The 72,089-nt window shown below is 47.9% G+C and overlaps 1 long non-coding RNA gene across 1 annotated transcript; it reads left to right on the forward strand.

Annotated features, from left to right (window-relative positions):
• The first annotated feature begins 9,713 nt into the window (after window positions 1-9,713).
• LOC146058659 (uncharacterized) lies at window positions 9,714-34,329 on the forward strand. Its single transcript, XR_014469882.1, has 3 exons — window positions 9,714-9,842; window positions 28,501-28,571; window positions 33,813-34,329. It is a non-coding gene; the product is annotated as an uncharacterized LOC146058659 (long non-coding RNA).
• Window positions 34,330-72,089: the final 37,760 nt, after the last annotated feature.

Below are 72,089 nucleotides of genomic sequence, written 5' to 3' on the forward strand. Positions count from 1 at the left end.
CACAATGTTCTCATGCTCCACCACAACTACCCTTGCTACTCCCCAGAGTAGGATAGAAGCTGGGATTACAGGAGAGGACATCGTGGACATCCGAATGGGTGAGGTGGGTGCTCGGGCTCCCTCAATATATTTGGTATTTTGGTGCGTGACATTTTTGAGCCACTAAGAGAACAATCAGTCATTTTTTTTAAAAAGTACAGAAGTCTGATGGAACATGGTGTACAGTAATAGTGCATTCCCTGCCCGTGTGTGTGTGTGCAAGGACCAGCAGCACTGCCAGGGGCCTGTAATAAACTCCCTGGCAGAGTCTTACAACAGCGCGGCTCCTCCACTGGCCGTCTATCAGCGCTAATGACTGGTGCAAAACATGGATCCCCCACCCCCAGGAGTCTCTGCAGGGCCGTTCAATCACTCCAGATGTGTAATCAATAGTAAACGACAGCAAAGGCCCATTAGACGGAGCAGGCATGGAGCAAGAGGAAGAGGATGAGGTATGGGACCTGCAGACAGGACATGACATCCATAGAGGTCAGGGCACCGATGGACCACAGGATGTGATGGAACAATAGGGCAGATGTGCAAAGCATTGGAGAGAGATAAAGTCGAGAGTGACAACGTACCAACCAGGCAGCTCCCAACTATCATTTGTAAACACAGCCTGTAACATGGCAGTTAGGGGCTGACAGTTGGTCTTCGAACCGCTGGCATCCTAAGCACCGGTATCCCGATACCATCCCGGCATGATAACAATGAGTTGGATTAATTATCTATTTATACATTTATCTCCCATAAATTGGACTTGGAAATGTAGGCGCGCACATTCAGTCACAGCGAGAGCTGAGAGGGGATTTAGCAAATTGCAATGTGGTCGGGATTTCAGTAATTAAACATATTTTTATTTTATTTAAATCTGGCGATAAAGTAACTTGGAAGGAACCCAAACAGCCAGAACTGCAGAACTGCTCACACTTGTGTGTTGTTGCTCATTAACCACAAACGCCTCCTTATATTACACTCTGTGTACAATCCAAACTTTTATATCTAAACATCGGTCCCCGCAGTGAATTCGCAGGGGACCGAGTAAACCTGAATCAGGCCCATCGTCTATAACTAAATAATGATCTCTAATGCCCATTGGCGTTTCTTCCACTCAGATTTATTTTGCCGGGCCTCAGGTGAGTGAGTGTCAGCTCTTGCGGTGGACTCTGGCAGGTATTTACTGCAGCACTTATGATTAATGGTCCTTATTCTGGTTCACTCTCAGAGGCAAATTCCTTCTCAAATGGACAAAACCATGTGCACTGCAGTGGGGCAGATGTAACATGTGCAGAGAGAATTAGATTTGGGTGAGTTATTTTGTTTCTGTGCAGGGTAAATACTGACTGCTTTATTTGTACACTACAATAAAGAAGAAAAACCCCACCCAAATCTAACTCTCTCTGCACAAGTAACATCTGCCCCACCTGCAGTGCACATGGTTTTGTCCATTTGAAAAGGAATTTGCCTCAGAGTGAACCAGAATAAGGCCGAATGTCCGATACAGGAGTCACCTGGTGAAGCAAACGATACTTTTACACCTGTGATATCCAACAGCCAGCCTGGTTTTCAGACTGCAGGATCCTGGATAGGTTCCTCTGTGGAGAGCATGTAAATCCTGACCTGCAGAGACCCCAGCCAGCCCCGGAGCTGTGTGTAGGGGAGTATAGCCGTGACATTTTGGTGGTGTGGTTACCCCTCCCTTGCCCTTCAAAGCCTTTAAAGAGCAGCATGCTGGGTATTTTTTGTGGAACCCTGTTTGCATTTTCCACCAATGGAAAAGTTGCTTCAACTGTATGTACAAAATGTACAAATGAGGTCTCTTTTTTTTAATTAACCCTCTTAGTGCCATCTCTGTGCGAGATGGGCAAAATGTCCGTTAAAAATGCCAGCGTTACTCACATTTGTTATATAAATTCAACAAAAAATGTTCTGTGCAAAAATGATAATTTTTTCTATATAAGGTAACATTACGGGTCATTATGACGGATACACATGTTTGCTTGTCAATTTTCACACCTATTTTGACAAATTCACTTGGCACTCAAAGGGTTAATCACGCTCCACCACTTTTTGCATTTATTCTTGAAAACCAATCATACAAAGAGCAAGAACAGCCATGTTGACATTCATCATGTCGATCGTGACGAAATGGCGACAGTCTAGTGGTTAGACCACCCAGCTGTGTCTTCTGGGTCTTTCGGAGCGTACTGCGGAGTCCTTGTAGTAAATGTTACCCACTAACCCAAACCATGCTTGCCTACTTTTGAAAACTAGTTTCAGGGAGATTATAGTTGGTAGTAGAATTTTACACAGCGCCCCATTGAGGGGGCATGTCATTCTCCACCCAAAGGGCGTTTCTAGTTCCATATATGGAGAGATTGTGAACGTGGCACCTAGAAGCGTGGGTGTGTACTGCTACATCTGAGAGGACTCTTTTAAAATGACTTATATACAATGTAGATGAGCCCCAAAGCAGTTAGTAAGAGATACTATACTTGGTAAAGTGCTGGGAAATGGTGCTGATGATTCAATGTAAATGTATCTATCTCTCATTCCTTAGGCTAGGTGAAATGAGGGAGATTTATAGACTAATCAGGGAGAGAGGGAGATTGCTGCTATGTCAGGGAGTCTCCTGCAGAATGCAGGAGGGGAGGTAACTATGACCCAAACCCTCCCCCTAGTGCCTAACCTAACCTCCACTCCGGCAGCCTAATCCTAGCCGACCGCCGGGGGCCAAACCCTATGACTGGACACACTCGGGCGATGGGCATTTGTTTCGTGATTGGATGGAACCATCGTCAGCAGGGATTGCCAGTACACACTGACACGATATTAATGATTGATGGAAGGATAACTGTTCCGTCCCTTATTAACATGCATTAGGGCGCAAGCGATAACGTCAGGTTTGATGTGTAGCGCATAAAACTGTTCGTCATTGGCATTAATGACGGTACAGGAGTGACGTGTCTCCTGGCAGACTGAAGTGGGAGAATGAGGGGGTCGCAGTGCTATACAAAGCTCAACCAGCTATTAATATACTGTCATATACGTCTGGGTTGGCAGGAACAGCGTCTACCCACAATCCTCTGCCCTTCGTTTGGTTGTTTAATTTCACTCATGAAAGGAACGTTCTCTTCTCGCAGCCTCATTTGCTCGGTGACAATAAGACAGATCGCAGGCCATATTCACAGTTCTTGGAAATGAGTTGACAAAATCCGTTTCTCAGAACAGGAAATTAGATATCCTCAGGGGTCATTTCCTGCAGAATCTCGCAACGATGCCGCAGAAGTCGTCGCAGGCCGTGATTTATCTGTGCTGCAGTCTGGCTGGTAACACGAATCTACATACTGTACGTATACACATTGCACGTTGTGTTATTGTGCTCGGACTCTACAACGCACAAGAACTGGGGTGCATAACACGTACGCCCCAAGGGGTGTGGTACAGAAGATCTATACCGTCTACACAGAAAATCATTTGGTTCACCCCATATCATCGACATTGATTAGTCACAACGTAAAAGGTGGAACATGGCTGACGGGTATCGGTTATAAGGTCGACAGTGTCTATGTTGACAGCCAATTGATGGACATGAAAAGTTCAACATGCACTGGAAACAGTCAACCAGTGGCGTAGCTACGTTTTGGGCGCCCCCCCCGACATTAGGGGGGGGTTACCCCCCCCGCCAAGCACCCCTACCCCGCCGCCCATGCAAACCCCCCCTCAATCCCCCACAGCCTTACCTATCGCGCTGGTCCCGGCGGCTCCGTTCTTCTGCTGAGGACCACCAGAAAATGGCCGCCCCCATACAGCAGACAGTTTCAGAGAACTGTGTGCTATATGGGGGCGGCCATTTTGTGGTGGTCCTCAGCAGAAGAACGGAGCCGCCGGGACCAGCGCGATAGGTAAGTCTGCGGGGGATTGAGGGGGGGTTTAACTATAGCACCGCAGCCCCCGGCACCCCACATGCACAGCGCCCCCCACCCCGCGCGGTGGCGGGGGCTGCGGTGCTATAATTACGCCACTGCAGTCAACACATGCAAAATGTCAACACATTAAAGTTAGACATGTGAAAAGATCAACATGCATTTTTTCTAATTGTTTAGGTATCAATGTAGACACCTAGTATGTGGTACCCCAATTTAGTGTACCGCGTCCCCCCGCATGGCCCGCTTCCCTGATCATTCTTCGGGCCACACTTTACCGTTCCCAAGCATAGTCCATGGTGATGGTAGATCATATCAGCCTTTCAAGTGCCGACCATCGTCATGGCCAGCTTCATTTTGTGTCAACATTTTATCTGTCGACTTTCTACATGTTGACAATATTGTTCGAACTACTGGCTGTCAACATAGACGCTGTTGACCTATCATCTGGAGTCCAAGGTTGGCAAGTACAAAAGGCCAACAGGGTCATAACGTTGAAAGGTAAAATGCGGACAGTGGGCAAGGTCCAATACGGAAACAAAACATGCTAAACACCCATTCGCAATGCGGCGGGGGGCGGGCATTCCCTTGTCCAATGGACAGCGTTAGATGGCTCGCTATGCAGCAAATTTACATTTCTTAGCAAATTAGTGTGAATCAGGGCCGCAGAGAGATGGAGAAGCTGCAAATAGGGGCCTCATTTACTATATAATTGGATGTGACGCTCCCCTAGCCCTGGGTACTATTGCTGCCTCGGGTCACCTACATGTCACAGCGGGGTAGCGGCACTGACCATTAGACGCCGCTGACATTATTAGTGACATAACAGAAGACGCACAGTGACATCTGTAAGCAGACGTTGGACAGGGGACAGAGACTCTCAGTGATCTGCATACATATTGCCACTAATAAGCCACCGCGGGCAAGCCCTCCGGCCGGGCCTTAGGTGGCATCGAGCCTGGCACCAGATAACGATCCCTTGCTAATAGCCTGACTCCCAGTTAGCTAATTGCAGCACCTGAATGAGTCTCCTGCAATTAACGCCAAGGGGTGCGGTATCGCCTCTGATTACAGAATGACAATAGAACTCTATGTACACAAATGCCAGCTCTGGAAATCAGCGTCTCATCGGCAATAGCCCTGATATAATTGGATTAACCATTTTACTGCCAAAAGCGAGAGACGGGAGACGGATTATAAGGAAACGCTAAACGAGACCCGAGATTACAACATGATACGCGACACAAATCTGTTTAAGTGGATCTAGGATAACAGACGATGAATTCCAGCAACGCGGACGAGTCTGCGGCTGAACAAGTGCGCCTGGGTTCACCGTTGGAGTCTGAACGCCCTGGGGGTGGAAGCTGCGTCCAAATCTGGCTGGCTGGGAGATTACAGTGATATTACCAAGGCAATAAGGGAAGAGTGTAACATGGATATAAGTCATTAGGGAGATTATAGGAAGAGATGAGTAGGGAAGCGCCCGTGAATACAACCAGCCTGAGATGTTAGAAGCTGGGGGTCTTACTGAGACGGGGCCACATCTAGAAACGGCATCAGACTTTCTGTGCTGTGCAAGGCCCGGATCCAAACTCGTCACTATAAAGCCGTGTACACACGGGGGCAGTGGCGTAACTACTGTAAGGCAGCCCCAGCTGCCACTTGGGGGAACAAGCTGCAGCGGGGTCTATGTGGGCGCTGGCACTGGCTGGGAGATTACAGTGATATTACCAAGGCAATAAGGGAAGAGTGTAACATGGATATAAGTCATTATGGAGATGAGTAGGGAAGCGCCCGTGAACACAACCAGCCTGAGATGTTAGAAGCTGGGGGTCTTACTGAGACGGCCACATCTAAAAACGGCATCAGGCTTTCTGTGCTGTGCAAGGCCCGGATCCAAACTCGTCACTATAAAGCCGTGTACACACGGGGGCAGTGGCGTAACTACTGTAAGGCAGCCCCAGCTGCCACTTGGGGGAGCAAGCTGCAGCGGGGTCTATGTGGGCGCCGGCACTGGCTGGGAGATTACAGTGATATTTCCAAGGCAATAAGGGAAGAGTGTAATATGGATATAAGTCATTAGGGAGATTATGGGAAGAGATGAGTAGGGAAGCGCCCGTGAACACAACCAGCCTGAGATGGTCTTACTGAGACGGCCACACCTAGAAATGGCATCAGGCTTTCTGTGCTGTGCAAAGCCCGGATACGATAGGTCGATACTGGATAGAGATAAGCGGATCTTCACACATGCGCAGAGTTTTGCAGCGGCACGTTGCAGAGTCCAGCGATACCGCCTGAAAGACCGGTTATGGCCGTTCCGCACCAGGTTTAACAACAATTGATATTCTTGTTGTCTTGTAACGGATGACAAATGATGCTCCAGCCAATCAGTCCCTAACTGCCATGAATTTGAAAAGTGGCATTTAGGAGCTGCTGGAGCGCAGCACCATTTATCATTTGCCAAAGGTGACAACAGGGATATCACTTATTGTTAAATATGTCCCAATATTTGGAAATTAATGTTCCCTAAGCAGCTCAGTGTAATATGCATACATGCCTACTCTCCTAGAATGGCCAGGATCTCCCTCCCTCCCCCTGGAACGGTGGACAAGTCTCGCACATTCTCCCTGGATCCCCCGCATCCTCCCTCTCCGCAACGAAAAATGCCAGAATTTGCGGCTGTCCAGGAGGGGGCTGGACTAAAATGTTATGTTTATGTTTAGAGTTTTGTTGAATGGGGAGGGGCTCAACCCTCCCGGAAATCTGAAATGTAGTAAGTTTTGTAATATGAAGCGCTCAGATACCTTCCAGCAGTGATTTCATTTGCATTATACATTGGAGGGCCCTCATATAGGGATGGATTTGGGTCCACATGGGCCTGAGGCAAAAATGAACCAATGGTCTATTGCACGGGTGTCAAACACAAGGCCCGCGGGCCAAATCCGGCCCGCCAGACCTCGTCATGTGGCCCGCGCAGCCGCCACCCACCCCCGCCTGGCGCCGATTACATTACTGCGGGAAGCCATCACAGTGTGAGTGTCACATCACATTCAGTGACAACACTAACAACGGGAGGAAGCCGGGTGACACAGTCACTCCGCCGCGTCGCTCGCTGGGAGGAGGAGGGAGGACAGTGGACACAGACTTGTTAGTGTCACTGTGTGACGTGCCCGACTCCTCCCCGGCTCCTCCTGTGGGCAGCGGCTACGGCGCTGCCATGTGTGACACACGCCCGCCTGACAGCAGTGCCAGTGACACCGTGACGTGCATGCTGCTGCGGCTGCCTGTCGGACTTGGACGCCGGCCCGGTGGTGAGCTGCCTCCTGCCTGTGGTGCCGCGCTGCGCAGCAGTGGCATCAGTTGGTTCAGTATATTTACTGTAAGTTCGGCAGTGGGGTGGGCACAGTTGTGTTGTCTCTTGTTGTCCAGACCAGTCTGTCCAGTCCAGAGTCCGTGGCCGGGCAGGCAGAGAGCCAGGCCAGCAGCACACAGCCGCAGCCTGAGCCCACAAATCTGCAGTGTGGCTGCCTGTGTCCAGGGTCATTATTATTATCTGTCCCACTGTCACCACCAGTCCAGAACTCTAGCGAGAGTCCTGCGAACCCAGAGGCCCAGGTCACCTGCTGGGCGATCTGACGTCACTGTGCCCTGTCCCAGGCCCCCAGCCAATCTCCCTGCTAGTTATTACTTACATTATTACAAAAAACAGTAATAATTGAATGCATTGACAATAATTTATGATAATAAAGAGTGTACACATAGTCCTACAGATACAACCGGCCCTTTGAGGGTGACCAAACTGCTGATGCGGCCCCCGATGAATTTGAGTTTGACACCCCTGGTCTATTGTGTGCAATGGAGGGGCTGTGGCCATGTGTGGGTGGTGTGGCCAGTGCCATGTGGGTTTGGTCACTGTTATGTGGGTGTGTCCAGTGTCATGCAGGTGTGGCCACTGTTATGTGGGTGTGGCCAGTGTCATGTGCATGCAACCTGCGCTATGTGGGTGTGACCAGAGTAATGTGGGTGTAGCCAGTGTCATGTGTGTGCAACCTGCGCTGTGTGGGTGTGATCAGTGCTATGTGGACGTGGCCAGTATCATGTGGGTGTGGCCACTGTTATGTGGGTGTGGCCAGTGTCATGTGGATGTGGCCAATATCATGTGGGTGTGCCCACTGATATGTGGGTGTGGCCAGTGTCATGTGCATGCAACCTGTGCTGTGTGGGAGTGACCAGTGCTATGTGGGTGTGGCCAGTCTCATGTGGGTTCGGTCTGCGCTATGTGGGTGTGATCAGTGTCATGTGGTTTTTGCCTGAGCTATGTGTGTGTGGTCCGTGTCATGTGGATGTGGCCTGTGCCGTGTCGGTGTGGCCAGTGATGTGTGGGTGTGGTCAGTGCCATGTGGTTTTTGCCTGAGCTATGTGGGTGTGATCCGTGTCATGTGGCCTGTGAGGTGAGGGTGTGGCCAGTGTCACATGGGCCTGTACACCCACTACACTATCAGCCCCATTGTCTCCATAACTATGTAGAAACATACTGTATTGTATCATTGTATCTCCCCATCCAGTGCACACGGCACAACACAATGGCAGTAAATTACAGACGGAGCTGGAGATGCAGAACTGCAGATTGGCGTTATAATAATAATAATAACATAATTTCTGTGTGTGTCCCCTGTTTAATATCTGAGAGACTGTGCGCTCATTTCATCTGGGAGATCCTCCCCCCAGCCGCGCTCCTGCCAGCGCAGGAATTCATTATGCATGCGTGATCCACTTCTTTCATCTTCGCTGGCTGCATTTAAATAACTGTTGACAATAATAATAATAACTTGCAAGCTTTAAAAAAATAAACATAGGTTGCGGCTGATGGAAAGCGTTAGACGCTAGCCCCATTGCCCCCGACCAGCTGGAGCGCTGGCGGCAACCCAAGGTGCTGCGCGGCCAGGAACGGAGAAGAATCCCGGGAGATGCAGGACAGGGAGGGGGGGGGGGGGCTCTGTTCTAGTACACACAGCATCATCGCAACTGCAGCTGCCATGCTGAGGGCTGGTTATACTATATACTGTATATATATACTCATAGACATTCCTAAGATATTACAAAAACTTTGTTTCACCGTTTCACCCAGCTCTTAATATCGCAAGAGCTGGTGGCAGCTGGCGGGCGGTGGGATTGGGACCCGCGAGCGTATCACGCCCTCCCGCGTAGTGTATCACACCCTCCCGCGTCCCATTGCCGAGAATGGGCCGTGCGAGCGTCTCATATGCGCGCTCGCACCCCATTATAGCATACGGCACCAGTGGAAGGCGGATGGCGCGTTGGAAGCCGCTCTATTGACAGCGCTCCATCTGTATGACCAACATTTATTGAAATATAAAATCATTTACAGTTCGGCAATTCGTCAGAATTTTTTTTTTTCACTTTTGCACAAATGAACTTCATCCTTTTGGGGACATTGGGGGTGATTCTAGCTCACTTGCAATAATGCAAGCTCTGCGCCAGAGGCGGATTGGCCCACCGGGAAACCGGGCGATTTCCCGGTGGGCCGCCCGATTCTAGGCATGTAGTGGCCTCTCACCCCCATGGCTGGGCCGCGGCGGACCGTGCGACCGACATCTCCATGGCCGCCGCAGCACTTTTGCCCACATGTCTGCTGCCAGCCTCGGCTGTTACAGCAGTCAAAATGGCCGCGGGAGGGCTGGTGCGCATGCGCGGGCGCACGCAGCCTCTCCCGCGGTCCTGTGTGTGTGTGAGGCTGGGCTGCTCCTGTGATCCGATCCCCGGCAGGCAGCGGCGCGCAGGAGAAGTTGCGCGCGCTGGGGATCAGATCAACATCAGGATGGGCGGGCAGCTCCGGCGCTGGTAGAGCAGAGGCAGGTAAGAGGAGGAGGTGGGACACAGAGTCAGAGTGACAGTGTCACTCGTCCTCAGGGCTCCGGCTCCTGCAGCCATGTGACCTGCTGTGAGCTGTTACTGTCACTGTGCTAAGCAGCTGCCTCTGGTCGGTCAGTCAAGTCGGTCGGCGCGCGGGGCGGGGGCGGGGTGGGGGCATACCTGGCACTGTGGGGGGCATATCGTGCACTGGGGGCATATCTGGCACTGTGAGGGGGGCATACCTAGCACTGTGGGGGGCATATCTGGCACTGGGGGGGGGGCATATCTGGTACTGTGGGGGCATATCTGGTACTGTTTTTGGCACTGTGGGGGCATATGTGGCACTGTGGGGGCATATTTGGTACTGTCTGGCACTGTGGAGGCATTTGTGTGGCACTGTGGGGGGGCATATCTGGCACTGTGGGAGGGCATATCTGGCACTGTGGGGGGCATACCTAGCACTGGGGGCATACCTGGCACTGTGGGGGGGGGGGGCATATCTGGCACTGTGGGGGGGGGGGGCATATCTGGCACTGTGGGGGGCATACCTAGCACTGTGGGGGGCATATCGTGCGCTGGGGGCATATCTGGCACTGTGAGGGGGGCATACCTAGCACTGTGGGGGGCATATCTGGCACTGGGGGGGGGGGCATATCTGGTACTGTTGGGGCATATCTGGTACTGTCTGGCACTGTGGGGGCATATGTGGCACTGTGGGGGCATATCTGGTACTGTCTGGCACTGTGGGGGCATATGTGGCACTGTGGGGGCATATTTAGTACTGTCTGGCACTGTGGGGGCATTTGTGTGGCACTGTGGGGGGGCATATCTGGCACTGTGGGGGGGGGCATATCTGGCACTGTGGGGGCATACCTAGCACTGGGGGCATATCTGGCACTGTGGGGGGGGGGGCATATCTGGCACTGTGGGGGGGGCATATCTGGCACTGTGGGGGGCATATCGCGAACTGGGGGCATACCTGGTACTGTGAGGGGGGCATACCTAGCACTGGGGGCATATCTGGTACTGTCTGGCACTGTGGGGGCATAAGTGGCACTGTGGGGGCATATTTGGTACTGTCTGGCACTGTGGGGGCATATGTGTGGCACTGTGGGGGCATACCTAGCACTGTGGGGGACATACCTGGCACTGTGGGGGGCATACCTGGCACTGTGGGGGGCATACCTGGCACTGGAGGCATATCTGGCACTGTGGGGGGGGCATGCCTAGCACTGTGGGGGGCATACCTAGCACTGTGGGGGGCATATCTGGCACTGTGGGGGCATATTTGGTACTGTCTGGCACTGTGGGGGCATATGTGTGGCACTGTGGGGGTATATCTAGCACTGTGGGGGCATATCTGGCACTGTGTGGGCATATTAGTAATGGGCATCAGTTGTGCGGCAGCGGCACAATGGGCATTATGGTGTGGGGCATAATGTGTAATGGGCATGTAGTAGACTTATGTAATGGTTGTGTGGGACGTATAATAGGCATTCCGGTGTGTTTTTGGCACGCGCCTTCGGCGCGCACTTTCCCTGTTGTCCTTAGTTTAAAAAAATTGTTGAGCCCTGGCATAACTCGTAATGGGCATTATGGCCTCTGGTGCGCACTGTCACTGTTGTCCTTCTTTCAAGAAAAATTGTTGAGCCCTGGCATAACGTGTAATAGGCACTATGGCATGTGGCATTATGGTGTAAATTTTTGTGCATTTTGTTGCTGTTTTTTTTTTCATTGTCCACTCATGGCATAACATTTAATGGGCATCACGGTGTGTGCCATAATTATAATGGGCATCATTGTGTGGCATAACGGATCATGGGCATTACAGTGTGTGACGTAACGTGTATGTGGCCTTACCATGTGCAAAATCAAAAATAGATTTGAAGCAAATGTAAAAAAAAAAGAACCATAAGGGGGGTCAAGGGGCGAGGGTGGGACCTGTAGGTCAAATGTTTTTGTTTGTATTTTCCTGTGGAGTGTCAATGTGCTATTTATTCAAAATGGGGGCCAGAGTGTTTTATTTATCATTATTGAGGCCTATATGTTTGTTTTTTCCTGTAGTGGCGAATGAGTTTGTTTTGTTTTTTCTCCAGTGGGCGGACAATGTTTGTGACAGTGGACGTCTCAATTCTTATATTCGAATGCTTTGTAGTGGCAAAAGTATAAACTCACATTTAAAACTAGCAAGGAAGGCTGCAACTGTGTCTAACTCCGTATCCCACCCCTTTTGACAGACCCCACCCCTTAACAGGCTCCGCCTCCATTAGGGCTGCTCTGAGAAATTTCCCGGGCTGGTTTTCCATCCCAATCCGCCCCTGCTCTGCGCCGTCCTGATGTTTTGGGGACTGTGCATGGTCTATTATGCACCTGCGCAGCCCCCATTTGCGAATGGCTTCTGCGGCTTGCAGAGTCGTCGAGCCGTTCGCAAACATCGAAGGGAGCCGGAAACCGGAATGGGGCTCAACCATGGTAACACCCAGCTTTTTTTTGACCGCCACCATTAGAATGCTGGGCGTTCCCATGGCTGTCTGAAGGTAGCCAAATAAAATGATTTTTTTTTTGTTCCTTCCCCCCCACCACCCCTTTTTTTCATGCTTACCTCGTCCCCTGATGTCTATGGCAGCCTCTGGGGTGCATTGCGCTACTCACTGGTGCACCCCCGCACCCCTGGGACCGGAGATGCCACTAAAGAGGATCCTGAAGACCATGTGTGGATGCCAGGGGACTATCCGGGCACCACCAGGGCACTACCAGGGGACCAGGTAAGTATGGAGAAAAAAAATAACTTATTCAAAATGCTTGTGGTCCCAAGCATTTTGGATAAGGGACACTCAATATGTATATGTATATATATAGACTTTTGTTTCAGTCCGGCACTCTCCCCTATTGGATGCAGCTTACGTGGGTGCCTTCCGGATACATGTATAAAGATCAATTTCAAACAGGCAGCGGCACTCCACGGTTTGGTGTAATCAAAAAGAATTTAATCCAACGTTTCGGGGCGTATTCCCCCCGTTCTCAAGGATACAGTGCAACCATGGTTGCACTGTATCCTTGAGAACGGGGGGAATACGCCCCGAAACGTTGGATTAAATTCTTTTTGATTACACCAAACCGTGGAGTGCCGCTGCCTGTTTGAAATTGATCTTTATGTATATATATATATATATATATATATATATATATATATATATATATATATATATATGTGTGTGTATGGATGGTGTAATGGCATGGGTTCTATCCCCACCATGGCCCTAACTGTGTGAAGTTTGTATATTCTCCCGGTGCTTGCGTGGGTTTCCTCCGGGTACTCCGGTTTCCCACAATCCAAAAATATACTGGTAGGCTAATTGGTTCCCATCAAAATTAACCCTAGAATGTCTGTGTGCACGTGTGCATGTGGTAGGGAATATTGATTGTAAGCTCCAATGGGGAAGGGACTGCTGTGAATGTTCAAATATTCTCTGTACAGCGCTGCGGTATATGTGTGCACTATATAAGAAACTGTTAATAAACAAATAATAATTAAATATATATATATTGTGTGAAGAGCTTTCCCCTTTCCCCAAGAAGTGTCAGGGCTACGACAAAGGAGACAGATGTATCATTTCCTCACACGTTGCTCCTTTGCATTGTGATTCCCAATGCTTTGAGTATTCCCATTAGTGGTGATTAATGGTTTCCGTTTGTCGCTCGTTAGGAGGGGCAGCCTCCCCCATCTTTGCACGGCATGTAAACATGAATAAGTATTGATTGCATAGATGTACTGGGGTCAGTACACGGAACCCATCTAGAGGCCGGAGTAACAGGTTCTTTGCAATTAAGAGCACTTGTTGCCACACAGACAAGGCGGTTGAACCATGAAAACAGAATATGGGGGGGATGTATCAAGACTTGGAGCTGGATAAAGGTTCAGCCGATTGATGTCCAACAGCCATTTGCAGTCTGTGCTTCAAAAATGACAATTGGGAGCTGATTGGTTGGTAGTTTATCTCTTTCCACTTTATTTCTCTTCAATGTTTGATTTATCGTTACCATCAGATCAATAGAAGCAGCTCATGATTAATGTTTCCAAAGCAATGGGGGAAATTTACTAAGAACACGACTGAGTCATATTCGTATTCTTAATACGAATGAATAGGACTGGCTGCAGCCGAATATTTCCGAAATACGAATCGTAAATAGGGCAGATAATAATCTGCCGTATTTACAGATTCGTATTTGGCCGATGGCGTACTGTATCTACTGTAGTTGTACTCTGTATGAAATATACACAGTACAGCTGCTAAAGAGAATTCCGAGTCAGCAGTCTGCACGGATCAATCAGATCCGTGCCGGCTGCAGTGTAGAGAAAAATTGAAAAAATAAATTCATTAAAAAAAAAATGCGGTACTCTTTACCTAGAACGGCGCCCGCGATTGGCATCGCGGGCGTCGGGGGTAAAAAATCGTGGCCATCGCATGCACATAAAAAACGGGTGCGACGCGATGCCCGCGATTTTCCCATAGGGATCAATGTTAAAAGTGAGATTGGACGCGATTTTAGTGTTAAATGCCTCAATGCCCGCGATTTTTACATAGGAAAAAATGTTAAATGGGCCACAGAGCCCTAATAGTCCCCCTGAAGTCTTAAATGGCCCCCACAATTTTTAACGCCACCCCACGATCAACGTGAACCCGAAGCGTGGCGAGCGCAGCGAGCCCGCGAGGGGCGGCGGTACGCGTCCTCCGACCTTTTCATACCCCCACTATCCACGTCGGCGTGGAGTTGAGAATAGAATAGTGTGGCGAGCGCAGCGAGCCACCGAGCCCGAAGCGTGGCGAGCGCAGCAAGCCACCGAGCCCGAAGCGTGGCGAGCCCCGCAAGGGGACGCGGATACCTGTGAAGCCCGCGAAGGGACGCGTTTACCTGTGAAGGTATCCGCGTCCGCTCGCCACACTTCGGGCTCGGTGGCTCGCTGCGCTCGCCACACTATTGTATTCTCAACTCCACGCCGACGTGGATAGTGGGGGTATGAAAAGGTCGGAGGACGCGTACCGCCGCCCCTCGCGGGCTCGCTGCGCTCGCCACGCTTCGGGTTCACGTTGATCGTGGGGTGGCGTTAACAATTGTGGGGGCCATTTCAGACTTTAGGGTGACTATTTGGGCTCTGTGGCCCATTTAACGTTGTTTCCTATGGAAAAATCGCGGGCATTGAGGTATTGAACACTAAAATCGCGTCCAATCTCACTTTTAACATTGATCCCTATGGGAAATCGCGGCCATCGCGGGCATCACATCGCACCCGTTTTTTTAGTGCATTCGATGGTCGCGATGGGCGCCGTTCTAGGTAAAGAGTACCAAAAATGCCAGTCCTGGTTATAAAAAATCAGGGATCAAATCAAATAGGGGTCCCTTGTACGTTTTAAAACCAGCACCAGGTTCAAGGGCCAGTCCTTGTTCTCAAAACATGGGGGACAAAATGAGTAGGGGTCTCCCATATTTCATGAACCAGCACCAGGCCCAACCAGCCAGCAGGGTAATGAGACAGCCAGCGGACACTTATTATATAAGGCCAAAGCATTTACCCCCTGACCGTTTTGAATTTTTAACACCAGGACCGCCTCTTTGAGTTTAGGGTTGGTTAGGGCCCATGCCATTTTTTTTATTGTTTATTTTTTCTTTTTTTTACAATGCAGCCTGCACGGATCTGACTGATTTCTGCAGGCTTCTGCCAAATACGCCTGGAAAATGGAGTGAATTTTCCAGGCGTATTTTACTGGCAATAAGCATCTGTATCCCGCTAATTAGTGGCTGTATATTACATGCGGCTGTTTAGTAAATTAGGAATCACCATTCCAATGAAAGGTGATTCCTAGTAGTATTCTTTTGACAAATACGAATGTGCCATGAATACGAAATGACGTATTTTCAGCATCGTAAATCATCACAAACATAGGCGTGTGCACATTGAGTGTTAAGGGTGCACAGGCACCCCCTAATGCTGTGCCCCCACCCCACACTTATTGCTGCTAGTAATACCAGCAATACCTTTTACCAAAGACTTTTGTTTTTTAGACCAGTATTCCATTAAAATAAGTGCCCATCAATCAATTATGTGTGTTTTGCATTATTAATTGTATTATACCATTGTCATATCACTACATATCTGTGTCATCCAGATATGATTGTGACTTTATTTGCATGTACTGTTACACAGAGTAATTAGAAGATTAAACTAAAATATGCAGGATATAATGGTGTGGCTGAGAGACGTTTTATATTGTAGTGAGTGCACACCTGATTGGCGGTGTTAGACAGACCCAATGGCGGTGTTAGACATGCCCAATAGGTGGTGCTAGGCACACCGCTTTGACAGTGCACCCCCTAATAAAATGCGCTGCGCACGCCTATGGCCACAAATATGAATACGCCTAAAATAGGGGTGTTTACTATTTTAGGTGTATTTTGCTTAGTAAATTTCCCCCTTCTAATGTCTGCCTCTGTTGTGTGTGACGGATGGACTTTCCTTACAGGACTGCTAGACCGAAAAACACAAATCAGTTTGCATAAAAGAGCCGTCAGTAACTTTCCCAAACATGCATGCAATAACTTACAGGAGATGACCGGGGCAAAAAATGTCTGCGGTAAATATGAGATTAAGGGGAAGACATTTTGATACGCACTACAGACTTCCTGTCAGTATCCGCAATGCATTCTCTGCTCTATTAATTAACTATTGCGTAATGGTGTCAGTCTGAAAGACAGAACCCATGTACTTCGCACAGAGATCCCCAAAACGGTACTTACAAAAATAGGCTGCACAGACAGGGGAGTAGCGAGAGAGTACATCGAGCTGAGGCTCCAGTGTCCAGCCCACCGGCGGGTCACATGTTCAAGGTTACCCAGCAGGTCACATGTTCAAGGCCATCCGACAGGTGCACAGGAGTTCACCAACTGTCACATTTCCAGAGCACAATGGTGATGCACTGTAAATGGCAGGAGGACATTTTGCCATATTACGCCACAACTATTTTGACTCTAGTTGAAAACAACATATAAAAGGTGACGTACAGTTAGAACACTACACGTTTGTATGGCGGTAAGTAATCGTCCCGGGACAGTGCGTCTGACCACAGTCCGCCAATGAGAGGACGATTCCTCCTCCCATCCTCGTCATTTTAACCTCTCTCTCTCTGACAGCGTCTGACTGTAACAATCACTTACATCTGTTTTAATCCCAAAAATACTGTGTGGATTTAGCATTAGCTAGACCTGCAGGGCCCTCCGCTCCTCACCACCCACCTCTTCCTTTCAAACTTTGTTTTGTTTGATTGACTTCTCTGGTGATTTAAAGTAATTACAAGTCTCTGAGTCTTCTTATAGTTCTGCCAGGAAGGTCTAGGGCTGAGTAGCGGAGACCCAGGATCCTGAAAACACCAGCTCAGCAGTACTCCCCACTGTACTGCCCCCTCCCCCCCCTCATGTCCCAGATGTCCTCACTTCTCATCCGTGTCCCTTCCCTTCCATGCGGAATTTTGGCATCGATAACTAAGAATATTTTTTTTCTTACTATATAGTTCTTTAGAACTTTTGCACTTTGCTGTCAAAATCCCATCTCTGGCGTCTCTCGCCTTCATAGCTTCTGACTGGCTGAACTACGTGCATAGAAAATGTCACTTCATCCGTACAGAGCTCAGGGGCAGATGTATTAAGCCTGGAGAAGAGATAAACTGGGGATAAAGCACCAGTCAATGAACAGTTTTTGAAAATGACAGTTGGGAGCAGGGCCGGTGCAAGGCACCGGAGCGCCCCAGGCGAGTCGGGGTGGGGGCGCCCCGGTGCCGGGGGGGGGGGGGGGGGGTGTACCTGTCCTGCGGCTGTGTATATAAAGCTTGCGGCGGCGGCGGGGGGTCCCTGCAGTCAAGAAATAACGAGCGCTATCCGCCTGGCTACGCGGAAGCGCTTCTGTTGTGAAAACACTGGCCGCACAGCGCACGCTGATTGGCTGAATCTCAGCCAATCAGCGTGCGGCCAGTGTTTCCACAACAGAAGCGCTTCTGCGTAGCCAGGCGGATAGCGCTCGTTATTTCTTGACTGCAGGGACCCCCCCCTGCCGCAAGCTTTATATACACAGCCGCAGGACAGGTACCCCCGCGGCACGGGGGGAGGGGGGGGGGCGAAATGCCGCCCTCCAGTGGCCGGCGCCCTAGGCAAATGCCTAGATTTGCCTAGTGGTGGCGCCGGCCCTGGTTGGGAGTTGATTGGCTGGTGCGTTACCTCCTTTCACATTATCTCCAGTTTATCTCTTCTCCAGGCTTAGTACATCTGCCCCTGAGTGCGAGAGAGCAGGGTGGTTGGAGGAAGGGTCTGCGTTACGTAGAAACATCTGCACATGTGCTGTGAACTCATCATCGGAACACATGCGAACCGATTCCGGCGCAGCGATCAGTAGCCTCTTCAGATAGTTGGGATCTTTATTTATAACAATCCTAATGAAGCAAATGTATTATAAGTTCATCTGCGGACAATTGAAAATATATGTAGCATTCGTCGCCGCATCCCCGCCCAACGCGACTTTCTACCTCTGAGCATTGCATGTCTGAGTAACGGAGGGTGTCGAATACTCACACACTCACACACCGCACTAATCAGAAACGGTGGTACTTGTGTATTAGCATGCCTGTGTAAGAAAATCGCATTGCATGCGTTTTTTGCGTGCGATGCGCCTATGGTGCCGTACGTATGCTAATTGGGCGCCGTGATAATACACAAGTACCGAAACGGTTAACAATCCTGATCACATCTGTATGTGAAGATCAAGGTGACATCTTTACCGCCGCCTTCCTCTACCCTTCACCAACCTCCAAATACTTGTATGCTACTTGAGACAGGATTTCGGGACTGAGGTGAAGTGGAATTAAATGAATATTCTTTAGCTGTCAGGCAATTATGTATCTGCTCAGGAATGTGTGTCATTAAAGCAATAATCGCACTAATGTGTGTCATTAAAGCAATAATCGCACTACTACTGTTAATGAGCTCCAATTCTACGCAATGGGCACTTGTATACCATGGCAACCACAGTCACGTGGTACACAATGCAGTAAGCAGAGAGGCTTGGGAACGCCACGTGGAGCTACGTCTGGACTGTGACATCCTCCTTCTACCCCACATCTGCAACTCATGACACGCTGAGCGATTTTGAGCCTGTAGGCCTAATTCAGATGTGCTGGCACGGCTGCAAATTCCCATGTGTATGACCTGTAGTATGCCTGCGCAAATCCATCCTGCGATAAAATCCTGCTACCTTTTTTCATCGCTGGCTGTATCCAAGTTGATTGACAGGAAGCCATTGTTTGGGGGCGGTAACTGCCCATTTTCTGGGTGTGTCAGAGGAAACGCCGGTGTAACAAGGCAGCGCAGGCTTGCACCGGGTGGGATATAACTAATCGCTGGGCTCAAAAATTTGCAGCCATGCAATTCGGTCTGAATCTGTCGGGTAGCCATATTTGTTTTCCCTCCGTGGATATTTTGAAAAGGAGATAATGATAGCTTACAGATCAGGACAGTGTGAGCCTTCACCTTTGGTTCAGTCATTTCCCATAGTTTGCGGCATGGGGTCACCAGGTGCAATGACACCCGGCGACTCGATGAGACCAGACTGTTTATACATCACGGCCGGAGACCGCGGAGATGTTTTACACAACATCAGTCATTTCCTTTTACAGCCCAAAATTGTTAAAAACAAACCTCTATCATGTCTTTAGTGTCCGCCTGACAGGAGCGGTTACATTTAGGCCAAACACATAAGAGAATGCACACTTCTGTCCGTCGGCCTGGTGACGGAGGAGGACAGATGCCAATGATCCATCCTGATAAATTGGCCTCAGACTCCGGGATGACAGACTGTGTGTGGCAGATGTCCGGGCAGCTAATGACACATTTGTTTGTGTTATTACATAGGTGGCACATGCGGCACCTTTCTTGTAAGAGAGCCTGTTGGGACAACATCGCGCCACTCAGTCTATATCGGCGCTATCATTCAGTGCATGCCGCAAGCGTTGTGCTGGGATTACAGATACAGGACCTGATTCTCTAGTCCATGCCCACCATTGTGGGATGTCAGCTGGCCGCCATGTTCCCCTCCAGAACACACGCAAAGCTAAGACACCTTCCACATTGTTCGATGGTTTGGCCCCGTGGGCTGCAAATGGATGTTTGTGCAAAACTGTGTCAACTTGAATAACCTCCAAAATATCGTGCCGTCAGTATGCATGCACGTACTCCCTGGAGGAGCCTTGCTGAAGATACCACGTGTGGCCCTAAGCAATGTGCCAGCCTGGGGGCCCTTTCTTAATTTGTCAGTAACAATAAAACACATATATATATAGAAACAGGTAAGCGCGATCTGGGCCCGATTCAGACCTTATCGCAGCGGCCAGCAGCCAGTTAAGCCGCCACCCACTAGAGTGAAACCCCGTCTTGAGTACCAATGTGATTGTTGTGTGAATGGGTGTGTACGGTTTGCACATCCATCCACGTCCAGAAACCCATGGTAACCATGGTAACATGCTCACCAGTCATCGCAGGCGCCACGTAGCCCTGGACTTACTCAGTGGCGCGGGGATACGGTGGACACACATGAATGTCGACATACATTAAGTAGACAACTGAAGGTCAACAGGGCTAAGGTGGATAGATGAAATAGATCAACAAGCATACGATCGACAGGGTTGAAAGGTCGACATGAGTTTTTCAAAGTAATTCCTACTTTACTTTACGCCTAGCGGTTTCCCGAACATGCCTGGGTTCTTCTTTGCACTCGCACTAAACATCCGCTTATTACTATTTTTACATATCGATGGTCATCCATGGTGTTTGTTTGATTGATTGGCCTGTGGTCCAATCAAAACACGGGGGCGGGGCTTCTCGGGTGTCGGGGCGGAGCTATTCTCCGTGTCCCGGCACTTTAAGAAAAAAAAAAAGCAAACCATCTGGTTCTCCCCCATCGATGGCAAAAGTATTCAACATCAGCCACAAACCATCGATGATTTTGAATCATTGATGGCCATCCCTACTCCTGTTACCGGCAACTAAGGAACAACATAGCTACAGGGTTCGGCCACACAGATAAAATATAAAACACGCATGAGAGACATTAATGACAAACAGATCGCGGCAGGATTAATGAATCGAGATTCAATGGGGGAAATTTTAGTAAATTGATGGGAGTTCTCTTTACCATGGGATGTTGCTATGGGCAACCAATCAGAATCTACTTCTTATTAATTTAGCACCTTCTAAAATATAATAGATAGTATCTGATGATTGGTTGCCCATGGCAACAGACGTGTGAAATAGAACATTTCCCCCACTGAATGTAGTGTTGGAAATGACGTGTGTGCAATTGTTGATATAAGTTGACTGGTTGCTATGGGCAACATCCCGTCTTCAGTAGAACTCCCATCTTAGTACGTTTGCCCCTATGAGCAGAACAGTTACTTAACCCATGATGTGCTGGTGTATTGAAAGATAGCGGGTACAGCCGTACTCACTGTTACATGCACATTGGTGATGGAGTATGAGCTGAGTAGTGTTTTGAAGATAAGATGCCCGCACATGCTCAGTAGAGATCTTGGCAGCCATCTTGGGAAAGGTCATGAAGCCTCCCTAAATAAAAGGTTGGAATCTGTACAGTAACTCACTACTCTGTCAGCATGGAGGAGGCCTATATGGGAGGGGAGGTGACAAGAGATCCTAAGTTTAAATGGGAATTAATATAAGTACTGAAAAATATAAAGGTATTATAAATGTTGTGTCGCCCCATCACTCTCATGATTCGTTACACATGCATATGCCCCCCCCCCCGCCCCTCCTCCTTATATATTACATCTCAGAGGCACCATAAGTTCTAATCTAGCACAACAAGCCGATGTCACATCAGCGCCATCGTCGCCTTCTCTCGGAGAGAAATGTTTCTATGATAAATGACTAAGAGGGACATGAAATTTCATTTGTGTTCATAACACATGGCTCCGCGCTTATTTACTGCTCTGCTACAGATTATAAATAACGCTGTCATTTACGGTTATTTTTCAAAGACTTTTTGCATTAAATCTGCTTCCGAGCAACAATAGCTCCCATCAGGCCGTCAATTTTATTGTCACATTACCATCTAAAAATGTCTGGGGACACATTGGGGGTCATTCGCAAGTGGATGAAGCAGCATCCCTGAGGGACAGAACCCGTGAAGTTCATCGGACAGGACCGCTGATCTCACACAATGGGGGTGATTCGGGTTAGTTTGCGAAAGCAAACTCCTGCTTTAATGCTGCACTGCAGGTGGGGCAGATGTAACATGGGCAGAGAGAATTAGATTTGGGTGAGTTATTTTGTTTCTGTGCAGGGTAAATACTGTCTGCTTTATTTTTACACAGCAATTTAGATTTTAGTTTGAACACACCCCACCCAAATGTAGCTATCTCTACACCTGTTACATCTGCCCACCTGCAGAGCAGCATAGTTTTTCCCATTAAAGATTTTTGCTTTTGCATATCCCATATCCGCTACAGGGATAATAAAGTTTATGTTCCTGGCAATACAACCCCCATTTTCTCTGCTATACAAGTGGATGTCAGTCTCAGTGACCCGAGTCACCCGACCATCTCATCCTGTCAGAAAATCTTCGCAAACTTCGGGGACACTTATCACACTTTGTAGAAAGTCGAATCTGCATTGTCAAAAATGGCCGCAGAATTGTCGAATACTGGACGGTTTCGACAAAACACACATTTTCGTGAGTAATTCTCCAATCCACGTGTTTTCTGACTGACTGAATATCTCCAGCGGTCAGAAGATCTGAACTTATATTGAATAAGTCAATAGTAAATTTGACCTATTCTTGTCGAAAAATGGCCGATATCTCCATCAATCGGAATTATCGCCCATCATTAAATACCCCCCTATGAGAGAAGTCCGGGTACAATATAAAGAATTTTGTCCCTCATGGAATGGGTCCTGTTGGGAGGTATGGATTGTGTATATTAATTTGAAACCAATGCTGTATATTTGATTTAAACTGATGGGTTCCCTGACAAAGGGGGGCCCAGGGTCCTCTATCCCCTGTGTACCCCAACCTCCTGGAGGCAGTGTCAGCGGACTCCCCTCTCTTCATGATGTAATGACATTACAAGTGTAGCTGTCCGGGAAGGAGGCCTCGTCCCCTTACAATATCACCCCTTACCCCCTTACTATATCACCCCTTACTATGTAGTGGAAATAATTTGTGGGTGCCTGTTTTATTATGAGCGTGGGTGTTTGTGGGGGCTGCACGACACCAGTGTATACATGATTAAATTGCGATGCACAGTGTTTGCCGGTAGTGAATGACCCCCAATGCCTGACACAGATGTCTGATTAGGAATGCACGGAGCGCAGAACTCTGCTAATATATGTGTACAGTAGATGTTATCAGCACATAATATGCCGTCACTTTTGCGTTCTGATATGTTTTACTATTGGAGAACACATCCGCAGCTGAGTCTGACTGTTCTGCAGCCTTTGAAGAGAACTCTCACTTAACTTCAAAGGGAATTATTAATGTATTACAAGATATGCTAATTAATTGTGTCAGTATAAGGGGCTGCTCTACATATGCACTTATGATAATTATGTTTCCACTATTATTACAAGGATGACAATAGTCTAAATTAGGTGCATGCCGCAAGCACAGCATGACAGCCTGGGCGTGCGTAATGCATGATGACATACACCCAGTCTCCTGTACTTATATAGAACGAGGGCCGCATAGGCTTAAGTGTATTTAAGAGCCTAGGAATTTGTAGGTGACAAATAAAGTTATTGAAGAAGCAAGGTGCTGTGGGAAAAGTCCCAGGCAGCAGGGTCATGGTAGGGATGGCCATCGTTGCCATTGTCATCGATGGCAATTCTGCAACAGGCCATCGATAGAGCTAAACTATGCAATGGATGACCATCGATTTTTTTACATATCGATGGTCATCCATTGTGTTTGATTGATTGGCCTGTGGGCCAATCAAAACACAGGGGCAGGGCTTCGCGGCACTTTGAAAAAAAAAAGAAGCAAAACATCGTTTTGCTGTTCCATCGATGGAGGGAAACCATCGATGGGAAAAGTATTCGACATCGGCCTTGAACCATCGATGATTTCGAATCATCAATGGTCGATGGCCATCCCTAGGTCATGGGGCATTGGGCCAATCAGGTAGCTTGTGGGAGGCAGCTTATAGAGGGGTATATAAGGGATAGCTTGGGGGGTAGCACTTCCTCTTGGAGTCCGGATCCTCACCCTCCCTCCCCTTTCTTCTTTCCACTCTTGTGCTACCTGGCCTACGGGCTGTCCAAACAATTGATTACATCATTTTAATATTAAATCGGCGAGAAGGCGCTCTCGACCAGCAGTAGGGTGAGGTGTCAGGCGGTCACCGTGCGGTATTTCCCCCCTTTGCCAGGACGGAGGGCGAGTCCCGAATTGGGCGGGGACAGTGGTCACTTCCTGGAAGTGTCCGCGCCATACCTAGAAGGGGCGGTACGCCGTCACGGTGCAGGCTGTACCTCATGTAAGGGGTGTTTTGTTAGATTGGAGCGTCGTAGTCGCTACCATTGGCATACACCTCTGACTGGTGCTGGTCTCAAGTTCTTTTCTTGGCCATCCCTTATTTTGACAAATAAGGGTCATACCACCTCAATAAATATCGTGACCAGTTTAAACTTAGGCCATGGTTGTCCGAGTCGTTATTTTAGTTAAGGTGTCCTGTGTGATTTATTTCTAGGCACTTAAGTGTAAGTTAAGGTATAGGCCAGCCAACATAATTATTTAGGCGCCTTACAGGTTCTGAGCCACAGTAAGGTCTCTCTGGGATAGTAGTGGGATACAACAAGCCTGTGTCTTTGTACATCAGATGCATGAATTAGTATATAGGGGGAGGGGCATAACTCCCAGAGACAATGGAGTCACCTGCCTCCAGGCTCCAGCCCTGAAAGGGCACCTGCATGTACAGCAGCACCTATGTGCTCCACAGCAGGATCCAAGTGAGACCGGTGCTCTACCAATGGAGCTCAGCAACTTAAATCGGCTCTGTCCTGGGAGCCCTGGTCAGACCTGCAATAAGGGACAGGACGGCTACTGCCTGGTATAAAGGACTAGGGATGGCCATCGGTGCAGTTGCCATCGATGGTTGCCATTGATGGCGATTCTACAACCAGCCATAGTCATAAACTATGTGATAGATAACCATCAATAGTTTTATCAATGGTTATCCATTATCTTTGACTGAATGGCCTGTGGGCCAATCAGAATGTGGGGGAGGGGCTTACGGGTGTCAGGGGGCAAAATGGACCTGATTTCAAAGGAAATCGGATCCATCGTGGGCATCGTGTACCTTAACTTTAAGATACACGATGCCCGCGATTGTGGCCGTGCTAGGAAACAAGTACCGTTTTTACATATTGATGGTCATCCATTTTCTTTGATTGATTGGTTTGTGGCCAATCAAAATACGGGGGTGGGGCTTTGTGGGTGTCGGGGGCGGAGCTATGCTCCGTGTTCAGGGCCCCTGGGGAAAAAGCAAAAACAATACTAATAGTTTAAGCTTGACATCGATGGTGGGAAACCATCTGGTTCTCCCCATCGATGGCAAAGCTATTTGACATCGGCCATAAACCATCAACGTTTTTAATCATCGATGGTCGATGGCCATCCCTACTTCATGTATCAGCCTGTACATTCCCTGGCGCAACATGTATTAAACAAATTACTACCTACAGTACCTGTAGCTTTCTTCTGTGCTTTTTAGGATCGATTTAACTACCCTGTCCTGTTCCCTGTATATGACACTACTCTGCCCCAGTTCCCTGTATATGACAATACCCTGCCCCCGTTCCCTGTATATGACACTACCCTGCCCCGTTCCCTGTATATGACATTTAGTCTAGCGATCACCCTCATGTCACTTAGCCCACATTACACTGTTACATCATAGTTACCTCCCCTCCTGCATTCTGCAGGAGACTCCCTGACATAGTAGCAATCTCCCTCTCTCCCTCATTAGTATAACAATCTTCCTCGTGTCCCCTAGCCCACATTACACTGTTACATCATAGTTACCTCCCCTCCTGAATTCTGCAGAAGACTCCCTGATATAGCAGCAATCTCCCTCTCTCCATCATTAGTCTAGACATCTCCCTCATTTCCCCTAGCCCACATTACACTGTTACATTATAGTTACCTCCTCTCCTGCATTCTGCAGGAGACTCCATGACAAAGCAGCAATCTCCCTTATTAGTCTAGCAATCTCCCTCATGTCCCCTAGCCCACATTACACTTACATTATAGTTAGCACCGCTCCTGCATTCTGCAGGAGACTCCCTGAAATAGCAGCAATCTCCCTCTCTCCCTTATTAGTCTAGCAATCTCCCTCATGTCACCTAGCCCACATTACACTGTTACATCATAGGTACCTCCCATCCTGCATTCTGCAAGAGACTGCCTGACATAGTAGAAATCTCCCTCTCTCCCTCATTAGTCTAGCAATCTCCATCATGTCACCTAGCCCACATTACACTTTACATTTTTGTGGAAAATAGGAATGAGAGATAGATACATTTACATTGAATCATCAGCAGCATTTCCCAGCACTTTACCAAGTATAGTATCTCTTACTAACTGCTTTGGGGGATCATCTACATTTTTATATAAGTAATTTTACAAGATTCCTCTCAGATGTAGCAGTACACACCCACACTTCTAGGTGCCACGGTCACAATATCTTTTCACAATCTCTCCATATATGGAACTAGTCATTCCCTTTGGGTGGAGCATGACACGCCCCCTCAATGGTGCGCAACTATAATCTCCCTGAAACTAGTTTTAAAAAGTAGGCAAGTATGGTCGTAGTCGATCGATATCAATCACTTTAGTTTGTGTCAAATGATCTGACGTTAATGAATTGAAGTTTAATTAAATACTCCACCGACAAGAGAACAAGCGCCGGCATTTCTGGCGGATATATCGCACATCTCACAGCAACTGAAAGGGTTAACAAATGCGGCTAATTGATAGCGTGGTACCTGTAATATGGGACATGTACATGGGGGCTGCATTATTAAGTCAGGAACAGCACAATAAAAGAGGCCTTGTGTACTAGTATTAAACCCTGCACCTACATATTTATGGCGTTAATCCGTCCCCGCACAGAACAAGGAGATAGAACATTGTTATGTTGTCTGTAAAGGAACGGATTAAGCGAGAATTCGAGCCCAGATCAAAATCCCCTTTCCTGCGAGTCTCTAATTAATAGCTCAGCTCACCTCGCCACCCCGCCTTCCCCGATGCAGGCACAAGCCGGCATTTAATTGTGTGTTTGTTTAAAACATCGGCTCTGGAGGGAAGAGCGAATTTGCTTAGTTTGGGGAACACAGGGAGATAAATATGTTTTGGGCACAGAATCTCAATCAGGCGACAGATGATTGGGGAAGAGAATCCAGGAGGATTGGGCAGACATGGCGGATGGCGGAGAATAGCACAGGAGTGGACAGACGGTTAGCGCGTTCTCCTGACAGCAGCCAGTATTTACCTTGCACAGAAATAATAGGAATGTATTTGTTCCAGATACAGTTTCTTGCATATCTTGCTTTACTGCATCTGCCCATCTCCTCGTACTATGAAATCATTTACATGGATATATACTGTAGATATTACATTTTCAATGAGTGCAACATTTTACATTTGTAGTATTCGTCATCCAGTATAATGCACGGCTCGTGTTCTGTCTAATGAATAAAATGTATTTATAGATGCACCACATATGTTTATGATAGATGAAAGATGTATATCAGACATACTCTGTGCTGTACGCAGGACTGAGTCCACATTTTTTGGTAAGCACGCATCTGAAAAAAACATGGGGGTGTGGTATCGGGAAAAACTCAGTTGTAGTGCCCACAGCAGTGGTGCCCCTTACACATTATGTCCACCATAATAGTGTCCGTTACATATTATGGCTAATGTTGTAGTGCCCTGTACACATTATGCCGACCATAGTAGTGCCCCTTTCATATTATGCATATTGTTGTAATGCCCCTTACAAATTATGCCCACTATAGTAGCACCCCTTACATATTATGCTTACTTTTTTATTGCCCCTTACACATTATGCTCACTATAGTAGCGCCCCTTACATATTATGCTTACTTTTTTATTGCCCCTTACACATATTGCCTACTATAGTAGTGCCCCTTACATATTATGCCTACTGTTTTATGGCCCCTTACACATATTGCCCACCATAATGGTGCCCCTTACATATTATTCCTGATGTTTTTGTTACCCTACACATTATGACCACCATATATAGTAGCACCCCTTACATATTATGCCAACATTTGTAGTGCCTTGTACACATTATGCCCACAGCTGTGGTGCCCCTTACACATTATGCCCACCACAGTAGTGCCCCTTACATATTATGCCCACTGTTGTAATGCCCCTCACACATTATGCCCACAGCTGTGGAGCCCCTTACACATTATGCCCACTACAGTAGTGCCCCTTACACATTATGCCCACTGTTCTAATGCCCCACATTATACACATTATGGCCATAAGAGTAATTACCTGATTTGTCCCTTTTTGCAGCACCTGACCAGAGACTTGCAGACCGGGCAGCGAGGTGAGATGAGCAATCCCGGCAGCAAGGATTTCTAAAGGTAGTTTATTTTGTATATACAGTATATTGTACTTTAAAGAAATTGACTAAGAATGAACAAATCAGAGTATTTACAGTAAATGTTGTAGCAAATTCCTTGTTCCTCGCAGAGACCTTTCATTTAATACATGTAAAGTTCTATGCGTTGCACTTAAACATTCGTTAACTTTAATAACAATATGAGAACTCTACTATTAAACAATCAACAAGGTCACCCCCCTCCCCCCCCCCCGCCGCCTCCCCCTCTCCCCACCCCCCAAGACAGCTGTCTAATTGGAGCGGTAGAGAAGACGTTGGGCCTTGTGGTCAGTCTGACCTCGGCAGCCGAGAGCTAAGATGCTGACGGCTGCCCCACTGAGACCAGATATATTTCGAAAGAGGAAACAAAAGCGAGAGACAGGCGGATCTGAGGCTAATGGGAGAGATCAGGGGGAAAAAACAAAGCTGTGCAACAGAACGCAACAGTCGGTCAAGTACTTGAAGGAGTTCAGTTGTGGAGCTGCCCGGTCTCTCCGGAGGATCGCTCTCTCCCCGTAGCTGAGCAGGGAAACATTCCGGAGGAGGATAATTAGGATAGCAGTCTCTCCTGAGATTGGACAGAGAAGGATTCTGCGGACGGTACCGGTAACTCTTTGGAGCTGGGCCGGATATACAGAGCCTATAATTAACTATTAATGCTGTAAATAAAATGCCTTGGGGAGGGGGGAGATTTACCAAAATTTGGAGGGAGATAAAATTGTCTCTCACACTCATTGCTTCTGCAGCTGGTGCAACTTGCAGGCTGCAATGTGATGCGCATAAAACCGCGCATCGCGTCTGCTGTCAGTCACATGCAACTTGGAAGTTTGTCATGTCCAAATTGAATGTAAATCACTCTAGTGCAGTGGTTCCCAACCCTGGTCCTCAAGTACCCCCAACAGTGAACGTTTTCCAGGTCACCCAGCAGGTGCGCTAATTATAGCACTTGTGATTCTGTGTGGAGACCTGCAAAACATGCACTGTTGGGGTTACTTGAGGACCAGGTTTGGGAACCACTGCTCCAGTGTATGGGGGCCTTAAGCTTAATACATGTGTATTAAACATCTTATTAAGACTAAACATTCTTCTATACTGCATACCTCCCAACTGTCCCGCTTGTCGCGGGAACGTCCCAGATTTCTGCATCCCTCCTGGGGCAGGCAGTGTCCCGAGGCGGGGGGGGGGGGGGCATTGGGGAGGGCATGCTAGGATTTGTAGCCCAGCAGAGGCTCCCAAAACTATTGTCCCCCTCCTGCCCCCCCAGTGGAAAGGTGGGCCACCTTCCTGCATTCTTCCAAACCCCTCCCCCAGACCCCCTGCATTTAAAAACTTTTTTGCCCCACCTCCTCTCGAAGACACACAAATCGAGGTATTTGCTAAGCTGGGGGTGGAGCTTCATGCCGGTGAGATCAGGCCACGCCCCCCAAAGTGCTGCTGATAGTCTTCTCTTCAGACGTCACTAAATGTAGGTAATCCTGGACATGAATCACTATACTGTGGCCATTTTCCGGGAGAACTGTGCATGAGCAGTAGATATGTCCCCGGGAATAAGACACAGGTGCCATTTTACGGGAGACCTGAGCATGTTCAGTAGACTTTGGCACCAAAGCAGGGTACACAGTAGACAACATGTGTACCCAAAAACATCTTGCGCTCACACACATGAGTGGATACCGGCCTGAGTGTTACCAACCTCTGAGTTTACGGTATTTGATGAGTGGTCTATATTGGGGGGCTGTCTCTTCATTAACCCAAAATTCTAAGATATCTGTTGCTGGTGCCGGCAGCGGAAATTGACCTTATTCTTCCACTGCCGCTCCCCGTTTGCAAGAGGAACAAATACTATTACTTGATGGAGTGTTGACTTGTCTATTCAGAGACCAATTACAGGCTGGGTTTACATTTCCACATGGGAACTAGAAGGATGAAGGTGAGTTAAGCCTTTAATTAGAGCTTAGTCTGGTTTGGGCGGCTGCCAGGAATGGGCTGCGCGGGGAGATTTGCAGAGTCAGAACACAGGAGATTATTAGCGCAGTGACAGCATCCAGCACAACATATTTCATAGGCAGGTAGCGAGTGGTGCCGGCGGCGGCCCAAGTGTCCTTCCAGTGGGGCGATGGGGAAGTACAACGGGTTCCATTTGAATATATAAAGCAATTACACTCAGTGATGCAAGGATGGGAGATTTATTTCCATAGGAGAACAACAGAGATAAGGAAATGTAAACTTGTGTCGCTGGGATCACTGTACGGGAGCTCCTGGGGGCCAGAGGACCCGAATTAACTGATTGTGCTAAAACTAAGGGGTACAGGGCCTGATTCAGCCCTGACTAATTGAACGGCCGCACATGGTACGCCGTGTGCATGTCCAAGCTGTCTGTGCGAACAAAGCCAGCGATGGATTGCCATGGCTGCAAGTTCGCAACTTGATTGATTAAGTCTAGATTTACAGTAATTGCAGCTGCAAACAGAGGGTGTGGTCCAGATATACTAAGGGTGACCAATCGCCAGGATTCCGGGATTAGCTTGCACATGTGCAAAGGTATTGTGAAGCAGCACTGAACACCCATTCAGATGCTGCTCCTGACCCTGTGTGGCAGTGTGTATAGGGACATGATGTCAAAGGTCACGCTGCACAGCCTGCCTACCTGCCGCTACGCTCCCGACCGAATGTCACTGTTCTCCCATCTGCTGCTCCACCCGCCGCCACCACCGGGTAAGGCAAACTGTGGTACACTGGGTTTGCAAGGAGAGGTAGATTGCAGTTCATCAGTACATTGACAAACTCAATCCCTGTCTCCCGGGTATCCCGGGATTGGCATTCCCAACATACACTATACCCATCTGTCTATGCCATCGTCCAGGTGGCTTCAGCATACTGTATGTATCGCTCTGTACATTATTTTCCAGGCCCCAGCCCTTACCATCAGAGGGTGATTTTCCACAAGGCAACCTAGAAATCTAAACGTTCCCGGAGGAGCATTGAGTGACTACCGCATGCCATTATGACATCAAATGGACCCGCCCACACTCCTAAATGCTCCCAGAGGAGCATTGAGTGACTGCAGTGTGCCATTATGACATCACATGGACCTGCCCACACTCCTAAACGTTCCCAGAGGAGCATTAAGTGACTGCCGCGTGCCATTATGACATCACATGGACCCGCCCACACTCCTAAATTTTCCCAGAGGAGCATTGTGCGACTGCCATGTGCCGTTATGACATCACATGGACCGCCCACACTCCTAAGCGTTCCCAGAGGAGCATTGAGTGACTTCCGTATGCCATTATGACATCACCTGGACCAGCCCACACTCCTAAATTTTCCCAGAGGAGCATTGCGTGACTGCCATGTGCCGTTATGACATCACATGGGCCCGCCCACACTCCTAAACGTTCCCAGAGGAGCATTGAGTGACTGCGGCGTGCCATTATGACATCACATGGACCCACCCACACTCCTAAGCGTTCCCAGACGAGCATTGAGTGACTTCAGTATGCCATTATGACATCACCTGGACCAGCCCACACTCCTAAATTTTCCCAGAGGAGCATTGCGTGACTGCCATGTGCCGTTATGACATCACATGGACCAGCCCACACTCCTAAATTTTCCCAGAGGAGCATTGCGTGACTGCCATGTGCCGTTATGACATCACATGGACCCGCCCACACTGCCAATGTCCCTTTGATGTGCTTTGGTCGTGTATAAAATGTTTAGAAGCGCAGAATGGTCTCATCCTCTGTATGTGGGCAGTGAGGGTGCTGTACATGTGACACCGGTATAAGGCTACTTCCAAATCACCTAGTGCCTGATTCAGACTCGTACGTAATGCCGATGGGTCACGCAGCGGAGCATTTATCAGTAGACTGCGCACGCCACCTGTAACCAGCAGCAATAATATAGTGCTAGGGGAGGAGGGCCCCAAACTGGTATCTTGCCTGGGGCCCCATGAGGTCTAAATCCACCTCTGCTTACCATAAGTTCGGGCACTTACACTCTCCCATGCTGGGTGTGGGTACAAAAAAAAATGTGTGCATGCCTCAAACATGGGGAAATATATAAACCCTGGAGAGAGATAAAGTGAAGTGAGATAAATTACCTTGGTCTATGTACTAAGCCTTGAGAGACATAAAGTGGACCAATCAACCAGCTCCTCACTTTGTATACACAGGCATGGCAGCTAGGAGCTGATTGGCTGGTGCTTTCTAACTTATCAAGCTTCAACAAGTGATAAAATGGAGAGTGATAAACTACCAGCCAATCAGCTCCTAACTGTCATGTCACATGCTGGGTTTGAAAAAATGACAGATTGGAGCTGATTGGCTCCCTTTTATAACTTTTTTGAAGCTTGATACATCTGGCCCCAAGCCTTAGTACCTTAGAGCCCTCAGTACTGTATGCAGCTAGGAGCTGGTACTTTATCTCTCTCTTTGCGGATTAATACATTCCCTCCCACATGCTCAGAAGTCAGGTTACATGCCCAGAAACTACCCATAGATGCCCATTCCAGCTCCTTGCTGCTGAAGTCACCCAGTGCCTGGCATGTGCAAGTGTGAGATGCGCCCAACTCCCGAATCAGGCCCACTGTGGATCCCTGACCGTGCGCTCCCCCAGTTCCCCAGTCAGGGGAGGAGGGCGGCTGTTACAGCGCCTTTATGTTCCGGATAGATACATATTTGCACAAATCTCACAGAACGTACCCAGGGCGCCACTGGCGAAACATTTTTTATTTTTAACTGCTGTGAAACTCTGTATCATTAACGGGGAAAGCGAAATCGCAACAAATTATCAGGTATGACATTACTGCTGTGGCTATATGCAAATCAGTGCATAATATTCTCATTTGCATATTAAATCAAAGCTAATGGATATATTTTGCGCTTTCTGCGGCCCGTGGAGTAAACTCAGACGTCGTTCTACTAAGTCGAGGGAAAGTAAAGGTGTGCGGTGTGAGGTCAGCGGCGCTGCCGGGCTATCTCACAGCTAAGCAGAATCGGGTTGGGGGGGGGGGGTCACATTTGCATTTTAACGGTCTTGAAAATCACAGGAGCTTCAAACAGAGGCCTGGGATCAAGTACTTTTATGTGTTTGCTTAAACATTTGGGCTCGGCGCTGCGATCGCCTAATAAGTGGCGGCTCCGGCGTTACGCTGGAAGTCTTTTGCATCTCGCTCTGAACATAATAATCTCTATTTACAATCCTATTTCACTCCTGACAGAGTCCTGTTAACACCTTAACCTCTCAAAGCGGCAAATGGCGCATCTCTATCGGAACATTACGGCATCATCAAATTATACAGCACGGAGCCAAGCGCCAACAGCTCGGAGACCGCGGTGGCCTGGGCAGGAACACAGACACCGGCGTGTATGATTTAATAACTCAGGGGGAGATGTAGCAAATCTTCCAAAGAGAGAGAGAATACAGCATCATCAACAGCCGCCGCAGCTCATCTCCTGGTATTATTAGCCAAGTCGGCGGCTTTCAATAGCGTTCTGGTGCGACCCGGCCTCCTACCTCCCGACTTCTTCAGCAGGGAAATAGGGACACTCGCGCAGCGGAGCCGCACACGTGCCTGAAAAGGGGGCGTGGTCTATGCTAATGAGGATGCAGTGTTAGTACCTGATCGCTAGCTGGGTTGAAATGCCGGGTCTCACCATCCGGATCATTTCAAAAGGGAGCGTTTACATCACCTGCAAACCACGTTATTTAGGCTGGTGTCAAAGACTGCCGGGGAGTCCCAGGAAGCAAGGGTGCCTATCCCTGGATTGGTGCCAGGCAGCAACCTAATTGTAGATTTCACATGGGTAGGTGGCCATAGAGAAAAATTATGGCGGCATCAGGAGCTGCCCTGTGTGTGTGTGTGTGGGGGGGGGGGGGGCAGCTCAGAGATGACTTATGTGGTGATTTTATCTACAGAGAGAGGGCATTTATGTCATGTTGTGTCCCAGCGCTAACAGAGTATAGTTGAACATTCACATCAGTACCTGCCCCCAGTGCCAGATTAAGGTCTAAATGGGCCTGGAGCTGAAAATGATCAAGGTTGGGTGGTCTGCTCGTGGGTGTGACTGTTTGTGTGTAAATACTTTCAACTAATTATATATGCCTGGAAAAGGCAGGGGGCTGGCATAGAAAAAATGCAGGGAAATATATTGGCTGGTGCCCTCCAAAGGTGCACATGCAGGATGCCGATGTCCTAAAATACTTGCGGGGTGAGGCGGCACTCCAGTCATAAAAAAAATACTGAAAGCCAAAACTTGGTAGACAACATTTCAGCACCTTTTATATGGTTTACCACACCATATACCCCTTATACAAATCATGCAACACAATTAGTAACCCCCTTATACTGTACTTGCCTCTTACACATTATGCCACATGGAATGAGCCAAAATTCACACCGACTGAGCCAAAATTCACACTATGGCACACAGATGAAGGCAAAATTCACATTTTGCCACATGGATTGAGCCAAAATACACACTATACCAAACGGATCGAGAAATAATGCACAATATGCTTCATAAACAGGGGCATTGCATTAAAAATTTACACCATAATGCCCATTTCATGTTAAGCCACACATCATAATCTCCATTACGTATTACGCCAAACACCATAATGCCTATTAAAAATTATGCTACATAAGTGTTGCTTACCAACTTGTTCATTGCCAGGGGTTCCATGCTTATTGCCAGGGGTTCCATGTTCATTGCCATGTGGGATTACATGCTCATTGCCAAGGGGGGATACATGCGGTAACTGGGGGACAGCCGCCGCCGGGCAGAAATGACAGCCATTGACAGCCAGGCAGAGAGCAGGGGGCTGCCCGGCTGTATTCAGAGCACTGCATGTTCCGGCTATTTGAAATAATACCCCTTTCACACCAGAAAATGCAGGGATTTACCCGGGAATATGGTTCCAGGATCATGCAGGGACATTCCCGGACTGGCCCGTTTTACACCAGCCTAGTCCCTGCATTTTCTGGTGGGAGGGGGAGAGAAAACCACCCCGTCCCCCTTTAAACAACCAGCTATATCTTCGGAACCAACTGACCCATTTACATGTAGGCTTCGAATGATTTTGATCCCGTGAATCTGAGCCATTTGGTTCCAGAGAAATCTGTCCTCCAACAACATGAACAGCCATGAAATTACATTTCAGAAATTGGTTTACCCGCAATATCTCTAGAACCAATGAACCCATATGGACCAGGTATCAGATTGAAGGCCCAGCGATTTGGGTTCAACTGAGATTAACCTCGAGCTTCTGTGATAACGGAGGGGGAACTGGCAGCTGTTAGAACCAGGTGGAGGTCGGAAATTAGCGGGTCCCATGTTATCCTATGTGGACAACGTTCCAGGTTTGCCTGGCGGTATCTCCGCCTATTTGGAGAATGGGCCTGGAGCTGTAGCACCATCAGCCCCATTGCTAATCCGGCCCTGCCTGCCCCAGTGGAGCTTACACTCTATATTCCCTACCACATGTACACGCACACACAGACATTCTAGAGTTAATTTGTTGGAAGCCAATTAACCTACCAGTATATTTTGGGATTGTGGGAGGAAACCGGACAGTTATAGCCTTGGTGGTGATCACACCCATGACCTCAGCGCTGTGAGGCAGTAACGCTAACCATTACACCATCCGTGCTGCCCCATTATATGTGAGATGCTCAGCAGACCATTGCACAACTGCTAGAAGCGCAGACTATTGCAGCACCCCGTTACATCCCATGACACGTACACCCGGGTAGCAGGACTAGTAAGGAGGTGTAACCCCTGGCAGACACTTTTAGCAACACCTCATCAAACGCCAGCAGCCGCCATAAGAGGAACACACATCAAAGATTTGGCTTTTTTTTTTTTTTGCACGAAGTTTAAATTCCACAATCTGAATTCTGTTTGATATAGGAAGAAAGAGCTTTGTGCCTCTCATGGGGGAAAGGTCGCCCTAGATTCCCTGAGAGCCAGTGATGTGCCGCGCTCCTCTCTCCGCTCCCCGCATTGTCTGTCCGACACAATTACTTACCTAGTGGCACGGCACGCTTGTCATTTCTCGGTGTGACGGCTTTGTTCCGGCTTCATCTGGACAGGCAATTAGGCCGGAAAGTGATAGGGTTACCGCTCGTTAGGGGAGCTGCTAGCAACGTACATATTGGGAAAGGGGGGCAAAGTGACATGCAACACATTGATGGGAGGAATAGGGTGGCATTATGCCCCCTGCTGCCATGGTCAGTGGTGTCCTTGTACGTCAGCCGGCGTTTACCTGCGTCTACCTACCTGTGCTGAGGACTCCAGCTTCTGCTATACAACATCATCTTTTAATACATAGCCCTTGATTCCTGTCCCTTCTGGTGTCAGCAGCTCCCTGGCACAGTTGTGGCCTGTGGGACTCATGCGGTGAAACGCGTTAAGTCCTTGTGAGTGTCCCTGGTGGCACCGGGTGCTCACTTATATCCATTTCACTTTGCAAAGCCGAGTCAGATACTGGATCTTTCCTATTAAACCCAGTTCGGCCATTATACAGCGGGAAACCTGGGTTTTACCCTCCTTATAACCTGGGTCAAATTGCCGGGTTGGTCAGCACTGCTATTCGACCCAGTCCATACTTCACCAGCCTGGCAATTACTGGGACCAAGGTGCGATGTGAAGGGGATATTAGACGCGCACATTAGCAACCTGGCACCTAATTCCTCTTTCACATGGCAAATGCAGGGTCACACCCGGGATATGGATACGGATCCGACCCAGGAGCAACCCGGCATTTGCGAGGTGAAGCTCCCCTCAGAAACCCAGCAGTAAGCCTGGTCGCTGTGGTTCACACGGGGTAGGGCAGAGCGGAGGTGTGTCATCGGGGTGGGGGAGGAGGCAGTGCATGGACCTGACGCATCCTCCTCCCTATAGTGTAAACAGGACCCGGGTCGCTCGACCCACATTACCTGTTTACACTGCTCGGCAACCCAGGTCCGACCCGAGATTAACCTTTCTTTTTAAGTTAACTTGGGTCAGACTGCCGGGCTGCTGGACCTGGATTCTTCCAAATGGCGTTTTCACACCGCACAGAGACCATGGTCGTCCTGGCAACAACCTGGGTCAGACCAGGGTTATATGTGAAAGGGGTATAAAATACAGGGAATTCGCAAAATACAGGGGATCTGGTGGAGCGGTCTATAGTGGATGTGTCTCAGTCGACAGTCACTAGGTTGGTCACTATTGGTCGACAGGTAAAAGGTCAATGGAAGGAAAAGGTCAACATTGACAAGAAAAGGGTTGGCATAGAAATGGTCGACAAAGAAAATTGCCTGCCTGCCTCAGTACCACTATCGGCTGCCAGCAGGCCGGTCAGTAGGGAAATCCGGGATTAACCTTCTAACTGTTATTTTATAAACTATGGGGGGAGAGTTATCAAATCTTGGAAATCAATATTGTAGAGAGAGAGATAAAGTCATTTGCTTTTTTAGAGAAAGCCATGCAGCAGATAACACGATATGGACATATTTCAGCAGAAAACCCGAGATGCGCAGAAGTAATCGCGGTCACTTCCAGACATGGCTGACATCCGCTATAGGGAAATACAATGGTTACTATGCGGTGCCCCCCCCCCCATTGTCTGTGTGCATCTGAGTCACAATCACATTGGCTGCAGCAGTAACCCGCCCCCCCATTGTCTGTGTGCACCTGAGTCACAATCACATTGGCTGCAGCAGTAACCCGCCCCCCCATTGTCTGTGTGCACCTGAGTCACAATCACATTGGCTGCAGCAGTAATCCGCCCCCCATTGTCTGTGTGCACCTGAGTCACAATCACATTGGCTGCAGCAGTAACCCCCCCCCCCCCATTGTCTGTGTGCACCTGAGTCACAATCACATTGGCTGCAGCAGTAACCCCCCCCCCCCCCATTGTCTGTGTGCACCTGAGTCACAATCACATTGGCTGCAGCAGTAACCCGCCCGCCCCCCATTGTCTGTGTGCACCTGAGTCACAATCACAATGGCTGCAGCAGTAACCCGCCCCCCCCCCCATTGTCTGTGTGCACCTGAGTCACAATCACATTGGCTGCAGTAATAAGATAAACTCCCGCTTCTACCTGGTCTTCAGCGTCTGGGGACTGACAGGCACAATACAGATCACAGCAGTCACTTACCTGTGAGAGAGGAGAAGAGAGAGAGAGTTAGGTCACAGCACAAACACACAATAAGGGGTCTATGTACTAAGGGCCTAATTCAGATTGGATCGCACAGCTGCTAATATTTGGAGCCCTGCGATCGGTTATATGCCACCTTGCAAGTAAAACGCCTCCCTTTGCAAGGTTGTGATCTGCTTAGCGCGGCTTGGGAAAATACTGCAGGTCACGTGTCTTCCCCTCAATCTCCTGGGCACGCCTGCGTTTTTTCTGCCACTCACAGAAAAAGGACGATTAACGCCCCCAAACGCAGGCTTCCTGTCAATCAATCTGCGAATGGACAGCAATCAAATAAATTGCAGGATTTTATCGCAGGGTGGCCTTGCGCACGTCTACTGCGGTCAGTACACATGTCATAGCTGCCTCCCCTCCTGCATTCTGCAGGAGACTCCCTGACATAGCAGCAATCTCCCTCTCTCCCTCATTAGTCTAGTAATCTCCCTCATGTCACCTAGCCCACATTACACTGTTACATCATAGTTACCTCCCCTCCTGCATTCTGCAGGAGACTCCCTGCCATAGTAGCAATCTCCCTCTCTCCCTCATAAGTCTAACAATCTCCCTCACGTCACCTAGCCCACATTACACTGTTACATCATAGTTACCTCCCCTCCTGCATTCTGCAGGAGACTCCCTGGCATAGCAGCAATCTCCCTCTCTCCCTCATTAGTCTTGGAATCTCCCTCATGTCACCTAGCCCACATTACATTGTTACATCATAGTTACCTCCCCTCCTGCATTCTGCAGGAGACTCCCTGACATAGCAGCAATCTCCCTCTCTCCCCCATTAGTCTAGCAATCTCCCTCATGTCACCTAGCCCACATTACATTGTTATATCATAGTTACCTCCCCTCCTGCATTATGCAGGAGACTCCCTGACATAGCAGAAATCTCCCTCTCTCCCTCATTAGTCTAGCAATCTCCCTCATGTCACCTAGCCCACATTACACTGTTACATCAGTTACCTCCCCTCCTGCATTCTGCAGGAGACTCCCTGACATAGCAGCAATCTCCCTCTATCCCCCATTAGTCTAGCAATCTCCCTCTCTCCCTCATTAGTCTTGGAATCTCCCTCATGTCACCTAGCCCACATTACTCTGTTAAATTTTTGGGGAGAAAAGGAATGAGAGACAGATTACATTGGATCATCCGCACCATTTCCCAGCATGTTACCAAGTACAGTAGCTCTTCCTAACTGCTTTGGGGCTCATCTACATTTGGATCTAAGTTATTTTAGGTTCTAGGTGCCACGTTCACAATCTCATTTCACAATCTCTCCATATATGGACTTAGACACGCCCTTTAAGCGGAGCATGACACACCCCTCAGTGGGGCACTGTGCAAAATTCCACTTCCAACTATAATCTCCCTGAAACTAATTTTCAAAAGTAAGCAAGCTTGACACATGTGCAGTCTATAAATAATTGCCAGGCCTGCTAATTCTCAGCTGTGTGATCAGGTCTGAATTAGGCCCTAAGCCTCGGAGAGAGAAGTGGGTGGATATAAAGTAGCCGCTAAACAGCTCCTAACTGTCATCTTTTAAATCCGGTCTGTAACATGGAACTAAGGAGCTGATTGGCTGGTTCTTTATCACTCTATCTCTCTCCATGTTTGCCGCATCACAGTTCAAAATTCTAAACAGGGGAGAAACACCAACTTCCATTTAGTCAGTTAGGAATGGCAGTTGGTGTGGTTTCCCTGTTTGAATATTGGGTACTTGTTTCCTAGAACGGCGCCCAGATTTCCTACGTACGGCACCGTAGGGAAATCACATCGCATCGCATTGAATCGCATGGGCCATTATAACGGCATGCGATGTGATTCAATGTGATTTTTTAATGTTCATTGTACCCCACTATATCGCATGTCCCAATAAATGGCATGCGATTTTATAGGGTGTGCGATGCCATGACATTAGGTATATAATAATATGATTATATGTCCCCAAAACAGGTTTAACGCACCCCCCTACTATCCACGCCAGCCCGAAGCGTGGCGAGGAACGCGTCCTTCGACCTTTTCATTCCCCCACTATCCACGTCGGCGTGGAGTTGATTTTATATAGTGTGGCGAGTGCAGCGACCCACCGAGCCCGAAGCGTGGCGAGCGCAGCGAGACCCGCGAGGGGACACGGATTACTCTGTATTCTGCGTGCGCTCACCACACTATATACAATCAACTCCACCCCTACGTGGACAGTGGGATAATGAAAAAGTCGGAGGACCCGTTCCGCCACCGCTCACCAAGCTTCGGGCTTGCGTGGATAGTGGGGGGTGCGTTAAACCTATTTTGGGTGTATACAATCATATTATTGTATACCTAATGTCATGGCATCGCACACCCGATTTTGTGGCAGATGCAATGCGATGGCCCGGGGCAGAGAGAGCAGTGAATAAAGTACATAGGAATATCGCATCGCACATCGCATGGCCCTAAAATGGCCCATACGATGCGATGCAATTTTCCTACGCAGAATAGCCCACTAAACAAATTGCTTAGTGGGTGTCATTCTAGGAAACAAGTACCGAATATTGAACTGTGCTGCAGCCCCCACCCCCCTCTCTGGAGCCTCCCCATTATTTTAGGTAAAATGTTCATGGTTATTATACGTTGTATACTATCAAATGCCTTTCAGAACAGTGGTGGCAAGATGTCTTCCCTGCTGTTGCTAATAACCAGCGTAACGGGCGCGAGCCGACCGGACTGCCATCTTTAATGTTTAATGTCTGTTTTTAAGCCTCCATTATGGTCAATAATGAATAATTCCTGCACTTGTCCTTCAAAAGCCAAAATCATAGCAGCGGGAAAGGGTAAAGTATTTGTGTTCTGTCCTCAATAAATATCCTCTTATACCCTCACGCTCATCCTCTGCCCTCCACCAAATTATTACACACTCTAAAGTGGTTCTCTAAAGTGTTCTATGCTGTCTTCACCTCCAAATGGCACCATGCTGTCAATCACTGACAGTGTGATGCCATCCCGCCGTCGCAGACCCGTATTGGTGCACATCAAACCCCAAAATAACATCTTTGCCGATTTCATTTCAGTTATATTGTGTGATTCAGAGATGGCGGCAATGTTTATGTCGCACGCTTTGAAGGTATATTTAGCCGCTGCGCGTGCGTATAAGTCTAACTGCACATGTGCTGCCTTGGGATTGCAATGGTCTATCTAAAAACAACCTATCAACATAATGAAAATTTTTAAATGTTGATATTCGGTTTAAGATTCTTTATTTTTTTTTATCCTGAATTTGTTTTAAAAGTTGCTGCTGCCCAACGGTTTTCCAGTACGCCCAACAGGCAGAAGAAGGGAAAAGTGCTGACACTATATTACTGACACCAGAATGAAATAAGATACAATAACTGCCACACCCCAAATGTAACTTCTCATACATAAAACATAAATATAAAATATGCTGTTCAGTGTTACCCGGAATTCTATAGCTTGGTTATGAAGTACAGTATAACCATATAACCACCATTCCATTACAGGCAACTAAGTTCCTTCTGTATCTTTAACAGAGTTTCCAACATGCACCTACACAGATTGCAGAAAAAACCTGTAGTGACATCACAATTATATTCCTGCTTAGATAGAGAAGCACCACCCTCCTAACACAGTAACCTGCTGCACAAAAGTGACACCACATAGGCAGGGCAGTAGCGAGGGTCCGAAAACTTTAGAGGGTTATCGTGCCGGGTCTCTTATCCGTGAATAACAGTTTGGTTTCTATGGAAACCCACCTGAACCCACATGAAAAAGAGCTCTACTGTGCCACATGTATAAGAAAAGCTAATGTGGCATATTGTGTATAAGAGTACTACACTGGTGTAACATGAATACGAATGGAGGGAGTGGTATAGCGCCACAGTCTTTCAAATATGGTGCTGTCCAAGAGCCAATCAAAGTACATAGAACTGAATCCATTCCGGAGCAGCTGCAACGGCACCAGATCTGTACGTGAGAGGAAGGCTGTGACACAGGGGAAGGTGAGAAGCTGTGACACGAAGAGGTAAGAGGCTGTGTGTGTGGGGGGGGGGGAAATCAGGGGCTTTTCTGTGGGGAAAAATGTTATAAGGGGCTCTACTATTGTGTGGCATAATGTGTAAGGGGCAGTACTACTGTGTGGCATAACGTGAAAGGGGCATTACTGTGTGGCATAAGTTGTAGAGGGCATTACTGTTTTATTATTTGTAAATGGCATTACTATGTGGCATTATGTACAAGAAGAGACATTACTGTGCGGCATAATGTGCAATAAGTGGCATTATTGTGTGTGCATAATGTGTAAGGGGCCTTATTGCATGGCTTATGTATTATAAGGGAAACTTCTACTGTGTTTCATAATGTACATAAGGGGTATTACTGTGTATCATATTGCTAATGAGCTCTGTTTGGCATAAAATGAATTAATGCTACACGCTACTGTGTGGCATAATGGAAATAAGGGGCACTACTGCATGAAATGACATGAACAATGGGCACTACTGTGTGACGCAATGTGAATAACGGGGACTATTGTGTAATATACCATGGAGAAGGGCACTATTGTGAGGCATACTTTGAATTTTGGATACTATTCTGTGGTCATGCATCTTCCCAGTGAGACCACACCTTTTTTGAGGGGCCACGGGCTCTCCCGGCTTCAATAAAAGGCTAACTTCTCCTCACCTCTATGAGGTGAAGTACCACCGGTGACAACTAAAGGCCGCTCGAGGGACCAAATGACTCCTTTGGGTGCAAAAAGATGTCACAACAGAAAGTGAAAGCAATTTTTGCAAGGACACTGATCTGTATCAAACTGGCTGGATATGAGGAAGCTGTGCAGACAGAGATTGGACATAGGAGCAGATACGGTCTGGGGGTGGTGTGGAGGGATTGTGGTCTAAAAACTGTCACAGCTCAAAGTGAAAGTACATTGCAGAAGCCGTCTTTTTGACAGGCTTTTTACTAGTATTTATCTCTGGTATACGCATAATTTGTTACAGTATATACTAGCGATACAAAATGCCATTTCTTGTTCTTTTGAACATAGCATTATTGGCTGGCTCTACTGCTATGAAGAAGGACTTTTGCGTATCCCACGGGCTGATAAAATCCGGCATCCATCTGTTCCTTGTTATGTCTCCCATCTACTGTACGTTCACATATTTTCCATACTGAATGGTAAAAGTTGCATGTCTTTGTGTTCCTAACAGGCACCGTATCTCTGCCATGCCTAATGAGCCAGATATCGTTACTTGGCGACTATGTAAAGTGCTCATCCCACTCCTATTGTCGCTGTCTATCTTTCAATGGAGACCTTTCCCATTCAGCCACATCGGCCGTGGCGTAGCCTGAATCTACAGCAATAATAGATCAAGGCTTGTGTGATGTGGATTATTCCGAATCTCAGAGGAAAGAATAAATGATGCTAAAAGCGGTGCTAAAGCCAAGATAAAAAAATCCACTTCGGGGTTGGGAATTAAGACGGGGAAAAAAATGTAATTATAATGAGATAAAGAAGTAAAGAGGCGTCTGGTCAAGGTGTCCGTTGTCATCCACAAACATTCTCTTTTGTTGTTCCAATGAAATCCAAAGGAAAGGAAAAGAAAATCACATAACAAAACAAACATTGGTACAATAGGGTCACCTGGTAGCCAATCAGAAGAGTTTTCTCTTAGCAGTCTTTGTGATTGGATGGCTGGTGTAGGAGGGTCCCAGTTGCACCCAGCTATAGTGATCTTATGTTGGATAGCTGTAGTGTGCAGGTCCCACTAGTGTTACTCACAGAGACATTGGATTCAGTGGCCGCAGGGCTCCAGATGTCAGAGGGGACCCATAAGTGGCTGCTTAACTAGGACAGATCTCTCTGCACTCTTTTCGTAGAGATTTCCTGCAGACACTGCTGACTCACAAACCCCCATTGCAGCCCGCTTGAGCTAAAGAGTCCCAGAACAGATCACGGTGTTTATGTAGTGAGCTACACTCTGCTGCTGTGTCTTATAGGCCCTTATTCTGATCGGTGCGGATATTCCCGCATTCTTACGGAGCGGTCCGCACGCCACGGTGTTCTGCCGCGTGCGGCCATCGTCCGTAGAAACGCCCACGGGTCCTCCGCATTCGGACGGACTCACTCTTTAAGAACAGGGCGTGTTTACGGACGACATACAAACCATGCGTGTGCGGGAGAAACACTCCGATTCTGCACGGTATTACAGAGTATTACAGAGTATGCTCGGGAATACCGCATCCGAACGGGAGCCAAGCGGTGCTACCGCACGTAAGCGGAGTATTTACGCCAAACAACCCACTATTATGTCAATTCTGCAATACATCACATGACCCACTTATTCAATTACCTATCCTCATAAAAAACTGCTTATTTGGAATTGGAATCAATTAGATTCCAATATATCCTTACAAGCATGCCTAACACATGCATTGCACACATTAACCCTTACAGCAATTGAAGTGCAATGGTTTCAATTAAAGCACTGACAAGCGTCCTATTAGTGATTAATGAGTAAAGGAGTCGATTTTATTGGGTTCAGGTGTTAATGCTTGTAGTCATTAGGCGGTCCGTTCGCCTCCCGCAGGAACGAGTGGTGTCCGCAAAGCAATAGTGGCCTTTTGGACACCGCACATTTCTTCCCTTTTTGTTCGCGTGCATTCGGAGTGCTATCCGAATGTACGCCCCCCAACATAAGTGTACTCCCCCGTGTCCGCCCATGTTTCCGCCCCGTTTTGCCCACTTTGAAACTACGCCCATGTGTCATTCCGCATGACGCCCATAATACGCCCATATTTCCCGAATGATTGCGGTGACCAGTTTTGTACGGGATTTGGCCGAACAGGTACGGAGTCAAGGCGTGGCACATGCGCGTAGCGTTCTCCACGCATGCGCAGACGCCGTAAAGACGCGATCCGAAAGTATGCGGAAAAGTACGCATCAATCAGAATAAGGGCCTTATAGAGAGGAGAGCAGTAGATGACGGCCATTTTGAGGAACATCTGCCCTACAACCATGAAGGGCAGATGTTCCTCAAAATGGCCGATTTTGGGAGTCATTTCTGCATTCTCTTGAACTGCCTCCTCCTGTGTCACTTCTGTGCTAACATGCAATAAATAAGCATTTCATTCTGGATCATTTTTCCATAAGATCTTCTAAGCCTCCTCTATATAAATTCAGAATTCTCCAATAATAAATGAAGCAGAACTATAGTCTGGAGACTGTATCAGGGGAACTTTCCTCCGTGAAACTTTATCTGTAAGAAATGTTGCTCCGGTTTCAGTCTTTGAGAACTCAGAGACCTTCTTCTATCCGTCTTAATGGCAATCAGAGATAACTGCGCAGTATACAGCAATTTAGCAGGAAGGACAAAAGTACAGGGACCATTTATATCATCTTGCTGGAGATTTTTGCTAAAGGTCAAGTGCTTTAACGTCTGGTCTGATATTTCTATAAATTGTTCAGTGATTTAGGGATTTTTTTTGTTTAGAACTCTCTGAGCTGTATCTAAGTGACCGTACATATGAAATCATTTTATGTCTGTTAGCTGTGCTAAAGTAGATTTTAGTTCATCCACATGTTGCATAGTAGCCTACCCTCCTGCATTCTGCAGGAGACTCCCTGACATAGCAGCAATCTCCCTCTCTCCCTCATTAGTCTAGCAATCTCCCTCATGTCACCTAGCCCACATTACACTGTTACATCATAGTTACCTCCCCTCCTGCATTCTGCAGGAGACTCCCTGACATAGCAGCAATCTCCCTCTCTCCCTCATTAGTCTAGCAATCTCCCTCATGTCACCAAGCCCACATTACACTGTTATATCTTAGTAACCTCCCCTCCTGCATTCTGCAGGAGACTCCCTGACATAGCAGCAATCTCCCTCATTAGTCTAGCAACCTCCCTCATGTCACCTAGCCCACATTACACTGTTACACCATAGATACCTCCCCTCCTGCATTCTGCAAGGGACTCCCTGACATAGCAGCAATCTCCCTCTCTCCCTCATTAGTCTAGCAATCTCCCTCATGTCACCTAGCCCACATTACACTGTTACATCATAGTTACCTCCCCTCCTGCATTCTGCAGGAGACTCCCTGACATAGCAGCAATCTCCCTCTCTCCCTCATTAGTCTAGCAATCTCCCTCATGTCACCAAGCCCACATTACACTGTTATATCTTAGTTACCTCCCCTCCTGCATTCTGCAGGAGACTCCCTGACATAGCAGCAATCTCCCTCATTAGTCTAGCAACCTCCCTCATGTCACCTAGCCCACATTACACTGTTACACCATAGATACCTCCCCTCCTGCATTCTGCAGGAGACTCCCTGACATAGCAGCAATCTCCCTCTCTCCCTCATTAGTCTACCAAGCTCCTCATGTCACCTAGCCCACATTACACTGTTACACCATAGTTACCTCCCCTCCTGCATTCTGCAGGAGACTCCCTGACATAGCAGCAATCTCCCTCTCTCCCTCATTAGTCTAGCAATCTCCCTCATGTCACCAAGCCCACATTACACTGTTATATCTTAGTTACCTCCCCTCCTGCATTCTGCAGGAGACTCCCTGACATAGCAGCAATCTCCCTCATTAGTCTAGCAACCTCCCTCATGTCACCTAGCCCACATTACACTGTTACACCATAGATACCTCCCCTCCTGCATTCTGCAGGAGACTCCCTGACATAGCAGCAATCTCGCTCTCTCCCTCATTAGTCTAGCAATCTCCCTCATGTCACCTAGCCCACATTACACTGTTACATCATAGTTACCTCCCCTCCTGCATTCTGCAGGAGACTCCCTGACATAGCAGCAATCTCCCTGTCTCCCTCATTAGTCTAGCAATCTCCCTCATGTCACCTAGCCCACATTACACTGTTACATCATAGTTATCTCCCCTCCTGCATTCTGCAGGAGACTCCCTGACATAGCAGCAATCTCCCTGTCTCCCTCATTAGTCTAGCAATCTCCCTCGTGTCACCTAGCCCACATTACACTGTTACACCATAGTTACCTCCCCTCCTGCATTCTGCAGGAGACTCCCTGACATAGCAGCAATCTCCCTCTCTCCCTCATTAGTCTAGCAATCTCCCTCATGTCACCTAGCCCACATTACACTGTTATATCATAGTTTCCTCCCCTCCTGCATTCTGCAGGAGACGCCCTGACATAGCAGCAATCTCCCTCTCTCCCTCATTAGTCTAGCAATCTCCCTCATGTCACCTAGCCCACATTACACTGTTACACCATAGTTACCTCCCCTCCTGCATTCTGCAGGAGACTCCCTGACATAGCAGCAATCTCCCTCTCTCCCTCATTAGTCTACCAATCTCCCTCATGTCACCTAGCCCACATTACACTGTTACATCATAGTTACCTCCTCTCCTGCATTCTGCAGGAGACTCCCTGACATAGCCGCAATCTCCCTCTCTCCCTCATTAGTCTAGCAATCTCCCTCATGTCACCTAGCCCACATTACACTGTTACATCATAATTACCTCCCCTCCTGCATTCTGCAGGAGACTCCCTGAAATATCAGCAATCTCCCTCTCTCTCTCATTAGTCTACCAATCTCCCTCATGTCACCTAGCCCACATTACACTGTTACATCATAGTTACCTCCCCTCCTGCATTCTGCAGGAGACTCCCTGACATAGCAGCAATCTCCCTCATTAGTCTAGCAACCTCCCTCATGTCACCTAGCCCACATTACACTGTTACACCATAGATACCTCCCCTCCTGCATTCTGCAGGAGACTCCCTGACATAGCAGCAATCTCCCTGTCTCCCTCATTAGTCTAGCAATCTCCCTCGTGTCACCTAGCCCACATTGCACTGTTACACCATAGTTACCTCCCCTCCTGCATTCTGCAGGAGACGCCCTGACATAGCAACAATCTCCCTCATTAGTCTAGCAATCTCCCTCATGTCACCTAGCCCACATTACACTGTTATATCTTAGTTACCTACCCTCCTGCATTCTGCAGGAGACTCCCTGACATAGCAGCAATCTCCCTCTCTCCCTCATTAGTCTAGCAATCTCCCTCATGTCACCTAGCCCACATTACACTGTTATATCATAGTTTCCTCCCCTCCTGCATTCTGCAGGAGACGCCCTGACATAGCAGCAATCTCCCTCTCTCCCTCATTAGTCTAGCAATCTCCCTCATGTCACCTAGCCCACATTACACTGTTACACCATAGTTACCTCCCCTCCTGCATTCTGCAGGAGACTCCCTGACATAGCAGCAATCTCCCTCTCTCCCTCATTAGTCTACCAATCTCCCTCATGTCACCTAGCCCACATTACACTGTTACATCATAGTTACCTCCTCTCCTGCATTCTGCAGGAGACTCCCTTACATAGCCGCAATCTCCCTCTCTCCCTCATTAGTCTAGCAATCTCCCTCATGTCACCTAGCCCACATTACACTGTTACACCATAGTTACCTCCCCTCCTGCATTCTGCAGGAGACTCCCTGACATAGCAGCAATCTCCCTCTCTCCCTCATTAGTCTACCAATCTCCCTCATGTCACCTAGCCCACATTACACTGTTACATCATAGTTACCTCCTCTCCTGCATTCTGCAGGAGACTCCCTGACATAGCAGCAATCTCCCTCTCTCCCTCATTAGTCTAGCAATCTCCCTCATGTCACCTAGCCCACATTACACTGTTACATCATAATTACCTCCCCTCCTGCATTCTGCAGGAGACTCCCTGAAATAGCAGCAATCTCCCTCTCTCTCTCATTAGTCTACCAATCTCCCTCATGTCACCTAGCCCACATTACACTGTTACATCATAGTTACCTCCTCTCCTGCATTCTGCAGGAGACTCCCTGACATAGCCGCAATCTCCCTCTCTCCCTCATTAGTCTAGCAATCTCCCTCATGTCACCTAGCCCACATTACACTGTTACATCATAATTACCTCCCCTCCTGCATTCTGCAGGAGACGCCCTGACATAGCAGCAATCTCCCTCTCTCCCTCATTAGTCTAGCAATCTCCCTCATGTCACATAGCCCACATTACACTGTTACACCATAGTTACCTCCCCTCCTGCATTCTGCAGGAGACTCCCTGACATAGCAGCAATCTCCCTCTCTCCCTCATTAGTCTACCAATCTCCCTCATGTCACCTAGCCCACATTACACTGTTACATCATAGTTACCTCCTCTCCTGCATTCTGCAGGAGACTCCCTGACATAGCCGCAATCTCCCTCTCTCCCTCATTAGTCTAGCAATCTCCCTCATGTCACCTAGCCCACATTACACTGTTACACCATAGTTACCTCCCCTCCTGCATTCTGCAGGAGACTCCCTGACATAGCAGCAATCTCCCTCTCTCCCTCATTAGTCTACCAATCTCCCTCATGTCACCTAGCCCACATTACACTGTTACATCATAGTTACCTCCTCTCCTGCATTCTGCAGGAGACTCCCTGACATAGCCACAATCTCCCTCTCTCCCTCATTAGTCTAGCAATCTCCCTCATGTCACCTAGCCCACATTACACTGTTACATCATAATTACCTCTCCTCCTGCATTCTGCAGGAGACTCCCTGAAATAGCAGCAATCTCCCTCTCTCTCTCTCATTAGTCTAGCAATCTCCCTCATGTCACCTAGCCCACATTACACTGTTACATCATAGTTACCTCCCCTCTTGCATTCTGCAGGAGACTCCCTGACATAGCAGCAATCTCCCTCTCTCCCTCATTAGTCTAGCAATCTCCCTCATGTCACCTAGGCCATATTACACTGTTACATTTTTGTGGAAAATAGGAATGAGAGATAGATACATTTACATTGAATCATCAGCACCATTTCCCAGCACTTTAGCAAGTATAGTATCTCTTACTAACTGCTTTGGGGCTCATCAACATTTGTATATAAGTCATTTTATATTACACTCCCACGCTTCTAGGTGCCACGTTCACAATCTCTTTTCATAATCTCTCCATATATGGAACTAGACACGCCCATTGGGAGGAGCATGACACGCCCCCTCAATTGGGCTCTTTGCAAAATTCTACTACCAACTTTAATCTCCCTGAAACTAGTTTTCAAAAGTACAACACTTTTATTGGCAAGCTGCTCAATCAGAGGTAATGTCATTCAGGTGCCAACAGGGAGGGGTAAATCTGGTTAGGAAAAAAAAAACAGTTTGTATGCCAATTGCACACTGAATGAAAAATATACATATAATAGTTTTCAAAAGTAGGCAAGTATGACATGTTGTAGTCGACAGTATGTCTTCTCTGGTTGCTGATAGGGATAGTGAAGGATGGATATGCCGTATGTAGGGCCGTAAATATGGAATAATCATACCCTCCAACATTTGAAGGGCAGAAACCTGTACAAATTCGGAAAAGGGGATGTGACCACGGGTAAAGGGTGTGTGGCCTTGCCCCTTTCTTATACTTTCAATGGCAAGTTGGAGACCCAGGAAAACGGTACAAAGCTTTTTGGCCGGTACAGACCATAAAAAAAATGGTACTGTACCGGCCATAAAGGTACAGCTGCAGGTTATGGAGTAGTTGGTAGATTGAGGTCTTTCAATATGGCCAATCCTGATCAATAAATATGCCACATTGATTAATATTAGGGATGCCAGATTTGGGTGCCGGATGGCTTCCCAACAGTCAGGATACCGACGGTCATTACACCGATAGCAGATTCCTGACTGTTAAAAGCTGGACAGTCAGGACCCCGACTTACACGGACTATTCTCCCTTGTCCGCCTGACCCCCATAGAGGGAGAAAGGAATAAGTGGTGAGCGCAACCAGCCACCGAGCCTACAAGGGGCTTTGTTGCACTCGTCCTCCCTGTTGAAGTCCCGGCAGTCGGGAATCTCACGTCGATGTAATGACTGTCATGCCACACCCGCCAGATTTGGTGGCAGAATTCATCAGTAAAAACCAGGGAGGTGCAGATGATAGGGACTGAGGTGCAGATTTATCAGACTGGAGTGGTCGGCCAACTGAGAAGTTGCTCAACCAATGAGCTTCTACCTATCACATTATAGAATGCATTGGCTAAATGCTACCTTAAAGCTGATTGGGTGCTATTTCCACTGCTTGATACACCTTCCCTTCAATTATTAAGAGGGCAGATAACATAGGTCAAAATCATTTTAATGTCAACATTGTGAATGTCAACTTGGTAAATTACATTTTGAATATGCCGACACCCTCAATGTAGACATTTAGACCATGTGGACATACTGACAGGGGCAACCGAGGTGGAAGTCAACTGTGGTGCGGTTACATTCATAATTTATAATAGGGATAATGGTCTTCTCATTGGCTGGACATACAGGAGAAGGTCACAACAGACAAGTTGGGTAACTCAGCACATGAATCAGGCAATGGGTGTGAGGAATAGATGTATTTTGGAAATAATTGGAAGTGACATAAATCGGAAACAGTCTGAAAATGAGAAATAAAGCGGAGAGAGAAGGTGAGAACTTTGGAAGAAGTTGAATGTGGAAGACACATTAGGCAGAGCTTTGGGAGATGCTGGAGCCGGGAACATTAACCAGTTCACTGTCCTTAATGCTTAGCTAGAAATAAATGAGCAGATGGCTGGAGAACAGTTTTGGACGTTCGCTAACATGGAGGGGTCATCTGCAAACAAGTGACACCGGGGCCCATATGCAGACATCGCTTCGCCCAGAGATTTGGTGTAAACAAAGAACAGTAACGGGACTAAGTCCGGTCTCTGGGGAATTCCCGGAAACAACATTGTTTGTGTCTTTTACCGTCTGTTTACACTGATAAATGGCCAATTATTAGCTTAATCTTCCCAGAGAGCCACAGGAAGTGATCGTTCTCTAGCGGTCCTGTGAATCGCACTTTGTGGTGTGTCTGCAGATTATCAGGATAAAGTTATTATCATACAGATCAGGAATAAGCACAATCCCTTTCTCTCATTATCTGGACTTTTCAAAGTAGTCTTTCTGCTAATACGTTTCTGGCCTTAGCCTTTACCTGGGTGTCTCTTGTAATAAATAATAGAAATGGAATTTATGTGAATTTATACGCAGTTTGGTGAAACAGGGTTACATACCTCCCAACTTTCTTCAGCGTCCGAAAAAGGGGCATGGCCTATGTAAATGAGGGCGCGGCTTATGCAAATTAGGCCGCATCCCCATTTTCGGTCGCGAATAGACGCTGTGCGAAAGCGCACAGCATCTATTCGGTCAGATTGGGGGGAACTCCCAAATGCCCCCCCGAAGCGGGACACTAATGGCCGCGGGAGGGATGCTGGAACGTCCCCAAAAATTGGGACATTCCCGCGTTTAGCGGGACAGTTGGGAGGTAGGGGGTTAGTTCCACCAGAGAGTGTTATATTTATTTCATCACAACTGCCCTGTAAAGGGATAAGGAGCCGTCCAGCCTCAGAGAGTGTGATTTGAAGCCATGGTTCACTGCATAAGGCAGGAATGGGTCTCTGAGGTGTGTTTGGGGGAGAGATGGGTGGTCTCCCAAGCACACGGCTCCCGTCCAGGATTTCAGACCTGCACAGCCACAGGTGGGTGGTGGGCTAATTGCAGTAGAAGAGATAAAAACCTTACTATGTTTGCTGCCCAGGGCACTGATGCCTAGTAGGAGCCAGCTAGTAGGCCTATGTATTGTAGCGCCGGGATGCAGTTAAGATCCCGGTGGTCGGGATCCCGGCGTTCAGAATCCCGACGCCGGAATCCCGACCGCCGAAATGCCGACACTTTCTCCCTCCTGGGGTGTCCACGACACCCCTGGAGGGAGAATAAATTAGTGTGCCGAGCGTAGCGAGGCACCGGGCCCGCTGCGTGGCGAGCGCAGCGAGCCCGCAAGGGGGGGCGATCCACGTCCCCCCCTTGTCGGCATTTCGGCTGTCGGGATTCCGGCGTCGGGATTCTGAACGCCGGGATCCCGACCGCCGGGATTCAATACTGAATCCGTAGCGCCAGGGACTTGGCCTGCCAGTGCCCGGCACAGCACGCAAGAAGTGCTGCATGGATAAAATGGCTGCTGTGTCCTACCGTATCTGAACCCCAAACCTGTTACAGTAGTTAAAAAAAATGTATCGGCGATAGTAGTAGTAGTACGTTTATTTATAAGGCGCCGCAAAGTGTCCGCAGCGCCATACATAGCAAACAAAAAAAAAAAAAAAATTACAAGGTAACGTACAGGGTGTGTTGAAAGATACAGTATAAATAGGGGTATAGCTGGTAGAACTAAAATCAGCATCAGTTCAGAAGTAGGTGTCAAAATTGTCGAGGAGACTGAAGATGAAGTAGAGGAAGGGAAGAACAGGACAGGAGCACAGGTGAGGTAATGAGGTAGGGTGAGTACGTGAGGCAGGAGGGCCCTACTCATAAGAGTTAACATACTAAAAATAGGTGGGTGGACGAACGAAAAACAATAGGATAAGTAGGAACGGAGGGGAACGGAGGCAGGATAGGAGGATCAAAAGAGGTTAGGAGGAAGGATAGGCTAGTCGAAAAAAGTGGGTTTTGAGGGAGCGCTTGAAGGAGGTAAGGGAATCAGAAAGCCTGATGGGTGGCGGGAGGTTGTTCCAGTGCAGGGGGGCAGCGCGAGAGAAGTCTTGGACACGGGAGTGGGAGGAGGTGATTAGGTGAGAGGTCAGTCGGAGGTCAGCGATGGAGCGAAGAGGACGGGAGGGAGTGTGGATAGAGATCAGTGAAGAGAGGTAAGGAGCGGTGGAGGAGGAGAGAGCCTTGTAGGTGGTGGTGAGGAGTTTAAAGAGAACTCGGAAAGGAATGGGGAGCCAGTGAAGAGATAAACAGAGGGGGGAGGCGGAGGTAGAGCGGCGGGAGAGGAAGATGAGCCTAGCAGCAGCGTTAAGAATGGATTGGAGAGGTGCGAGGCGGGTGAGAGGTAGCCCAGAGAGAAGGATGTTGCAGTAGTCAAGGCGGGAGATGACAAGAGAGTGAATGAGAATTTTGGTCGCGTCAGTGGAGAGGAATGGTCTGATGCGTGAGATGTTGCGTAGGTGAAAGCGGCAAGACTGTGAGAGAGCACGAATGTGGGGGGTGAAAGAGAGGGAGGAGTCAATGATGACACCGAGGCAGCGCGTTTGGTCGGTGGACGTGATCTCGGTTTCACCAATGCTGATGGAGATAGTGGGAGAAGAGGGGATGTTCGGGGGATGGAAGATTAGAAGTTCAGTTTTAGCCATGTTTAGTTTCAGGAAGCGTTGGGCCATCCAGGCTGAGATGGCCGTGAGGCATTCGGAGACCTTGGACAGGAGTGATGGGGATAGGTCGGGGCAGGAGAGATAGATTAGGGTATCATCAGCATAAAGGTGGTAATGAAAACCATAGGAGCTGATGAGGGTGCCCAGAGAGGTGGTGTAGAGGGAGAAGAGGAGAGGGCCAAGGACTGACCCTTGGGGAACACCGACTGGCTGGGGAGTAGTAGGAGAGGAGGAGCTCGGAGTGGAGACGGAGAAGGAGCGATCGGAGAGGTATGAGGTGAACCAGGAGAAGACCGTGCCAGTGATGCCAAAGGAGCGGAGGGTGTTGAGCAGGCGATAAGAATAAGGCGACGCTTAAGTACCTTTCCCACTCTCTGTAGTCGCTGGTTGATGCCAGCTCCAGTGTGTAGGGGTGTTTGAATCATGGGGTGGACAGTAATTAAGTTGACAGTATCTAGGTCGACATGCACAAGGTTGACACTGGAAAAAGGTTGACACAAGGAAAAACAGCTGTACCTGCTGAAGTAGCCCTGCTCATTGTGGCGGCGAGGTGTAGCACGCCTTCTCACAACGGCGACTCGGTGCGCCGCGCTCTGTCTAATGTAAACTTACTGTAATGGGTGCAGGTGCGACAAAGATGCACGCGGCACATGTGTCCCAACCATGGCTAGTCGCAGCCACAATGAGAGTCGCTACATCTGTAAGTGCTACAAGTCTGTTTTTTATTTTAAATATTTAATAAGCCGTAGGTGTTACGCAATATATTACAGATAACTGAGAAATAATGTCCCACAGACGCAGATATAACGGTGGCGCCGGCCCTGGATATAAGGAAGAGTTAATGGTGATGGATCGCACCTGCCCCAGTTTATCACATTAAAACACCAATAATAGATGAAATATTCGCAGCCCTTCCCCGTCTCTGTAGCCCGGGGTCTGGTGAGACTTTATCTGCTAATGTATCATTCTCATGTGCCCTGTCCTATTATAAGGCAATGTATGAGTTCGCGATGGCCCATAAATGCAGCCATGCAGCTTTTGTTACACGGCTAGATTACAATTTCCAGCCCTGAAATTAGTCATTTGCGATGATAAAGGCTTTGGCGCTATGCGGGGAAGGGACAGGGTAAGGCGACCGCTTGGGAATCTCATGATTTGTGGAAGGGACACATTTGGGCAAAGAGTTCGGATCTCACAGAAAAAACACAGAATAAATCTTTCCCGTAACGTCACTCGTGCGATTGTGCCCAGAACCTGCTACAGTACCAGTAACTTTCATTTCAGTATTAAATAAAAAATACACAATAAGAGAGAGGCCATCAATTATTTATCACCCCCGGCAGTGGTGACAGTCTGGGAATATATTCTCTAGTCCAGTGGTCCTCAAACTCGGTCCTCAGGACCCCACACAGTTCACGGTTTCCAGGTCCCCCGGCAGGTGCACAGGTGTACTCATTACTGACTGACACATTGTAAAAGATCCACAGGTGGAGTTAATGATTTCCCGTGTAATTCTGTGAGGAGACCTGCAAAATATGCACTGTGCGGGGTCCTGAGGACCGACTTTGAGAACCTGTGCTCTAGTCCAGTGGTTCTCAAACTCGGTCCCCAGGACCCCACACGGTGCATGTTTTGCAGGTCTCCTCTTCAGAATCACAAATTAAATGAGTAGCTCCACCTGTGGATCTTTAAAAATGTGTCAATGAGTTTTTAATGCACCTGCCGGGTGACCTGGAAAATGGGAACTGTGTGGGGACCGAGTTTGAGAACCCCTGCTCTAGTCTCTACAGACTACATATCTTCAGTGATGTACGGCCTGATTCGTGTTTGTACGGAAATAGAATTTTAATTGCAGCGATCGGCACAGCTGCTTCCTTGCAGTTCGGGCTAATTGAAATTGTAATGCAGCAGGAGGCATTTGTAGGAGGTAGACTGAGGAGGAGGTGTCTGTATTAGATAGATGCCTCTTGCTATTATTACTGAGGCTTCAAGTGCTACGTCTGAGGACACAACCTCGTATCGGCATGGCTACAGATACTGGCAAGCCTGCGGAAGCCGGTTGTAGGTTCTGGACATCGGGATCCATGAAATTTGCATCCAGTGACAGAGACCAAACCTGTTAGGCCTTCAAAATGTGGGTGACTCGCCCTCATTTTGAAGAATGTTAATGGTTGCCGCCCCCACTTCACCCCCCTGTGGATGACTGGGGGCTGTGAGCGTCATTGCAAGATCCCTTCTGCAAGCAACATATTTGTAGTGTGTACGTGACTCAAGGGGTCATTCAGACCTGATTGCATTGGTGCGAATTTGCGGCAGCCATTGATCAGTTATGCCGCCGGCGCCGCCCTGTGAAATCTCACCTTGCGAAATAACGTGCTGACTGTGCAAATTAATTTTTATAGGTGCACATCTGTTTGCACCTGTGCGAATATGTCCGAAATCCTTTGTAACAGGCTCACCATGAATGATTTTAACATAGGGCACAAGTCATCGCAGGCGCCGCACGGCCTGAGACTTACTCTGCGCTGATATGGAAAACGGTCACATCCGGGCTGAAGCTGGCGGCACAAACCCTCCCCTAAGCCAGCTAAGCACGCCTGCGTTTTTCCCGACAGCATGTTATCCGGCACACCCAGTGTTTCTCTTGCCACTCCCCCAAAAATGTCCAGTTTCCACCTCCACATGCCCACTCCGTGTTAATGGCCATTAAACAGATCTAATCGCAGGACAGCTTCACGCAATCGTACCGTGAACACGCATGCACAGTGTATCGATAATCGTCCTCGCAAATGCGAACACGTGTGAATCGGCCCTCACTGTGATAGGGAGTATAGATTGTAAGCTCACTGGGTTAGGACTGATGTGAATGACTGAAATATTCTTTGCGGAATATGTGTGTATATATAACTGCTAATAAAAAGACATACGTAAACATGGTCCCCCATTCCCCTCCGCAGCAGACTGCGGCATAAATGAGGCAGGCTGGAAAACACGGAACATTAATGCCCCCTCCTGCAGAACAGAGAGGCAGATGGCGAAACGCATTAACCCCGCACCATTATAACCTATTTAAATCATCTCCTTTGGCATTTCTTTTTCATATCATGCACCAACCAAATCGTCTGATAAGGGGATGGATTGAAATGTCTGGAACGGAGACCTGTAATTCAATTAATCAGGTATTCGATGGGGAGAGCTCATCATTTCGTAGCCAGGAGAATATTGGAAATGAATAAGACATGGAGACGGCACCTTTCCCTAAATACCATCTTTTGCATATTTTCAATTTGTCCAAAAAAAAAAAAAAAAAGAGAGAAGAAAAATAGCACGGTGCGCTCTGAGAAAGGCATCGCTGCCTGGGGCAAGGAGCTTTCATCTGCCTCTGTTCTTACAGTACAGGTTTCAGGGGTCTGCCTGCTCCTTAATAACAATACTAATACATGTGTTATTACGTATTGTTCTGTCTTAGTGGGAGGCTAGCAGAGGAATGGAGCAAATCAGGGAATTAATGAGCACACAGGGGAGACGGGGGGGGGGGGTGGTTTTGGCAGAGAGGAGGGGAGAGGACTGTGGCGGAGCGACTGAAAAAAAAGTTAATTTGCCTAAAACTCCAGCTGCTGTCCGCGGCTTGTACAGAGAAGTCAGGGCAGGAGGACGACACTGATTGGACTTGTTACTTATAATGACTCTCCGCTCTATTTGTCATAGAGATACAGTATATATTCATTATCCTTGTTCGTGTCTGTACTACTGTATTAAAGTTAGTAAAAGATGCGTTTTTAAAATAAAACGCGTTATTGTATCTATGGTAATTATTATTGGGATGTCTGAAGTTTCATTTTATTTTTGTAGCAAGTTATACATGTCCACATTCACCTGGCATTTTACACCACACGGTGCTCGGCGATTGGCTGATCCATATCGCAGACGCCTACATAGATGCTTGCAGTTACAGTGTACCAAGGGCCTAATTCAGACGTGCTTACTAAGCAGCGTATATATTTGCTGCCTAGTATGCTGGCGGTCTTGAAATAATCCAAATAAATACATACTACTGAGGATGTAATGTGAATAATGGGCACTGCTGTGTGTCATAATGTGAGTAAGGGGCACTACTAAGTGGAATAACATGAATCGGGGACACTACATGCGGTGTCCTACCTGTCAGTCACAGACACTACGAGCCAGTCCCATTGGGAGGTGTTCCTTCCCTCCGGGACTGCCAGACTGGGCTGTGATAAACAGCATGCTGGCTTTTTGTAGGAAACTATTCCCTACCCTACACGCAGGTTAATCTGTGGGTTCCAACAGGTCACAAGGGGTTCCATAACAATATCCTGGCCACCCAAAAATGTTCCTAGAGTAGCATTGTGCCACTATTGCATGACATCATGACATGATGATGACATCATCTAAATCCGCCTCTGCATTATAGTGTGCTGGGGGGAATTCTGTATTAGTTTCCTTGTCAAGCTTAGCCCCTCCCATCCAGGCACCTGGACTGGAACGGACCAATACATTGATTTAAGTGACCTGATGTTTTTGTATATGGCTGCAGCGAGCGCAGCCCAAGATTCTACACTATAGCCGGTCATGTCTTGGATGAATCCAGTCCAGGCGCAGGAACACATAGTCCGGGCTGCCTATTTCCGGCATCTTCTCTGTATCATAGACACAATCTCCGCTTCCCCAGGAAACCTGGGGGAAATCACCAGGACCCAAGGATCGCACCAAATGTCGGCGAAACAAACCACTCAGTATCCCAGAAAGCACCGGTAATGATAGCCAGGTGCTGCATCTGAGCCGGAAACACGCCGGCGTTTATAAGCCGCGGAGAGCGGCCAGTCGATTTCAATGTGACTTTCCTCTGCTGAGGCTGGCAATTATCTCACCCCAAATGATTAACCCTTTTAGTTTGGATGTTAGGAAAAGTCAATTAGCACCGAGGAGCGTTGTACTGAAAGGTATGGGTCATTGATCGAACGCTCTTGGTCAATTGGCCAAAAGGTTGACACACGAAAAAGGTCGACATACCTTGGACAAAAGGTCAACACTAGCAATAGGTCGACATGGAAAAGGTCGATATCAAAAAGGTCAACATGAGTTATACACTTTTTTGGGGGGGGGTCTGTGTTGACATAGGTCAACATGGACACCGTATTAGTGTAACGCGTCCCCTCACATGGCTCGCTACGGTCGGCGCACTATTATACTCTGACTCTATGTCCAATCGGATGGTAAAAAAACGTAAACAAAAAACAGACAGTAATAAGGTTGACAGTCAATAAGTCGATGACTATTGGTTGATAGGCAGCGATATCGGCCCAAATCAGATGTGTTTGACACCTCATCCGACCCGATATGCAGTTCCGTGCGCATCGCAGGTTCAATCTGTCGGATCGGATCCATCAGCGGCACATCATCGCTTGTGGTTTTTATCACCTGCGATGTGTTGGGTCCGATCCGTAGGTGTGTGCCAGCAGTGAAACACCGCTGTCACACACCTATGTGCAGCAGTGGGGATCCGGGAAGCGGTGTCCAGGCGTCGTCGTCCGTACAGCGGGGGTCCAGGCAGCGGGGATCCGGGCAGCGGCGACTTGGAGATTGTAGCGATATTTGCCAGATGGCAGAGCGGGAAACGTAGCTGAATTTGAAAACATTTTGAAAAGACTGGCCGGACACTGATTGGCTGATAGCCCGGCAAGCTCCCAGCTGTCGCTGCCCGGATCCCCGCTGCATGGACGCCACTGCCTGGACGCCACCACCCCCCGCAGCAGCAGTTCCCGGGGATTACATGCTGCCGGGGGGGGCTCTCAAGGGCAAATTGGTCTGACTTGTCTTAGGACAAGTTGGACTAGTGTATGGGGGCCTTTGCTAGTGTGGGATGAATCCAGTCTATCTCCATCACAGTCACCTTGTGTATAATTGCCTGGGACCAGCATCTGCTGTCTCCATCATTATCGATCTACAGGGAAGAAGCAAAACAATTTATTTAATCTTGAACAATTTTCTATGACAAGTGGCTTATACATTATTTAGTGACTGTAAAATGTTACATCTCGTTACAGTGTTTCAGCTTCTTCAAGTTTCCCTGTGTGATGTAACAATGCTCAGGTGGAATGTGTTTATTATACAGTCGCACCTTTCTTCCTACCTACCCTTCAGTATGATTTGTATATTGTTTTCCTTTACAGATGTCATGTTAAATTCAGTTAAAGTCAGTAGCTTTAGCTTGTGTTAAATTATAGTGATTATAGGATTTATTGCAGGACAGTATTTGGATCATTTCTGGAATGTGTGGCACCATTTTACTGGTGATTTCCCTACTGGCCATGCACAGGTCTTCTGGAAAATGGCAGCCCTGTTTTTTCTTTCAGTGCTATCATCTAGAGCAGTGGACAGTGCATGTTTGGCAGGTCTCCTCACAGAATCACAAGTGAAATAATTAACACCACCTGCAGCATACTTGCCTACCCTCCCTGAATGGCAAGGAGGGTCCCGCAAATCGGGTCCCCCGGGAATGGGGGCAAGTCTCCCGCATTTCCCTACAGCCCCGGCTCCCCATCTCCCCGCGGTCTAAAAACCATGACTTTCGCGGGTCCGCGGGGAGGGGGCGGGGCTAAATGATGCAATTTGCAGCATTTCGCGGCATTTTTAGCCCCTCCCCCCACCCACGGACCCGCAAATTGAGGCTTCAGCCCGTCATGGTGGCGGGGCTTGATGACAACACCCGTGCCCCGCCCCCAAAACGAAGCCTCTACCCGCCCCCTTTCACTCCTCTCCGGGCTTCTCCCGGAAAGGAGTATGCCAAAGTTGGCAAGTATGGCCTGCAGACCTTATAAAATGTGTCTGTGAGTAATTAGTACACCTGTGCACCTGCTGGGTTACCAGCAAAACATGCACTGTGTGGGGTAATGAGGACCGAGTTCCCTGACCACTGAGCTAGAGATATGTGTCCAGGGTCCGTGTGTCACCGAAACAATGCCATCTGTTGGCAGCAAGTGAACATACATTAGCTACCTTACTAGCATTCGAAGCATTTGCTTAGAGCGGGCTTACTAGATTATAATAATGACTACGTATGTACAGTATAATATGAGGGCAAATTAGTCACCATACAGTATGTAGATGTTCTCTGGTAAATATAATGTATTATCACAACACACTGTGGAGTAAAGAAATGAGTCTTCAGGGCAGTTTATGGAGGACAGTTCCTGTCTGTTGCTAGGACAGTGGCTGCAATCAGAAATGATGGAGTCTGGGACTGACAAAATAGGAAGGGCCCTTCTGTGGCAGTCCCTGATTGGCTGCCGGTCCGCAAGCTCAATTTCTCATTGGCTTGCCGATGCACCACCCGCAATAAACTGGTGGCCTGTCACCAATCCAGAGATGGGCCCCATCGCCGCCTGGGATCTGGACTGGAGCTCCGGTTGTCCCCCTCTGATTGGTGCACAGAGGACAGGAAAGAGTGGTGCACCTATGGTAACAGTCCCCTTGCAATGTGTGTGTTTCCTGTCTCCGCCATGAGGCCACATTGGATGGCTGCATAACTCATAAGAGATTTGGAATATTTGAATATACCCCAATGTATCTGTTATACAGTAACGATGAGCAGCAGTCAGACGAGGGGATAGGGGGATGATAGGGGGTGTCGTAGATGTTAGCAAGCATTGGAATCACCAATGAAATAATATTAGGAGGGATGAAGTGACGCACTCCTGCCTGCCCCGGGGTGGCCTGTTAGAACCAGGAAACAATCCGATTCTTACCATCAATAACAGCCCCTCAGGAATAATCGCGGGCTAAGCACGCTGCAGATCGCAGGCAACAGGCAGAAGCTGGTAGACTGCAGCACCGGGGGACATAGCGTAACGGGGGCCATTTCAGATGAAACCGCTGGCTGTATATTACAGCCATCTCCTTATCCCACCGCGCCCTGCCCCGGGCATTTCATTTTATTCCAGCAGGGCAAAGGGGCAGAGAGCGGGGGGATTTGTTGTTGCAGGACCACGGACATAAAACATATAAGCAGGAGGGAGGGGTGTATGGTCCTGCACATAATTACAGAAGCACGTCTCTCACGGGTGCTGTATACATGGTCATCCTGTTCATAGTAAGCACAGGGAGATCCGCTTATTACCAGTACCGTATATCTCTCCTCACACACCGCCCCTGACAGCCTTATTAAAGACATCATTTCTGCCGGACAGGGCCATTGCATTTTTCATGCGGCTGCAGCATTAACCTTGTTCCTAGCCATGCTGGGGCTCAGTGTATAACACATCAGGTGGAACCTAGAACCGGGGCCTGATGTGGATATATGTCATTAAAATGAATGTCCAGCAGTCATGTCGCTGTCTTGCGCAGATGCTGTGTGTTCATTCCAACCGCTAACATTTCTGCTGCGCCAGCGTACTGCAGCGCATCTGGTCTATAGCTGCGATTGGCTGCAAAAGGAACTTAATATATGCAATAAAAATTATTATGTCAAAATTACAAATTCTGCAATGTACTTTCACATTGAGCTGTGACAGTTTTTACTTTCACTTTGAGCTGTGACCGTATCTACTTTCACTTTGAGCTGTGACAGTTTTTAGCCAGAAAACTCTCCACCCCACACCCAGTCCCTATCTGCTCCTACCTCCAATATCTGTGTTCACAGCTCCCTCTCACCACATCCAGCAAGTTTTAAACAGATCAGTGTCCCTGCAAAAAAAATGCTTTCACTTTCTGTTATGGCAGCTTTTTGCACAAAAAGGAGTAATTCGGTCCATCGAATGGCCTCTAGTGGTCAGTAGCAGTACTTCAGCTCATAGATATAAGTAGTAGTTAGCGTTATATAGATGACAAGTGTTGAGACCAAACACAGGGGCAGATTTATTCAGCTCGGTGAAGTGATAAAGTGTCTGTTTTTTATCACCGGCCAATCAGCTCCTAATTGTGAAGTTACAGGCTGGGTTTGAAAAATGACAAATAGGAGCTGATTGGCCGGTGATAAAAACCAGACACTTTATCACTTCACCAAGCTTAATAAATCTAGCCCACAGCCTGTAACATGGCAGTTAGGAGCTGATTGGCTGGTACTTTATCTCTTTCCAATTATTTAGTTGTGACCATGTCTGTGAACGCTCAGCATACGCCTGGCCCAGTATTTACCCTCTTACTGTATAAGCAGAGGTAATAAATGGGGGCTTGTCTGCCACCTCTTTGCCTCATTCATTTCTTAACATCTGGTGACACCATATAAAATGTCACGGCGTGCCCCAGTAGTGCCACACAAAATCCTTTGTCATTAGATAAAAGGAAGAGGATGTAAATAACGGCACCTCTCCTGGCTGACAAGTCCTGCTAGCAGTCTAGAAATCGCCATTACAAAATCTAGATAAAGACGGCTATACACCTCTGTATGCAGTAAATTGCAGCCAATTAAGCAACATTTGTGTTCTTATGGAGATACAGTCAGGAGACAGGAGACTGCTTTCCATTCCACGCTTGTGTCTCTGAGCGGACGCTCATTCCACAGGACTGCTTAGTAAGTAGAGGAGAAGGAGAGTTATCTACTGTAGGTCGCCTTTAGGTCAATTAATCTCTGCCTCCTAGACACTCACCTATGAAGTGTGCAACCTCGGCGCTCCACCTGCTCTCATCTTCATTAATCACTTTGTCACGCCGGATATATTAAACCAATTGGGAAGCCGTCGCCTCTTCTACCGTCAATCCGGCTAAATGCATTTGTGATAGATGTGCTGAGTAGGATTGTGATGCAGGGCGTCTTTGCAATCACAGTGATTTTCTATAATCATTGGGATTTAATGTAGCTGCTCAGGAGTCCCTACTGATGACTCATTATCCCCCTTGTGGGAACACCTGACAGGAGAAAGAAGCAGCACATGATCACACAGGGTCTTCTGTGCTGGTGTGCACTCATCCATAGCATGCTGATGCTAGTGAGTGACTTCGGGTAAGAATTTTGTCAATTAGAGTATCTGGTGTCCATACTGATTTGACTAATGCTCTAATTGTATGCAAAACTGCACTGTGGGAAAGGCCTGCAACAGGCATGTTTGTACAAGTACTGAGAATGGAAATATAGGTAGTGCCTACAAATTGCAGACAGTCCAGTGTTCCAAATAATATAAAATAATACATCTAAAGCTTGGGGATGAATTCACACAAGGTGCAATTGCATTTGGAATTTATTGCATAGACACGACATGAATCATGTATACTGTGCTGAGTGAGAAAATAAATATCACAGTGAATATATACGGATCACGGATTGAGCCTTAACGTCTCATTATTTGTAATGGTGGTAAGAACGTAATAAATACTTCCGGCACAGAGTGTTTTGTATCAGGAGGAAGGATTCATGGGAGACTTTTCACAGCCTTGCGATCAGATAGCCGCCGCCCACAGAGTGTAACCCTGCCATGTACAAGTCTGCGAATGGCTTGAGAAAATATCACCGATCTGTGGCCAGCGATCCATTCGCAACTTATTCATCATTGAATGATTTCCCAGTTTGCGCAGTCTGGGTGTAACCTAGAACCCACTCTTGCTGTGCGATAGAAACAGGCTGAAACAGGGCCGAAAATGACGTCACAGACCCATCCTGAAAACGATTGGTCACGCCTGCAATTTCCCTGACACTCCCAGAAAATGGGCGGATGTCAATCAACTTGGAGATGGCTTGAGATCAGAGTAGTTACTGATTTTTTACGCTGTTTGGCGTAGCACATGGCGCCATGCCCGTACGAATGCACAGTCTTCCAATAATTGATCGCCATCCAAAATGGGCACAGCCAGTGATCAGGTCTGATTAACGCCGCCGCGTGGAATAGGCCTGCAACAGGCATGTTTGTACAACCTCTTTAATCTTTCCCTATCCTCTGGGATCTTCCCTTCCTCCTTCAAACACGCTCTTGTCTCCCCAATTCTCAAAAAAACAAATCTGGACCCCAACTCTCCATCCAACTACAGGCCCATCTCCCTCCTCCCTTTTGCCTCCAAGCTCCTAGAACGTCTGACCTATAATCGTCTCCTAAGCCACCTTACTGCTAACTCCATTCTAGACCCCCTCCAATCCGGGTTTCGCCCTTTACATTCCACTGAAACTGCCCTGACCAAAGTCACTAACGATTTACTATCGGCTAAATCCAAAGGCCTCTTCTCTATCCTCATCCAGCTTGATCTGTCGGCAGCCTTTGACACTGTTGACCACCCTCTCCTGCTCAACACCCTCCGCTCCTTTGGCATCACTGGCACGGTCTTCTCCTGGTTCACCTCATACCTCTCCGATCGCTCCTTCTCCGTCTCCACTCCGATCTCCTCCTCTCCTACTACCCCGCAGCCAGTCGGTGTTCCCCAAGGGTCAGTCCTTGGCCCTCTCCTCTTCTCCCTCTACACCACCTCTCTGGGCACCCTCATCAGCTCCTATGGTTTTCATTACCACCTTTATGCTGATGATACCCTAATCTATCTCTCCTCCCCCGACCTATCCCCATCACTCCTGTCCAAGGTCTCAGAATGCCTCACGGCCATCTCAGCCTGGATGACCCAATGCTTCCTGAAACTAAACATGGCTAAAACTGAACTTCTAATCTTTCATCCCCCGAACATCCCCTCTTCTCCCACTATCTCCATCAGCATTGGTGAAACCGAGATCACCTCCACCGACCAAACGCGCTGCCTCGGTGTCATCATTGACTCCTCCCTCTCTTTCACCCCCCACATTCGTGCTCTCTCACAGTCTTGCCGCTTTCACCTATGCAACATCTCACGCATCAGACCATTCCTCTCCACTGATGCGACCAAAATTCTCATTCACTCTCTTGTCAACATCCTTCTCTCTGGGCTACCTCTCACCCACCTCGCACCTCTCCAAACCATTCTTAATGCTGCTGCTAGGCTCATCTTCCTCTCCCGCCGCTCTACCTCCGCCTTCCCCCTCTGTCTATCTCTTCACTGGCTCCCCATTTCTTTCCGAGTTCTCTTTAAACTCCTCACCACCACCTACAAGGCTCTCCTCCTCCACCGCTCCTTACCTCTCTTCACTGATCTCTATCCACACTCCCTCCCGTCCTCTTCGCTCCATCGCTGACCGCCGACTGACCTCTCACCTAATCACCTCCTCCCACTCCCGTGTCCAAGACTTCTCTCGCGCTGCCCCCCTGCACTGGAACAACCTCCCGCCACCCATCAGGCTTTCTGATTCCCTTACCTCCTTCAAGCGCTCCCTCAAAACCCACTTTTTTCGACTAGCCTATCCCTCCTCCTAACCTCTTTTGATCCTCCTATCCTGCCTCCGTTCCCCTCCGTTCCTACTTATCCTGTTGTTTTTCGTTCGTCCACCCACCTATTTTTAGTATGTTAACTCTTATGAGTAGGGTCCTCCCGCCTCACGTACTCCCCCTACCTCTTTACCTCACCTGTCCTCCTTTCCTGTTCTTCTCTTCCTCTGCTTCATCTTCAGTCTCCTCGACAATTTTGACACCTACTTCTGAACTACCAACTATACCCCTATTTATACTGTATTTTTCAACACACCCTGTACGTTACCTTGTCATTTGTTTTTTGTTTGCTATGTACGGCGCTGCGGACACTTTGCGGCGCCTTATAAATAAACGTACTACTACTACTACAAGTACTGAGAATGGAAATCACAGGATTACAATGGACCGTGCAAATGTCACTGGCAGGTATTCAATGCTGTGGGCGAGCCGCGACAGCGAGCAGAGCTTCCTGCTCGCTGTCACCACTCACCCTGTCAGTATTCAACGCACCCCCCCTCATATGCAAATTCCCCCTCGCTCCATTTTCTGAGCGAGGGCGAATTGGCGTATGCGGCTCCAGAAGCAGCGAGACTCGCGGCTTAAAACAGCGAGTTTTCTGCATTAGCCGCAAAGTCGCTGCTTTGGGGAATTCTCGCCGTCCTGTGATGGCGATGATTTCCCCAGAACATTGAATAGAGCGAGCGGCCGACGCGGGGGTTAAACAGCGAGGATCGCTGGTTTTCTGCAATCCTTGCTGTTTAACCCACTCGCCGGCCGCATTGAATACCTGCCACTGTTGCAGCATCAGGCAGGATGTTTGCCCTCAGTAGCCAGAATATAACTCGCATGGCCCAGGAGTGATCACCGGGGACCAAAGATCACTGATAAAATACATAATACATCTGGTGGCGATGATGTAACAAGTAATATATCGGGACAAAATCAGCCACCTGCTCAAGACTTCATTTTCGGAGCACTCAAGGAGAGAGGGGGTTTGGGCAGGTGAAGCGGAACTGAGTGAAATTACTTGACGTGTGTATTTCGTGGCTCTGGGAAGTACTACAATCATGGCTGAGGTTATAAATCAAAGAGCGTATTGCGGAAGACAAGGCGCCGACCCAACGTGCGCGCTGCAGTAGTAAAAGAAAGACTTAAAACTCCATCAATGTTAAAATAAATAAAGAAAATCTTAAATGATCATCTACATTTGAGCAGATGGAGCGAAGTTTATTTCAACGAAGAATGCAGATAGGAACGAACGGACGTTGCGTCTGCAGGACCAAAAACAACATTTTATTGAACCAAAAGAAAACGACTTGGAGGAGATTTCCCAAATCCGGCTGACTTGGGAGAACAAAGCTTTATTTGTTAATAGTGTCTCTGCACCATTATCTCATTGTATCTGTTTAATGAAGCAGATTACATAATTAAGCAGTTTACAGATTGGGAGCCAAGTCGGAGATTGGGAAGCTGCAATATCGGGGGCGAATTAACCTCACGATTCCGTCTTCTCCTACAGAGCTCAGAGTGCCATAAGATAGCGTTATTGTTAGTAGTAAGTAATAGCAGTATCATTATCATGAAGGCTGCTGCAGAAGTAGGGTGCGGACCCTGGTCTACAAAGAGCAGGACGTGGAGACTACACAATGACAGACAATAGACGAGTGATAAGGCCGGATGCACATAACATCTGGTCAATCATAGTGATTGATTTCTCTACCTGCTGAGCCCATTGAGGTTTGCAGCGAAATTGAAAAACCACTTGATTGCCAAAAGCTAAGTAAGATTCGGCTGGTAGGAGCTGAGGAATTAACCCGTTCACCGCCACACGAGACCGAGAGTCCAACACACTGGAGAGCAGGACATGATGTGGTGTTCATGCGACACATCGGCCCGGGTGGTGGGATAGAGACGGAGGTCAGGGATGCTCTACCATAGACCCTGTAGCTTGCTAAGCAAAGAACCTTGGTCTGCATCGTACAGTATAAACTACTTGGAAATATGTTCCTTTCGCGGTTGTATTGAAGATCCGCAGTAGAGGGTGATACTGGTCCCTCTATATCTGCACACTGCTGATTGGTCTAGTGCAAGCTCAGAGGCCGGTGACAATCTTCAGACCGCCCCGGAGGCTTCATCAAGGCCAGCCCCTGAGGAACAGATCCCACCGCCCACGCCCATCCCCTCCTAGTTGTGGCCTGGTCTGTGGGCATTGCTGATCTCCCGGTGAGGCCTCATGACCAATAATAGGCTGCACACTATGGTTCCATCATTACCCTAGCCTTGACTGGGTTGACCGCCATCATTACTTGGCTAACAACGGCAAGTAACCATAGTTTGTATACCAGTTGATGATCACTTGCGTTGTCATGTGCGCAGAAAAGAAACAGCTCACCAAACATAACCACAGAATGCAGCAACCATCGCGCAAATAGAATATATAGGAAAACCACCACCGGGCTGAAAACATTGATGACCACAAAAGGCTGGTCACCGATGGTCATCTATAGAGTTGTGTGCCACTTCCCGGCAGTTTTGATCCTGACATTTATGATAACAATGATAAATACAAAGTGTTCTTGCTTTTAATTTCAATAAATATCAGGGTACAAAGCCATATAAATTATATACCCCCCTCCCCCTCTTATTCTGTATTTAATTTGAGTGCAGGGATGGTTTTAGCAAAGCTGGGAATACGATCATCGGTGTCCTATGCATTTCTATACCGCGTTCTACATAATCGCCAATAAGTCATTTGCATACGGTGGAATTGGTAGATGACATAATTAGCTGTTGCATAGAATTAAATCAATTACCATTGTTTAGCAAAATCAGTGGGCTTCACATTGTCCCTGCAATCTGCTGAATTATCCTGTGTGTGGGAGAACAACTGAAACCTGTCAGTCACCGTATGCAAATAGTACAAACCTGCCTATCACAATACAGAGATGTTGGGCTTACAGCATCCCTCAATCCTGTGCAGCTTTATATATTGTGACTGTATTTCATAATTCCCTACTTTTCAAAAGTAGAATCAGCGAGATTACAGCAGGAAGCTCCGCCCCAAAGGGCGTGTCTAACTCCACATGTGGGCGTATCTATGCTTCTTGTATCATTATAACATTAGTAACAATATATTTGGGGAAGTTTTGAAAGTATTCATACTAACATTGCTGTCTGTAATATGGGGTCCCTTGCTTGCAGCTATACATTCACTGTGATATTTATTTTCTCCTCATTCAGAACCGTACACATGATTAATGTGGTGCCTATGCAATGAATTCCAAATGCAATTTGACCTTGTGTAAATACATCCCTGAGCATATAAGTGTATTAAATGTTATTTTACTGTGAATAATCGACTGTCTGCAAGTTGTAGGCACTACCTATAATTATTGGTTGAGCGGTTTTCCATTCCACTATATCATTAACCAAATCAGTATGGACATCAGATACTCTAATTAAACAAATGTGTTTAACTACAGAAAGATTACTAACAAAAATTGTTACCCTAAGTCACAGTTCACCAGCAGCAGCGTGCTGTGGATGAGTGCACACACGCGCACATAAGAAGACCCTGTGTGATCATGTGTTTCAGTCTCTACAGTCAGGGGTTCTCACAAGTAGGGGGTGCGGGGTAATGAGAGTCGTCAGCAGAGATTCCTGAGCAGCTACAGCAAATCACTGTGATTACAGCTAGGGCCCGATTAAAGGTACCAGGTGCCCATGGCTAATACTAATGTACAGTAGCTCCCCTTGTCATGCTGCTGAACAAAGAAATAGGGCATAAATTATGATGCCAATCGCACCCCCAGTCTTGGCATATGCAGAAGATAATACAAGATTCCTTTAGCAGAGCATCCCCCAAGAAGTAAAACCAATACCAGCCCTGGGATGTTTCCCCCAGAACCCTCTGATTGCCCAAATGATGTTATTGCGCCTGTTCTGTGCGATTATTTATCATTTCAATCGGATGTAATCCGGCGCTATGTTTCTTAACTAAGTAATTTACTCTCCCAGCCTCAGGACAAAACTTCCCCGTCTACAAGTTGGTTACAATACTGTAATCTAATAGAAGGAAATGGATAGTTTAGTGATCCAGCAAATGGGAAAATGGTATTTGATGTGAGGCATTACCGCCGCCGCTGACACGGCCTATCTGCCAGCCTTGATAATGACTCCTGATAGCTGTAAATAGAGGGGGCACCTCCACATATATATATATATATAGCGCTCGCCGCTGCTTTGTCATCTATGTTATTGGAAGCTTTTGATAAATGAGAACATCGCCCGTTTGTGACTTGTAAGTCATTTTGTTTATATTGCTGGTTTCCCATTGAGGTGTTTGGCGCGGCGTAGAGAGAGGGGGTTACTTGTTGCACGCAGGGCACGGAACCGTCACAAGATATCAGGTCAGGGGTTAAGGATGTGATTGATAGACAGAAGTGCAGAAGAGGTGGGATGGCCAACAGATGCAGGCCAAACACATAGACACGTACAGTAGAGCCTGGAATGGGTGTGGGTCCTTTTAGGTTGACAGTCATTAGGTCGACACCGTTGGGTTGACAGGTGGCAAGGTCGACAGGGTTCGAGGTTGACATGGGTGAAGGTCGACAGGTGTTTCGGTTGACATGGGTTAGGTCGACAGGTCGTTAGGTCGACATGGTTTTATTCACTGTTTTTTTACCCGAATGTCGACACAGTCAACATGGACACAGTTGGAAGTGAACCGCAGCCCCTTGCTTCGCTCGCAATGCTTCAAACACTATTTTATTCTCGCACCACGCCCTAGTGGATGGTAGGGCATAGAATACCGCCTGTCGGCACATGTCGG

This window comes from Crinia signifera, chromosome 2 (assembly GCF_055691185.1).
Source record: "Crinia signifera chromosome 2, ASM5569118v1, whole genome shotgun sequence".
In the NCBI taxonomy this organism is placed as follows: Eukaryota; Metazoa; Chordata; class Amphibia; order Anura; family Myobatrachidae; genus Crinia; species Crinia signifera.